At 44.4% G+C, this 72,089-nt stretch overlaps 1 protein-coding gene across 3 annotated transcripts; it reads right to left on the bottom strand.

Annotated features, from left to right (window-relative positions):
• Positions 1 to 39,304: 39,304 nt before the first annotated feature.
• On the bottom strand, positions 39,305 to 67,541 carry PCK1 (phosphoenolpyruvate carboxykinase 1). 3 transcript variants are annotated; one of them, XM_084854234.1, is made up of 10 exons: positions 67,444 to 67,541; positions 66,535 to 66,768; positions 60,680 to 60,861; positions 57,931 to 58,134; positions 56,375 to 56,562; positions 55,605 to 55,767; positions 50,976 to 51,200; positions 50,735 to 50,866; positions 49,514 to 49,609; positions 39,305 to 40,675 (listed from the first exon to the last, which is right to left on the bottom strand). In XM_084854234.1, exons 2-10 carry the CDS (start codon positions 66,756 to 66,758, stop codon positions 40,221 to 40,223), a joined length of 1,869 nt encoding a protein of 622 aa, XP_084710360.1. In that variant the 5' UTR covers positions 66,759 to 66,768; positions 67,444 to 67,541; the 3' UTR covers positions 39,305 to 40,220. The 3 variants fall into 3 exon arrangements, with proteins under 3 accessions (XP_084710360.1, XP_084710363.1, XP_084710362.1); XM_084854237.1 differs by having other exon boundaries at positions 66,681 to 66,768; XM_084854236.1 differs by lacking the exon at positions 66,535 to 66,768.
• Positions 67,542 to 72,089: the final 4,548 nt, after the last annotated feature.

The raw sequence follows: 72,089 nt of genomic DNA, 5'->3' as shown, positions 1-72,089 counted from the left end.
GAGACTGAAAGAGAGGGATACACGTGCACATGCATAAAGTCATTCCCCCCACCCCCAAAAGAAGAAACATAGAACTACACATGAAATGCACTTTTACCTTTAACTGAAATGTTAAAACCTGTGTCTGGGCTACTTCAGACCACTTCAGAGAGCATTTGGGGCTTATATGATTGAACACTTCCCAAATTAACCCCCTGACACACGCATCTAGATGTCAGCCCTTTCCGTGACGTGCTACTTTTCTGCATGCAGGGATGTATTTATTTGTTTGTTTGTTTGTTCGTTCATTCTCGAACAGAAGAACACGACTTCCATGTAAGCCTCCATCTGCATTCTGCAGTGGTAGAGCCTTGGACACAGATTTACCACCTCACCACCTCTGTGAGAACTACATATTGAGCACAAGATATTGTTGGTTGAAAGGGCAAAAGGCAGTGCCTTGATCATTAGTGTGTGTGTGTGTGTGTGTGTGTGTGTGAGAGAGAGAGAGAGAGAGAGAGAGAGAGAGAGAGATTTTTCTCTGTCTGGCTTTTTTATTTTTTGGTTGCTGCTGAATTAAGATGAAGCTGAGCAAAGGCTCATTAAAATCACATGATTAAACAAAGAAGACACTGTTATTATTTAGTTATAACTGAATAATGTTCATCATAATATGAATATAATGTTTTAGCTATTGGCATGTGCTCTTTGAGGAAACTTTAACCTTCCTGTTTGTATGGTCATCTTTACATTGTATATCATGTACTCTTTGTATTAAGTGCCACATCTATTATGTGCCTTTGCATATTTATTTCATTTTTGGAAATTGCTATGACCTAAGGCTAATGCAATAAAAATTATTGACTTATATCAGGTGGAACCTTGTTCGCAGCACTCAAAACCTCCAAAATCTCTCTCTCTCTCTCCCCCTCCCCCCAAAAAATTACCATTGAAGTTCATATGATTTCAGCCACTTTGGCTGGAACAAAAACAAGAAAAAGTAACATCAGAAGCTTGGGATAAACAGGACATTGCTGGGGATGTAGAAAGAAGAGCAAAAAAGTTTTGTCTGACTTGGATTCCTGCATTGAGCAGGGGGTTGGACTCGATGGCCTTGTAGGCCCCTTCCAACCCTACTATTCTATGATTCTATGATTCTAAGTTCACCAGTTCACCCAGGGGACTTTGGCCCGCTGGGTTGTGCATGTGTGTAAGTTTTTTAAACAAAGCTCAAAAGACATACAATCTGTGCCTGTTTTCACTAGCTTGCGGTCTGACTTAAGCTGCAAACAGAGATGCATTTGGAGCTAAGAAAGGAAGTTGCTATTGGTGAGACCTGCGTTGCCCTTTCGTGGGAGATGCTGAAAAAGAGGATGTCAGCTCATTCCTGTCCCAGAGACATCCTGTACACCTGTATGCAGCTTGACTGCTGGGAAATGCAAGCAGAGAAGGTCCTACTGAAAACAGCAGCCTTCCCCAACCCGGTGCCCTCCAGATGTTTTGGACTTCAACTCCCATCAGCCCCAGCCAGTATGGCCAATGGTCAGGAATCTTGGGATTTGTAGTCCAAAACATCTGGAGGGCACCAGGTGGGCGAAGACAGAAATACACAACTGGTCAGCAACTGAGCAGCAAGATTGGCCTCCACCCACTATCTTGCTCCCATGCAAGCCAGGACACAGTGCTGGCATCAAGGGTAGACATGGTTGGGCACCTGCCGAGGGCCCACACTGCAGCAGGGGCCCACTGACAAGAGCCTGCTGGGCATGCTCCTCTTCAGTATTTTTAAAAATTTATTTATTTAAAACATTTGTATCCTGCCCTATATCATCAGGATCTCAGGGCAGCGTACAGATAAAATCAATTTAAATAGTGTAAAACAATAAATAATTTAAATAGCTAAAAACATATCAGATCATTAAGCTAGCTAATACCCATTTAAAATTTAAAACAATAAAACAGTTAAAACAGTGTGCAAACTCAGGGAATCCATTTTGCCCTCAAAGCCTTTGGTAAAAAGCCATGCTTTAATTCAGCATCGAAATGAGACCAATGTCTGTGCCAATCAGGCCTCCAAGGGGAAGGCATTCCACAAACCGGGTGCCACAGCAGAAAAAGCCCCCTCCCACGTCCCACCATAGCATAACCCGCAAACTGCTTATTCACCTGCCTGTCTCTCTGGCCCAGACAAGGTGGTAGTGAGAAGAAGGAGCAGTAAATGCCTCTACTGCTTCTGCTGCCTCTATGAGTTCAGAGGCTTATGGGCTTCGAGGGCGTAACCAATAGGACTGTGCTTTAAAGCTCTTACTGCCCGTAATTAAGACTTAGAAGAGGCATTTCAACCTTTAAGAATGGGAGGGAAACTGCCCCAAAGCCAGGAAACCACCAAACAATTGGTGGTTGGGGGGAAGGGGGTGGGGCAGCGGAAGGGGGTGTGGCCAACTGGGGAAACTCAGAGGGCCAGATTTGGCCCCTCGGCCTGAGGTTCCCCACCCTTATTCTAACATATCAGGAATGTAGCTGCAGTTGTAAAGCATGGCCTTGCAGCCGGGTGGGGGAAGAAATGTTAGTTGTGTGCTTCATAGCTGAAGTAACACATGTGGCCACCTAAAGGGCCCCCCATAAGATAGTTATTTATTTATTTATTTATTTATTTATTACATTTATATCCCGCCTTTTTTCCTCCTTAAGTAACCCAAGGCAGCGTACACAATCCTCCTGCTGTCCATCTTATCCTCAGAACAACAACCCTGTGAGGTGGGTTGGGCTGAGAGTTTGTGACTGGCCCAAAGTCACCCAATGAGCTTCATGGCTGACTGGAGACTAGAACCTGGATCTCCTGACTCCCAGTCCAACACTCTCGCCACTGCACCACACTGGCCTTTTGGTCCAGGGTCCAAAATTACCTAATAAGAACATAAGAGCTATGCTGGATCAGACCAAGGGTCCATCTAGTCCAGCATTCTGTTCACACAGTGGCCAACCAGCTGTTGACCAGGAACCCACAAGCAGGGCTTGAGCACAACAGCACCCTCCCACCCATGTTCCCCAGCAACTGGTGTACATAGGCTCACTGCCTCTGGTACTGGAGGTAGCACATAGACATCAAGACTAGTAGCCACTGATAGCCTTTTCCTCCAGGAATTTGTCTAACCCCCTTTTAAAGCCATCCAAATTGGTACCACAGCTTGCAGTAGTGAATTCCAGAGTTTAACTATGCGCTGTGTGAAGAATCCCTTCCTTTTATTTGTCCTGAATCTCCTACCAATCAGCTTCATAGGATACCCCAGGTTCTAGTAATTTGAGAGAGGGAGGAAAATTTCTCCCTATCCACATTCTCCACACCATGCATAATTTTGTAGACCTCTATCATGTCTTCCCTCACCCTCCTTTATTCCAAGCTAAACAATCCTAGCTGTTGTAACCTTCTCTCATAGGGGAGATACTCCAGCCCCTTGATCATCTTAGTTGCCCTTTTCTACAATATCATTTTTTAGGTGTGGTGACCAGAACTGTGCACAGTATTCCAAGTGTGGTTGCACCATAGGCTTATATAGAGGCAGTATGATCTTGGCAGTTTTACTCTCAGTCCCTTTTCTAATTATGCCTAACATGGAGTTTGCCTTTTTTACAGCAGCTTCAGTGAAGATTTACATTGAGCTGTCCACCACAACCCCAAGATCTCTTTCCTGGTCAAGTGTGCAGTAAAACACAGTGATAATTCCCCCACCCCTGACATCCCACAGTGACTGAGCACATCCCACAACGTCTAAGCAACATATTCAAAGAGTCAGCAAACGCTCTCAAAACTGCTTCTGAAATGCCTTTTCCAAATTTCTTTTTCAAAAGGTCCATGCACATGCATGGATGCTTTTGTTGTTGTTGTTCAGTCGTTCAGTCGTGTCCGACTCTTCGTGACCCCATGGACCGTAGCACACCAGGCCTTCCTGTCCTGCGCTCTCTCCCGGAGTGTGCTCAAGTTCATATTCATTGCATGGATGCTATAAGCACGTGCAAATATAGAAAGTCTAATATGTGCACTTATTTAATTATTTGCCCACAACAATTCCTCACGCAAGCTTAGGGAGTTTTGCTGAATCAGCCACTTTGCTGGCAAATGTATGTCAGAAGGAGAGGCGATCCCACAGCCCTGCTTGAGAAGGAACCCTCTGTTCAAAGTCCTTAAGCATCACGAGGTTGTGCTCCATGACATATTCTTTTATCAGCTGCATATAATGGCATAAACTTGCTGATCAGGTCCCATTGATTCCCATGCTTTTTTCCATCAGGCACAGCAGACAGGCAAGGGAGCTGCCATTTAACGAGAAAGCAGTGGTAAACGATCAGCAGCCCTCTCTTTTCGTGCCTCTCATGAAGGTGAAACAGAGGACTTCATTAATTTGCATGCAATATGAACTCAGCGGCACAAGGGAGCTGCTGCAGTCTCTCAGCCACAGACTGCAGCTACAATTTCTGGGCCATTTTCCTGGCACCTCTCCCATCTGCCTTCATCTGGATGCCGATGCCAAGAGTGTCAGGCGAATGAGTTCACTTTCCAAGCAGGCATTGTTGCAAGAGCCATGGAATAAAGAACCATTTTGTGTTCTTTACTTCAGTCTCGTCTGCACTGTAGCCAGGGCCAGCCTCTGACCTGGTTCACAAGACATGCCGTGGCTCATCATGGATTGCTTAACCCTTGCCAGCCACCATTTTGCATGTATTAACCCAATTGGGGGTTAAACAACCTTCACGTAACCCTCAGCTTGTTGCAGGGTTATGCAAGAGTTGTTTAACCCTAGCATAATCCCGGATGGCTGGTTTTGGACGACATGACAACCTCCCACCCCACCGATCAGGTAAAAAATGGCAGCCAGCACACACCATGGCTCCTCGAAGGGTTAATTAACCCACAATGGGCTGCCATGTGGTGCAAACCATCCCAGTGTATGACTGGTCACTTGCACTTTTACCAAAAGTGCAAATGCATCACATGCAAAAAAGAGGACAAAAGAGGAGAATGATTTGCATAATATTTGCATATGGTAATGTACAGGTGAAGATGTACATTTAGAAAGAAGTACTGTCATTTCAATATAAATGCAATACACCTCATTTCAGTGGACAAGACTGTGGCCTGTATACCTGTTCAGTCTGCTCTTCAGGTAGTTGGGCAACATCAAGACCCCTGATCAACCTTCTTAATATGGTTCCTGATCTTAAACCAGACTTGGGCTGGACAGCCCTTCAAACAGAGGACACCTTCAAATAGAGGACTGACCTCTTACAGTCCTTCAGAAGACGGTACTCTGTAAAATAGGACACATGGCCACCCTAGATAGTGTGAGGACTCTTGAGATCTTCCTTCTCCTGGGATGCATCCACAGGCTGCATTTCCTCCCTTGTCAATGCAAGACAGGAAAACTGGAATGCCTAGAAGAGTAGGGGGTATATCTCCACTGCAAACATATATTGTTTTAAATCAGTTTAGTTTTCCCTTCAAATCCTGGGAATTATAGTTCAGAGAGGATTCTGAGAATTGCTTCAGATCCTTAGCTTTCCCTCCCGGAATGAAAGTTCTCCGGGATGAAGAAATAAATATTAAACCAGTTTAAGTCTGTACTATAGATAAACCATAGGAGATTGAATAGGAGGGCTAAACGTGCAGCAGTAGAAGGAATTACTGGGATTCCTGTACAATGGAAGATTTCAGGTACAGGAATTATTAAAATTAATAGTAAGGGAAAGGACCTCCACCTTCGAATAACTGATGAGTGCAGGATGAATACGTGCAGGGCTGTGTGCAGTTTGAGATTCTAACTGGCACAAGCACAAAGGACGTTCAGTCAGGCATCTTGAGAATCTTAGCTTTCATTTTTTAAAAAAAAGTTTCTAGTTCTTAAGACTGCAAAGGCATGTGTGAAAGGATGTGGAAAAATCTTTTTAAAACAAACAAACACGAAAACCAAACACAGATGAAAGAGCGTTGATTTCCATGAGAGGGTGGGAGGGTTATTAGGACTTCATTGCCCTGCATAGCTCCTTGCCACTCTCCCTGATTAGCAGAAGCAAAACAAATTGTGCAAAATAGGCAAATGCATGCAAACATGCATAATTTGCATCGCTTTGGGGCTGAAATTCTGATTTATTTATTTATTTATTTATTTTGGAGATAGTGTGTGAGTACACAACTTGTTACAGGTGCCATTGAGTGCAATTTTACTCGGTAGAAAGGCGGAGTACAAATCAAATAAATAAATAGCTCAGACAGATAAATGGCCCAAGGATCTCGTTCAGTGTCTCTGAAATATGCAATTTAACTCGGCACCCATTAGAAATCTTCTCTTCCTACGGTGGTTTCCATTTCCTTTGCTCTTGTGAATGAAAGACGCCAGACCTTTCCTTATCAGTGTCTATTACTTTCTCCTATTGTATAATATATCCTGAAAGCTTCCTCAGAGCACATTATGCTCAGACAGGGCCGGCTGTATCATTAGGCAGACTGAGGAGGCTTCTTCAGGCAGCAGGTGCTGAGGGACAGCAGCACCCCCTCTGTCCATTCCTCCTGAGTCCTCTGGTTGTTCCGAACCTCCTGAGCCATTGCCCCAAATGGGGTGAAGCTTGCTTGTCACTGGACCTGATGCCTGCCCCATGTCCTCAATTTGTGTTCCAGTGCAGTGTAGGATATTATCCCATTGCCAGTGTGGAAGTACAATTCACCTGCCAGTCCAGTCGACTTCTGTCCATTCGATCACGTCCTTCACCTCAAGGTGTAAAATGTCTTCGGCACTACCTCTTATTTGGATTGCTTCCAGATTAGAGCTCTTCAGTGTTGCTGAGGCATTGCTTTCCCACAGTTAGTCAGGTGTGTTCAATTTAAAGGCACAGGAGTCCCAGAAAACATTTGGTCTGTCCATAGTGCCTGTCCACACTGCACACAGTGGTACTGCAACTAGCATTTTATTACAAACAAAAAAATCACCACAGATCATGTCTAAAACACACACACACGGCAACAACACAGAAAACACTGGACTGCTACAATTCGATCACAACGTCATCAGGATGCACTGTAACAGGTGGGTGAAGAGAATGGAGCTAGCATTACCTGTGACAAGTAAAAATGACAAGAAGTTGGTTCTCTGTTTTATTTTAGGCCACAGATGGCTGTGTGGGCAGGTAGGGAAGTAAACGTTTTTATGAGCAAGTAGCCTTTCCAAGCATTCTGCAATTTCCACAAGTGTGTGTGTGGGTGGATGGATGGATGGATGGATGGATATTCGGCTTTTGCAGCAGCTGGATGAAACTGGATAAAAATTGCACATGTTTTAAGATTTTTCTCCATGTGATCTAAAATCTTGCTGAAGAAGAAGAAGAAGAAGAAGAAGGGAAAATTGCATTTTTATCACTTGGGGGGGGGGGACCTCACAGATTCTCTGCTTTAACATGACTCTCTGGTTTGAAGTATTTTCTATCCACTCTTTATCCTGAACAAAGAAAAAGCAAAGGTGCCCACTTTAAGCTCTGAGACAGCCTTCCAGTTTGCTCAACTAGTCCTCCTCCCCCTCCCCGCTGCAATAGCCTGCAGGAACAGCAATTAACGTCTGCCGCAATTTCTTCATTATTGTAATGACAGTTCTCAGCAAAATATACTAGAGGCATCGGCAACGACACCCAGATGCTGAGACCATACGATGCCACATGGAAAATCAGAGCGTGGTACAAAAGTGCCACTTTTATATGGTACAGCTGGATCTGCATAATGCCCTGGCAATTTATCAGCCTGTAGCATCTGGTCTTTTGCTGTCAGTCTTTGATTTGCAGATTCAAATGTATTTAATAATAATAATGCAGGCCTGCCAGACAAGGGAAGAGGACGGCAGCCAACGGAGAGCAAGGAACGACTCCTTCTGCAGTGTTCAGTCCCAAAGTAGAAGCAATGCTCAAGAATGTTGGAAGATATGTGGGTGAGAATGCTTTGGAAGGATGTATGTAAATGAGAAGTCAGGGTCATCAAGGCTGCAACCCTATGCACATTTCGGATGAAGTCTATATCGCTAGCCCCAAACCACTAGATCTAACTCTGCATACTCAGGGGTAGAACTGAGTGTGCATTTATTTGTAAAATGTATCTTTCAACCTTCCTGCAAGGATCTCATAGTGTCATTCATAGGACTCCAAGGGAGTCTTTCAGGCAGGTACAGTCCAGGCCTTGATCTGCTTAGAGATGCAGCAGCTCCGTCATCCATCCATTCATTAAATTTCTATACTGCCCAATAGCCAACATTCTCTGGGCGGTTCACTACATGATAAAACATAATGTAAAACCTTTAACATTAAAAACGTAAAACAGTTTAAAAACAAGTTTTAAAAACTGACAATAAAACTATGAGGATCTGATAAAATAACTAAAATGCCCCATCATATGCTGTCAAATGTCTGGGAGTAATCTGGTACTGAAAAGAAGACAACGTTGGCCCCAGACGGTCCTCATTGGGGAGAGTGTTCCATAATCAGGGGGCCACCACTGAGAAGTCCCTCTTCCTTGTTGCCATCCTCTGAAACGCCCTCAGAGGAAGCACTTGGAGGAGGGTTGGCCCAAGCCATATAAGGCTTTATAGGTCAAGACCAGTACCTTGAATTGGGCTCAGAAACATACAGGCAGCGAGGGCATTAGGCCAGAATCAGAGTTTCGGGCCTTCTGGTCCTTGCTATCAAACTAGCAACCACATTTTGTACAAGCTCCAGCTTCTGAACCGTCTTCAAGGGCAGCCCCATATAGAGTGCATTGCAGTAGTCTAACACCTTCACACCATTCATACACAATGACACACAGAGAGGTTGGGCTATTGCTTCATGCTCTTCTTGGAGCTTTTCCAAAAGCATCTTGGTTGGCCATTATATGAAATAGGACCGTCCTCCCCAACATGGTGCTCTCCAGATGTGTCAGACTACAGGTCCTATACCATGTGGCTGAGAAAGATAGGAGTTGTAGTCCAACACATCTGAAGGGCATCAGGATGGGGAAGGCTGGACATGAATCTAAATCAAGCATTGCTGTGAAAATCCAGCTGTGCTCTTCTTACGTTCTCTTAGTGTTCTCAAAGATGGCACCAGAGTAATTTAAATCAGGAGTGGGCAGAAGACACGCTAGACTGCAGTCTACTGATATGTCACTGGCCAGTTTCTGGTGGACAACTTAGCACCTGCAGGTTGCTGAGTGCCTACAAAGAAAAAATGCCAGAATAGATGGTCTTTAGTCTGATCTAATGAGGCACTTCCTAAGTTCGTAAGCAAGAATGCATATTCCTGACATCAAATATAATGTAGTGTAGTGGTTGGAGCATTGGACTAGGACTGGGGGAGACCTTGTTTCAAATCACCACTCAGCCATAAAGCTCACTGGGTGACACTGGGCCAGTCATGATCTCTCAGACTAAACTACCTCACAGGACTGTGGTGGAGATAAAATAGGAGGTGGACAGCCAGGTATGCTGCCCTGTGCTTCCGGGAGGAGGAGCTGAATAAAAATGTAATAAATAAAAATATTCTCAATCACTTAATACATGATATACCCGTTAAACCTTCACTCCCATGAGATCCTGCATATGTGATCTCACTTTGTAAATGTAAAAACACATGGGTGGGTCATGGAAATTCTAGTAAGAGTAGAACGTGCAAGGCTGCAATCTGCCCGCCCCTGGTTTAAATTGCACAATGAAAAATGAAAAAGAGAGCCCACCATTCTCTCAAGTCAAACTGCAAAGGGATAGTTAGTTATCATTCAGGCTATAACCACAAGATGGCAATGTAGGTAATCTCTTTGTTTTCAAGTTAGAAACATATTTGGACCCTTCAGATCTCAAAAGACTTTACAGGCAAACACTCTTAAGCAATGGAGACAATTTCATGCACGGTAATGGGAGACAAGGCATTTAATCAGCCAATGTAAGTTGTAGTTTGCGTGTTGGGTTCTTACAACCAGAAGGAAAAAAAAATACTGATCTATCACAACTGAAATGTTATTAGACATGGTGATGTGCCAAAACACCCATGTTGTGTTGTTAGTCTAATTTAAGTCTAATTCATTTCAATGAGTCTACTCTAAGTAGGACTAACATTAGATACAACCCATTATTTTTGCATAATTCCATCCTGGCACTGTTTCGCAATATTTTTTAAAATAGGTTTTCCCTTCTAAACGTACTCTACCTTTGCTCTCCTTTCCACAACCTTTAGCAACATCGTTCCATTTGGTAGGTGAGCAAAATGAGCTTTGTGTCTGCCTTAATGTAGTGAGGCAAGCCAAATGCCATAATGCATAAACATTCAATGAGGCCTTCTTGAGGACGCAATGAATACAGGGAGATGGGGAAAGAATTGGGGGTGAATTTGCTTGACCCACACAGATTCATCTTTATCCCAGCTGTGTGTAGGGGTGTGTGTGTGTGCGCGCATGTGTGTATGTATACCTAGGGTAGGAACTAGAGCTGTGCACAAATGGTCTCTTTAAATTCTCCACCATATTTGAGGGCAGAGAAACTGAGGGGCAATCTCACTGAATTTCTCCAGGGGATGGAGAAATTCTCCAATAGTTTCTTGGAAGCTGTTTCTCAGAAGCGAAGCTTACTATTAGCAGTGGTTGTAGCACAGCTTCTTTCTTTTTTCCTCAGGATTTTTGTTTTTTGCTGCCACTGCAAGTGGCAACAGCACCAACTGTGTTGACAGCCTGGTCACCATTTTGCATCCTTAACCATGCCCCATGCCTATTGTCATTCGAGGTCACTGTGTGTGTAGGGTGGGGTAGGGTAGGGTGGGGTAGGGTGGGGTGGGGTGGGGAGAAAGGGGGCCACCACAGAAATGGTGGAGAAAATTTGGCAGTGGCCACAAGTACAATGTGTGTGTCTTCTTTCTATTATACATTCCTCCATTGCTTTGCAGCCTCCTAGGCTGCCTGCACTTCCTGATCCAAACAAGACCAATGGGAGGATTTACCTCATGGTATCTTCACCTGGGCATTAACTGAAATGCGGAAGCTGAGGAGGCTGCAGGCTGTGGAGAGGTGAGTGTAGAATGACAGAACGCTCACACACACTCCTCAGCCACCTCGTAACTAAGGTAATCACAAGAACACTGAACCCAACCCATGAGAATTTCTCCAAAATGTTCTTCATCACTGAATTTCTTTTTGAAAGCAATTTCTTTTCTATCAAATGGAATGAGAATAGTAAAAAAAAAAAAAGTGGAAGAAATTTTCAGCACAGCACTAGTAGGAACTAAAGTGAACTGTGAATTGTTGTGAACCATCCAGAGTGCTTTGGCTATTGGGAAGTATAGAAATGAAATGGAATGGAATGGAATGAATGAATGAATGAATGAATGAATGGTTTATTAGGGCTGCATAGGGGGAAGTATTCTAAAAGACACCCAGCAAAGAAGAAGAAATCTGAGTTGAACCATGTTAAAGGTAAAGTGCCTTTGTTTTATATGTGCATGCAGGTGCAAATGTTATTACTCTCATGCCTATTGTGGGAAAAATCTGTACAGCTTTTTATCAGTCAGGTGGACTGGCCAGGAATGATAACCAACAGGGCCTGAATCTCTGTGTCCCTATTCCTAAGTTACAGCTGCCTGGGTTTACGTTAAACCCTGGGTGCTCCGAATGGGGGGTGCACAAAATGTCTGCAAGAGGCACAAGTCCTGGACTCCAGCAGTGATCTATAGCCAGCCACCAATGGCAGATATCAAACATCGGCTGAAGATATTTATTTATTTGTTTGTTTGTTTGTTTATTTCATTTCTATACTGCCCAATAGCCGAAGCTCTCTGGGCGGTTCACAAAAATACGAGGGCAGAGTGATATTGCTCTGCACTTTGGCATCTCTATGGTGAAAGTCCTACATATGATTATTGGAAAGTTCAGTTGCTATGCAATTAAATGACCTAAAATCTATCTTGTAACTTTATGGAGCTTTACTTTAGCACTGCCTTGCCATATATATGTCCATAACTGTTGCTTGCGTTCAGAAGTGACATTTCCTCCTTCCCCCCAGTTTACATTGGTTCATCGTGTCTCCAGGCATTAAATATCTCCTGTAAACATTGCTAATGCGTGCTTCACCATGTAAAGTAGATTGTTATGAAGAAAATGCACCTCAAATGGGCTCGTTTCCTGTGCAGTAAAATCCTACAAGTTAAATATAGCTTAATTGAGGGGAGGGCAGTCATGTTTGTCACATGATATTATATAGGCCAGGACTGCAGTAATCAGAATATTTGCAGTGATTAACTGAAATTTTCCATTGTTTGATGAGTGTTTTGGAGCCAGTTGAAATGAGTTTGTTAAGATCTCAGCTGAAACTGATCTCAGCTCAGATCGGTCTAAACCAGGGGTGGTCAACTGAGGGGGATCTAAGGGGCATTTTCACCCTTGGGCCTCCCCCCACCATGGGCAGCATTGTTAAAATAATATTAAAAAAAAAAAACTGGTTTGCCACTGAAATTCAGCAGCAAACCACTCCATAGCACTTAGTAGCGCTAAGAAGGTTAAATGCAGCTTCTTTGCAAGCTACATTTGACCCTTTTAGCATACCACAGTCACTATGGAGTGCCATTTCGTGTTTTGTTTTTTTAAAGTTTTGAATGGGGGGGGTGAGTGAATGAGGCCGCATGTTGCCCACCCCTGTTCTAAACACTCATCCTCTTTTCACATGCCCCATAAAGATGGAGTCTCCAACAGACCCGTCTCTTGGTGCTCGTGAGGCTTCCTGCCTCTCCTGATTTTTATTTCTTAAGACTTTTTAAATTAATTTGTGTTTTTTTTTAAACTGGAAGGTTGGTATGCAGCAAAGCAAAGTGCCATCTTTATTTGTGTTCAAAGGAGTGTCTTTTGTGTTTTGGAATTCAGACCTCACCACTGCCCTGGAATTAGGTTCTTGAGCAACTTGTTTTTCTTTCAGTCTCACCAGTTTGCCTTATGGGAAATAAGTGTTTTGTGACAGGCCATACCCACCATGGCAGCCATTTTGTGAGAGCACCCATGATACTCTCTCAAAATTCCAAATGTGCCCACAGAACCAAAAAGGTTGAGGACCTCTGCATAAAGAGTTGCATTCAGTGTCGGGTTTTCCCTTTTGGCAGCCACTGAACAGTAACAGCTGGAGCTAAAATTTGTGCCAACTTCTGAGGATTCTATGATCCTAATTGTCTTTTTAAAGACCAAGTTACTGACTAAACAGGTGGAGATAAAAAAAAAAAAAAACTAGAAACCTGATGGTTGTTTACCTAGGCACCTCACTGAGCTAAAATTCCCAGAATTCTTTGCGGGAAAGCATGATAGTTAAACAGGTATTGAACTGATATAAGTTTCTAGCGTAGATATAAGCTGAGATAATGTGTGTGAAATACTTTCAACTACTGGTCTTCAACTGATGGCTCGGACCCACCACTTAGTCACAACGTTAAGTGGTTTGCAACAGCAGTATTACAACCATACAAACAAATGAAGTGAGCTGGGTCCCAAAAGGCCTGTATAATGGTAAAAAAATTATAATTAAGAAGCAGGTCCCCAAATCCACGTTTGGGCTAAAAATGGGTTCTGGGACTTTAAAGGTGGGAAATTACAGCTTTAAAGGAACTTAATAAAATGCCCAGTATTACTAAGATTATGATGCAAGCACTTCAGGTCAGGAATTGTTCGCTTCTGCATTTCTTTTCTCTTTTGACGTTTAAGTTGTTCTGACCTTTTGCCTAAAATCTACACTTAACAGAAAGTGTTTGTGTGTGCCAATCAAATGACGCAGCAGGCCATAACAGTTCTTCTGAATAGGGCAAATCTGCCGAAAATGCAAATAAAGTAAAAGCTTTCTATTTGCTTGTTTAACAAAGTGGTGTGTGTTCCTTGCTGGTAATAAAATATTTACTCTAGTTGATAGCAGAGAACTTAATGCCCTTAGATGAAATTATCTAGGATCAAAGTACGGCTATAGGAGCAGTGCAGTGAACTACAAACAGGAAACTGATAAGTACCTTACGCCACCAAGAGCAAGGTGGATCTGCATTTCTGGGTGGTTATGGTAAAGGTGGGTGTCCTCAGAAGCATTAGTGAGCAAGATGACATGGACTTTGACAGCAAAATAAATAAATGAAACATTTGCTATATGTTCCTAAGCATTTCCATAGAGGCCTTGGTGATAAATCCCCAAGTTTGGAACTTCCTTTATTTTCTTTTATATGTTTAGCCTGCAGAAGATTCATGAGGAAGATGATAGAAGTCTTCAGATAGCCAAATGGCTGTCTTATAGAAGAGGGCAAAGAGTTATGATGCTTCCAGGTGAGACCTTTATCATGCCATCACCCTACCTCATAGAGGGTAGGGCCAGAACAAGACACCCATGTATGCCCATGTATTTGGACACCCATCTATTCATACGTATTTATTGTACCCAGATGTTATACATCTGCACAAACAGGGCTAATGTTACAGAGCCTTGGTAGTGGGGTCACTTTTCCAAGCAGTGTCAATCAGCACTAGCTATTCATGCAGATTAATCCTGGCCGGTGGGGGTGGGGGTGAGGGCTCCACTGTCAGTGGGGTGGTGAATCCGCTCCGGGTTTCTGTCGGAACCAGTCAGAACTCTAAAGGAGCTGTCTCCTGTAGAGTTCTGACAGGTTCAGACTGAAACCCGGAGTGGATTCACCACCCCACTGACATCAGAGCCACCTGCCTCCACTGATCCCAGCCCAACTGAAGGTGCTGGATTCAAATTTGCTGCTATAAAGCGTGGGCCCTTGGGCCTTGGAACCCTCTCCTTCTCCAGTGTGTTCCACTGCAGTTAGCTATAGCAGATTTTTCCAGCCACCACATTATCAGTTTTGTTTGTGTTTTTTGCGAAGTCCTCCTAGCTATAAATACTTCCTTTTTGTTTTATTGGGCCAAATGTGGCACATGCAAGCTATCTATCCAGGACGTTTGCATTCTGATAAAGGCAGCAGTTATTCTAAGAATCATGTACAACACCGCATTGCTTATTAAACTTTAGCCTAATGGGAACACTAGATCATTGGTTGCAAAGTTTAGATTCGAATTTGATTGCAAAGTTTAATCAAGGTTTGTGATCTACAGCAGGAGGCAGCTGGCCAGCTCTGCACAAATTCTTTTCTGTATACCAAAACCTGGGGACATATAACACACCAAAGGAAGAACGAAAGGATTGCCAATAAGTATTTGAAGTGAATGCTGAGCTAATCAAATTGATGAATTAATTTCCTTTAGCAAATTACTTAGGTCTAAATAGCATATCACATTATCTAGGTTTTCGGGGCACAAGTTGATGCATGGATGAGGTGAAATGGATTGCATGTCTCAGAGGCTGAACTCAGTTCAAAGAAACTTGTTAAGTTCCATTTATTTATTATCCCAGAAACAACAAGAAGAAAAAACACCCTCTGGATTCCAATGCACTTTTCCTTTCCATTTCTTGCCATCTGCAGAGCAAATATAAAAACCCCCAATCATTTCCAGATATAAAAATGGGTCTCATCCATTTCCAGTGTGGCCCTAAATAACTACAAGTTCTGCAATAAAAATGGGACTCATCCATTTCTAGTGTGGCCCTAACTTCAAATCCTGCAAGCCAGGTTAAAAGTTGGGTGCTTTACACATGACTGTTCACCACTAATTGACTTTACGTAGCATCAAGGAATGAATTGTTTGAAGCCTTACATTCATGTTTCCTTCACACAGACAGTGAATGTGTGAAGGGGGAATAAAATCTGGCCATCTGAGTCAGCTTCTGACCTCCACACATCAGGACGAAGGTGAGAGTGGTGCTCTTTTTAGAAAAAGAGAAAAAAAAGAACAGCTATAGGCACATGTATGCTTCATACACCCCTTCATGGATCACTGCCTTGTTGTGGCGAAGGGGCTTGCAGAACTCAGTGAAGCCATAAGCTATGCCGTGCAGGGCCACCCAAAACGGACAGGTCATGGCGGAGAGCTCTGACAAAATGTGGTCCACTGGAGAAGGAAATGGCAACCCACTCCAGTATTCTTGCCAAGAAAACCCCATGGAACATATCACAAGGCTAAAAGAGATGACGCCGGAAGATGAGCCCCTCAGGTCGGAAGGTATCCAATATAATACTGGAGAAAAGCAGAGGGTATTTCCAAGTAGTGCCAGAAAGAGTGAAGCAGCTGGGCCAAAGCCGAAAGGACACTCAGCTGTGGATGTGTCTGGTGGTGAAAAGAAAGTCCGATGCTGTAAAGAACAATATTGTTTAGGAACCTGGAATGTAAGATCAATGAATCAAGGTAAGCTGGAGGTGGTCAAACATGAGATGGCAAGATTGAACATCGACATCTTGGGAATCAGCGAACTAAAATGGACAGGCATGGGCGAATTTAATTCAGGTGACCATCATATCTACTACTGTGGGCAAGAATCCCTTAGAAGACATGGAGTAGCACTCATAGTCAACAAAAGGGTGGGAAAAGCAGTACTGGGGTACAATCTCAAAAACAATAGAATGATCTCAGTACGAATCCAAGGCAAACCATTCAACATCACAGTAATTCAAGTCTATGCCCAAACAACTGAGGCCGAAGAAGCTGAGGTTGATCGCTTCTATGAAGACCTACAGCACCTTTTAGAACTAACACCAAAAAAAGATGTCCTCTTCATCATAGGGGATTGGAATGCTAAAGTAGGGAGTCAAGAAATCACCGGGATAACAGGCAAGCATGGCCTTGGTGTACAAAATGAAGCAGGACAAAGGCTAATAGAGTTTTGCCAAGAGAATACGCTGATCATAGCAAACACCCTTTTCCAACAGCACAAGAGGCGACTCTACACATGGACATCACCAGATGGTCAATATCGAAACTAGATTGATTATGTCCTTTGCAGCCAAAGATGGAGAAGCTCTATACAGTCAGTAAAAACAAGACCTGGAGCTGACTGTGGCTCAGATCATGAGCTTCTTATTGCAAAATTACGGCTTAAATTGAAGAATGTCAGGAAAACCACTAAACCATTCAGGTATGACCTAAAGCATATCCCTTCTGAATATACAGTGGAGGTGATGAATAGATTTAAGGGATTAGACCTGATAGACAGAGGGCCTGAGGAACTATGGACAGAGGTCCGTAACATTGTTCAGGAGGCAGCAACTCAATCCATCCCAAAGAAAAAGAAATGCAAGAAAGCAAAGTGGCTGTCTGATGAGGTTTTACAAGTACCTGAGGAAAGAAGGGAAGCAAAAAGCAAGGGAGAAAGGGGAAGATATACCCAATTGAATGCAGATTTCCAGAGAATAGCAAGAAGAGAAAAGAAGGCCTTCTTAAATGAACAATGCAAAGAAATCGAAGAAAACAATAGAATGGGAAAGACTAGAGATGTCTTCAAGAAAATCAGAGATCTCAAGGGAACGTTTTGTGCAAAGACGGGCATGATAAAGGACAAAGAAGGCAGGGACCTAGCAGAAGCAGATGAGATTAAGAAGAGATGGACAAAATACACAGAAGAACTATACAGGAAAGATCTGAATGTCCCTGATAGCCATGATAGTGCGGTCACTGAACTTGAGCCGGACATCCTAGAGAGTGAAGTCAAGTGGGCCTCAGGAAGCATTACTAACAACAAAGCTAGCGGAGATGACAGTATTCCAGCTGAGCTATTTAAAATCCTAAAAGATGATGCTGTTAAAGTGCTGCACTCAATATGCCAACAAATGTGGAACACTCAACAGTGGCCACAAGACTGGAAAAGGTCAGTTTGCATTCCAATTCCAAGGAAGGGCAATGCCAGAGAGTGTTCAAACTACCGTACAATTGCGCTCATTTCACATGCCAGCAAGGTGATGCTCAAAATCCTACAAGCTAGGCTTCAGCAGTATGTGAACCGAGAACTACCGGAAGTACAAGCTGGGTTTTGAAGAGGCAGAGGAACTAGAGATCAAAACGCCAACATTCGCTGCATCATGGAGGAAGCAAGAGAATTCCAGACCAACGTCTATTTCTGCTTCATTGACTACGCTAAAGCCTTTGATTGTGTGGATCACAACAAACTGTGGCAAATTCTTCAAGAGATGGGAGTAAAAGACCACCTTACCTTTCTCCTGAGGAACCTGTACGAGGGTCAAGAAGCAACAGTAAGAACGAGGCATGGAACAACCGAGTGGTTCAAAATTGGGAAAGGAGTACGACAAGGCTGCATATTGTCACCCTGCTTATTTAACTTATATGCAGAGTACATCATGAGAAACGGCGAGTTGGATGAATCACAGGTCGGAATTAAGATTGCTGGGAGAATTATCAACAACCTCCGATATGCAGACGATACCACCCTAATGGCAGAAAGCGAAGAGGATCTAAAGAGCCTCTTGTTGAGGGTGAAAGTGGAGAGTGCAAAAGCTGGTTTGAAACTCAACATTAAAAAAAACTAAGATAATGGCATCTGGCCCCATCACTTCCTGGCATATAGAAGGGGAAGAAATGGAAGCAGTGACAGATTTTACTTTCTTGGGCTCCAAGATCACCGCAGATGGTGACTGTAGCCATGAAATTAAAAGACGCTTGCTCCTTGGGAGGAAAACTATGGCAAACCTAAACAGCACAGTAAGAAGCAGAGACATCACCCTGCTGACGAAGATTCATATAATCAAAGCTATGGTTTTCCCAGTAGCAACGTATGGCTGTGAGAGATGGACTATAAGGAAAGGTGAGCGCTGAAGAATTGATGCTTTCGAACTGTGGTGCTGAAGACGACTCTTACGAGTCCCCTGGACTGCAAGGAGGTCAAATCAGTCAATCCTAAAGGAAATCAACCCCGACTGCTCATTGGAAGGACAGATACTGAAGCTGAAGCTCAAATATTTTGGCCACCTAATGCGAACAGAAAACTCACTGGAAAAGACCCTGATGCTGGGAAAGATTGAGGGCAAAAGGAGAAGGGGATGGCAGAGGATGAGATGGCTGGATAGCATCACCGGTGTAGTGTGGTGTAGTGGCTAGAGTGCTGGACTGGGAGTCGGGAGATCCGGGTTCTAGTCCCCTCTCGGCCATGGAAGCTCACTGGGTGACTTTGGGCCAGTCACAGACTCTCAGCCCAACCTACCTCACAGGGTTGTTGTTGTGAGGATAAAATGGAGGAAGGAGGAGGATCATGTACGCTGCCTTGAGTTCCGTGGAGGAAAAAAGGCAGGATATAAATGCAATAAATAAATAAATAAATCACCGATGCAATGAATATGGACTTGAGCACACTCCGGGAGAGAGCGCAGGACAGGAAGGCCTGGCGTGCTATGGTCCATGGGGTCACGAATAGTCGGACACGACTTAACGCCTGAACAAAATGCATCATACAACGAGGAACCTGGAGGGAGAGGACAGGGCCACCGATGCATGGAGATTGGAGGTAGGACGAGCAGATGCAATTCTGCTTCTCCCCCATTACATTTGCCCTATGAGAGGCGGAAATGTGAGTACAGGGCTGTGTGTGTCTGAATGAGCCATCACTGAATAATCCTCATACCTCAGGGTTCCCCAACCTTTTGGGGTCAGTAGGCACATTTGGAATTTTGAGTATAATGGACACTCTCACAAAATGGTTGCCAGGGGTGGACTTGTCCATTCACAAAATAGCTGCCATAGTGGGTGTGACCAGTCACAAAACACCCATTTCCCAGAAGACAAACTGACGAGACGAAGAGCTTTTCTACCTGAGGCTGTTAAGCAGCTGTTTATCTTCTATATCTACTTTCGATTTCACCACAGAATTGAGATCTGAGCACTAAACAAGGAGCGTTTCCTTTCCAGCTTTTCCACTACATAACCTGTTGGTGGCTCTGTAGTAGAGTGGAATATTACAATTACACAAAAGGAAATCATGCTTTCTTTTGCTTTCACAGTTAAATGCCACATTTTCCCTGCTCTAAAAAGATTTGCCGAAAATGCTGGTTAGATACAGAAGTGCAACTGGAGGGTAATGATGTCATCTAAAGAACCCATAAACAGCTGTGAGTAGTGAATGATGAGTGCATGATAAATGGCTTGTGTAGAAAAGCCATTTAAAAGAAAAGTGACTTGCCCTAGAACCTGAATACAAGGCAGAAGTAGGGTCCAAAACATAAAACCACTCTTTTGAACCCACAATTTTCTGCTCCAGCACCCATTTATCAGATGGCAAACTGATGAGCCTTTCCCACCACCCCCATTTTTCTTTTCTTAGAATGTGTCTGGGCCCATGTGTGACCCAGAGACATGCTTAGAAATAAAGATATTGCTGGAAGCTGGTACTTTGCTTTGAGCACGTCAGCCTCCCACTGTAAAAATGTAGTTTAAAAAAATCTTTAAAATAAAATAGAAATCAGCAGGGGCAGGGAGCCTAGCGGGCACCAAGTGTGGTGCCTGCAAGCACACTGGTGCCCATGGGCACCATGTTGGAGATCCCAAACCTAAGTGATCAGGATGAGCTATCTCTGACAACTCCAATATGCATGTGTTACTCAAAGCCTTCATGCATTAAGGGAACATTTGAGGGGGTCCTGGGGCCGTGCTGCATTACCCTGCTCCATAACAAGGACATGTGTGCCAGCCATGCCTCCCACACGTTCAGTGGCTGTGTGAAAGGGCCATATGTGAATACTGATTTTTATTTGGCCTAGGATTCACCCTCACATGGAGGTATCCAATGCATGTACATCTATGTGGGTAGGGCCCCTTCACATGGCCATCAGTGGGCGGGGCTGCACAGCATGACCCCCTCATGCGTTCCTTTAACGTGAAGCTCCTTGAACACCCCTTTCAAGCTAACAGTCAGTTAAGCGCCAAATGAGGAGAGAGAAAGTGAATTATATGGAGGAGATGGCAGTGGAGGCTGGTGGTTCCGATATCAGTGGGGTGGTGAATCCACCACAGGTTTCAGTCAGAACCAGTCAGAACTCCAAAGGAGCTATCCAAGGTATGGAAGCACCTTGAATAGCTCCTTTAGAGTTCTGACTGAAACCTGGAGCGGATTGATCTCCCCACTGACATCAGAGCCACCAGCCTCCACTGGAAAAACTTTACAAAAGCTGGGAATCCACAAAACAATTGGTGGCTGGGGGAAGGGGGTGGGGGCAAGGGAAGTGGGTGTGGCCATCTGGGGAATCATTAGTGGGCCGTATTCGGCCCCTAAGCCTGAGTTTCTGCACCCCTGATATACCCTGTTCAGGCACATAGCCCAACCAGGGCTAAGGTGTTTGTTTCATCACTTAATATGCAAGCAGTTGCTGTTGGTGGGCATGCATGGACCCAGTATTTGGGGGGCTAGAGATTCAAGAACTGGTGTGTGTGTGTGTGTGTTTTGGGGCTAGAGATTTTTTGTGCTAGAGATTCAAGAACTATTTTTGGGCTAGATATATGTTTGGGCTAGAAATTCTTTTTTGGGCTAGATATTCAAGAACTGGTGTGCGTGGATGGGTCGGTGGGTGTCTGTTTTGGGGCTAGAGATTTTTTGGGCTAGAGATTCAAGAACTGGTGTGTGTGTGTGTGTGTGTGTTTTGGGGCTAGAGATTTTTTGTGCTAGAGATTCAAGAACTATTTTTGGGCTAGATATATGTTTGGGCTAGAAATCCTTTTTTGGGCTAGATATTCAAGAACTGGTGTGCGTGGATGGGTCGGTGGGTGTCTGTTTTGGGGCTAGAGATTTTTTGGGCTAGAGATTCAAGAACTGGTGTGTATGTGTGTGTGTGTTTTGGGGCTAGAGATTTTTTGTGCTAGAGATTCAAGAACTATTTTTGGGCTAGATATATGTTTGGGCTAGAAATCCTTTTTTGGGCTAGATATTCAAGAACTGGTGTGCGTGGATGGGTCGGTGGGTGTCTGTTTTGGGGCTAGAGATTTTTTGGGCTAGAGATTCAAGAACTGGTGTGTGTGTGTGTGTGTGTGTGTGTTTTGGGGCTAGAGATTTTTTGTGCTAGAGATTCAAGAACTATTTTTGGGCTAGATATATGTTTGGGCTAGAAATCCTTTTTTGGGCTAGATATTCAAGAACTGGTGTGCGTGGATGGGTCGGTGGGTGTCTGTTTTGGGGCTAGAGATTTTTTGGGCTAGAGATTCAAGAACTGGTGTGTGTGTGTGTGTGTGTGTTTTGGGGCTAGAGATTTTTTGTGCTAGAGATTCAAGAACTATTTTTGGGCTAGATATATGTTTGGGCTAGAAATCCTTTTTTGGGCTAGATATTCAAGAACTGGTGTGCGTGGATGGGTCGGTGGGTGTCTGTTTTGGGGCTAGAGATTTTTTGGGCTAGAGATTCAAGAACTGGTGTGTGTGTGTGTGTGTGTGTGTGTTTTGGGGCTAGAGATTTTTTGTGCTAGAGATTCAAGAACTATTTTTGGGCTAGATATATGTTTGGGCTAGAAATTCTTTTTTGGGCTAGATATTCAAGAACTGGTGTGCGTGGATGGGTCGGTGGGTGTCTGTTTTGGGGCTAGAGATTTTTTGGGCTAGAGATTCAAGAACTGGTGTGTGTGTGTGTGTGTGTGTGTTTTGGGGCTAGAGATTTTTTGTGCTAGAGATTCAAGAACTATTTTTGGGCTAGATATATGTTTGGGCTAGAAATCCTTTTTTGGGCTAGATATTCAAGAACTGGTGTGCGTGGATGGGTCGGTGGGTGTCTGTTTTGGGGCTAGAGATTTTTTGGGCTAGAGATTCAAGAACTGGTGTGTGTGTGTGTGTGTGTTTTGGGGCTAGAGATTTTTTGTGCTAGAGATTCAAGAACTATTTTTGGGCTAGATATATGTTTGGGCTAGAAATTCTTTTTTGGGCTAGATATTCAAGAACTGGTGTGCGTGGATGGGTCGGTGGGTGTCTGTTTTGGGGCTAGAGATTTTTTGGGCTAGAGATTCAAGAACTGGTGTGTGTGTGTGTGTGTGTGTGTTTTGGGGCTAGAGATTTTTTGTGCTAGAGATTCAAGAACTATTTTTGGGCTAGATATATGTTTGGGCTAGAAATTCTTTTTTGGGCTAGATATTCAAGAACTGGTGTGCGTGGATGGGTCGGTGGGTGTCTGTTTTGGGGCTAGAGATTTTTTGGGCTAGAGATTCAAGAACTGGTGTGTGTGTGTGTGTGTGTGTGTTTTGGGGCTAGAGATTTTTTGTGCTAGAGATTCAAGAACTATTTTTGGGCTAGATATATGTTTGGGCTAGAAATCCTTTTTTGGGCTAGATATTCAAGAACTGGTGTGCGTGGATGGGTCGGTGGGTGTCTGTTTTGGGGCTAGAGATTTTTTGGGCTAGAGATTCAAGAACTGGTGTGTATGTGTGTGTGTGTTTTGGGGCTAGAGATTTTTTGTGCTAGAGATTCAAGAACTATTTTTGGGCTAGATATATGTTTGGGCTAGAAATTCTTTTTTGGGCTAGATATTCAAGAACTGGTGTGCGTGGATGGGTCGGTGGGTGTCTGTTTTGGGGCTAGAGATTTTTTGGGCTAGAGATTCAAGAACTGGTGTGTGTGTGTGTGTGTGTGTTTTGGGGCTAGAGATTTTTTGTGCTAGAGATTCAAGAACTATTTTTGGGCTAGATATATGTTTGGGCTAGAAATCCTTTTTTGGGCTAGATATTCAAGAACTGGTGTGCGTGGATGGGTCGGTGGGTGTCTGTTTTGGGGCTAGAGATTTTTTGGGCTAGAGATTCAAGAACTGGTGTGTGTGTGTGTGTGTGTGTGTGTGTGTTTTGGGGCTAGAGATTTTTTGTGCTAGAGATTCAAGAACTATTTTTGGGCTAGATATATGTTTGGGCTAGAAATCCTTTTTTGGGCTAGATATTCAAGAACTGGTGTGCGTGGATGGGTCGGTGGGTGTCTGTTTTGGGGCTAGAGATTTTTTGGGCTAGAGATTCAAGAACTGGTGTGTGTGTGTGTGTGTGTGTGTGTTTTGGGGCTAGAGATTTTTTGTGCTAGAGATTCAAGAACTATTTTTGGGCTAGATATATGTTTGGGCTAGAAATTCTTTTTTGGGCTAGATATTCAAGAACTGGTGTGCGTGGATGGGTCGGTGGGTGTCTGTTTTGGGGCTAGAGATTTTTTGGGCTAGAGATTCAAGAACTGGTGTGTGTGTGTGTGTGTGTGTGTGTTTTGGGGCTAGAGATTTTTTGTGCTAGAGATTCAAGAACTATTTTTGGGCTAGATATATGTTTGGGCTAGAAATCCTTTTTTGGGCTAGATATTCAAGAACTGGTGTGCGTGGATGGGTCGGTGGGTGTCTGTTTTGGGGCTAGAGATTTTTTGGGCTAGAGATTCAAGAACTGGTGTGTGTGTGTGTGTGTGTTTTGGGGCTAGAGATTTTTTGTGCTAGAGATTCAAGAACTATTTTTGGGCTAGATATATGTTTGGGCTAGAAATCCTTTTTTGGGCTAGATATTCAAGAACTGGTGTGCGTGGATGGGTCGGTGGGTGTCTGTTTTGGGGCTAGAGATTTTTTGGGCTAGAGATTCAAGAACTGGTGTGTGTGTGTGTGTGTGTTTTGGGGCTAGAGATTTTTTGTGCTAGAGATTCAAGAACTATTTTTGGGCTAGATATATGTTTGGGCTAGAAATTCTTTTTTGGGCTAGATATTCAAGAACTGGTGTGCGTGGATGGGTCGGTGGGTGTCTGTTTTGGGGCTAGAGATTTTTTGGGCTAGAGATTCAAGAACTGGTGTGTGTGTGTGTGTGTGTGTGTTGAAAAAAAGTCTTATTGCACTGTATTTGTTTATAAAATATTTATACCCTTTCCATGTATTAAGATCCTGAAGATGGCTTAACGACAATATAAAACCATATGATTAAAACCGTAATGAAATGGCTAGGTTATAAAAACAACAGCAGTAAAAGCACACCAAAGACAGGCAGGGGGCACACTGGAATAACTGATTATCCGCTGTCCCCAAATGCCCTCTGAAACAGCAGAGTCTGACCCTCTGATTTTAACCTATTTTATCACGGTAGCTTTGTTGCTACGTTATATATTTCAGCGTACAATGCTTATGACCCTTAATGCTGTGAGAAAGATTGCGCTAGGAGGAGGGAAAGGTGGTTAAGGGAGAGAGTGGGGATGAAAGGAGACCTCAAGAATTGTTAGTGACCATATGGAGCTGCTTCATACCGGGTCGGGCCATTGACCCATCAGACCCAGTATTAACCACTCCAACTGGCAGCAACAACAGCTCCCCAAGATCATGGGACCAAACTAGACTTGAACATATATGCATCTTTGCATGTAATGCACAGTTTGTTTCCAAGACACAAATAACAGCAGCTGTGTGTATGTTGGTAATTAATGGGATCCTAAGGAAAATCCCTCCTCTGAAGCTAATGTTGGCATCAGACAGAAATCTCCTTCCCAAAGCAAATACTGGCTTGAGAAGAGGGTTTTCTGCAGCAGTCTTCTAAAAAATTAGATCAGGATCCAGCAACACAGGAACATTGTTAAGCAGCCCTTTATACAATATAAAAGAACATAAACAAGGAACTCATAGTGTTTGGGGAAAAAAATAACTCTTTAAAAATTTTTCAAAAGGAAACCTCCCTACTAACCTGTTGTAAGGGTTCAGGGTCGTACAGAGAGGAGAAAACAAGCTTCTTCCTTACTGCATTTTGATAACTGCCAAAAATGGTGGCCACTCCCTAACTCACTCCTTTACTGAACATGTGCAGAATATTCCCTCAGATTTCTTAAATTCTGGGTTACACATACTAATGTTGTAGATGCACATTTAGAAATAATTGCTATCATTTAAATAGAAAAAGGAATAATAAATAGAAATACAATACAACTCACTGCGTGCCTGTTCAATCTGCTGTTCTGGTTGACAGGACAACTTCAAGACTCCTCCTTGACCTTCTTAATATGCTTCCTGATCTTTAGGGCTTTTCTACATGAGGCTTTTAATCCGCCACTTTATCAAGACCTCTACTTCCGGATTGTTTGTGGGATTAAGATTGGCTCCTTTAGACGTGTTTTTTCCTGGGATTTTTCTTTCTCTGCCTTCTATGTTACATTACACAAGCACTAGGTGGTGCTGTGGTATAGCGGAATTGCACAAATACACCAGGGTTTTCATGCTGCCATTCACAGAAATACCAGACTTCCCTTGTTAGGGAAAAAAAAAAACCACCTTGCAATAATAGTTGCAAAGAACGGGAGATGCCCTGGAGGAGGATGACACCCACAAAAACACCCACAAACTACCATGAGTGAGGAATCACAAGCACACAATAAATGCCTCATGTAGAAAGGCTTTTACACCGGACTTGGACTAGACAGCCCAACATAGAGAGGACACCTTAAAATAGAGGGTTGTCTTCTGTAAAGTAGGACACCTGGCCAACCTATGATTAGGGCTCCAGAGCATGTTACTTTGGATGCAGGGTTTCAGAAACATGTGTGATTCGTACGTCTAAATCTGTATGCTGTTGGACGTACAAACATTTTGGTTATTGAAAGAGTTGATATTATTTTGATCATGCCAAGCGAGCAGATAGAATCATAGAATAGTAGGGTTGGAAGGGGCCTACAAGGCCATCGAGTCCAACCCCCTGCTCAATGCAGGAATCCAAGTCAGAGCATCCCTGACAGTTGGCTGTCCAGCCTCGTCTTGAACGCCTCCAATGGACTTTATTTATTTGTTTTCATTTTAGAGATTTCTGGCCCATTTTTCAGAGTAAAACAATAAATACATCACAAAGCAAGTCACATCAGAATTTAAAATACACAGTAAATAATCAGGCCATAAATACAATAAAGAAAAATTCAATACACTAGTGATTAAAACAACTGATAAAAGAGCAGCAACAGATAAGATCTCATTCAAAGCATAGTCCACTACAGATTTCACTGAATGCGGACTGGAATAAATGCATCTTTAAGATTCTCCTAAAAGCCAGCGACAAGGAGAGGAGCATTCCAAAGGCATGGGGCTACCACATAAAATAATGTGCCTCTGGTATTACTCATCAATGTTGCCACTTTTACTGGAAGATCAGAAGGCAGAGCCTCATATCCAGTACTAAAAATTCAAGTACACTCGTATGGGTTGAACTTTCAGACAGCCTGTTCCCAAACTGGCACCTTAAACCAGCACCTTAAATAGGGCCCGGAAATGAAAAGGCAAGCTATATAGCAGGCACACAGAAATAGTTCAATAGGATATTAATGTCTACAAGTGTTCCCAGCTCTAGCTTCGCTGTAAGCTTTTGAATAACTAAGGGCACAATCCTATGCATGTTTAGTCAGAAATAAAGAGTTGTAGGACTTATTTCTGTCTAAACATACATAGGATTGCACCCTTCATAGTAAAAATGTTTGCTTAATGAACATTGGTGTCTGATAGCTACTAGGTGTGGGACACCACCATTGCTGATGGTTGAAAGGAAATTTGGCAGCTGGAATGTAGCCAGTGAAGGAGAAAGGAGACTTCAGTTTTCCAGGTAGCTGGTAAGAAGCAGCCATGGGGGCTGCTGTTGTTTCAGGGAAGAGGTGATGCTAACATTAAAGCTGGGGTGGACAACTTTGGGCCTCCAGGGGCCGATTTCAAAGCCCCGGACCCCCCCAGGGACTGCACTCCCAGCATGACGCATCACCGCATTCAGGCGGCAACAACATCAAAATTAGGGGAAGAGGTGGGGTCAGGGGAAGGGGTGGAGCTATCTGAGGGACCCCAGGCAGACTGCATTGGGACCCCAGGCCAGCTGGATTTGGCCTTTGGGCCTGAGGTTTTGCACTCATGGGCTAAGTGGTAGAAAAATTACACCAGATCTCGTGGTCTGCAGTGTAGGCTCAGTTTCAAAATGAACATAAGAACAAAAGAAGAGCTGTGCTGGATCAGGCCAAGGGTCCATCTAGCCCAGCATCCTGTTCACACAGTGGCCAACCAGCTGCCCATGGGAAACCCACAAGCAGGACATGAGTGCAACAGCACCCTCCCTCCCATGTTGTCCAGCATACTGCCTCTGATACTGAAGGCAGCATAGCCATCAGGACTAGTAGCCATTGACAGCCTTCTCCTCCAGGAATGTGTCTAACCCCCTTTTAAAGCCATCCAAATGGGTGGCCATCACTACATGCAGTGGTAGTGAACTGCATAGTTTAACTATGTGCTGTGTGAAGAAATCCTTCCTTTTATCTACTCCGCATCTCCCAGCAGTCAGTTTCATGGGATGACCCTGGGCTCTAGTGTCATGAGAGAGGGAGAAAATGGTGACTGCAGACTGAATGAGTCACTGATAGGTATTGCAGGTGTCAAATTACACCTAGCATTCTGGAGTGAGAAGTAATGGCTGAACCCCATTTCTGAAAACCTAAAGGCCAGCTGTAACTCCGTACCATCTCTCTTCCTGGCCAAAACACAAAGGTCCCTGAGCAGGCAGAGAGCAGAATTCAAGAGAAACATGGCACTCTTTATATTAGCAAGGTCAGAGATTAATTTTAGGTGGTGCAGTAGGTTAAAAAAAAAAAAGCCAATTAAAGCCAAATTATGTAGTATTACCTAGCGGTTGGAGGGTATGGGACCCTCAGAATGTAAAGTCCCTCTTCAGGTGGTAGAAAATCATCTTCCTCTGGTGAGTTAATCATAGGAATTAACATAGAAAGGAGATATTGGTTACTGTTGCTCTAGAAGTAACTTGAGGCTTGTGATTAAGTTCTCATTAACGTGAGACTTCCTTTGTAGACTTTTATTATTTTTGAGAAGCGTTCTGCTTAGTCTTTCTACAGCCAGTACATTTCATTTCTAGGGTATCCTATGTAAAGATCTCAGAAACCAGATTAACAGTGGAATCTTATAGTTATCATATGCACACTTACCTGGGAGTAAGTCCCACAGAAGTCAATGGGACTTAAGTTTGAGTAGCTTGTGTAGGATTGCACTGTAATTCTAGTAGTTGTATCTTCTTCTTTTTAGATGCTGTTTGAGAGACACCGGCACAGTTTATAGATATCTTTTACCAGACTAATTTGTTAGTGAAAACGTGAGAATAAAGCAAAATGTTGAATTCCAGAGAGCTGCTCTTCAGGCAAAAATTATGATCGCACTTTTTTTTTTTGATGGTGCAATGTGACAGGTGGAACAGCTTGCTTAGCACATAAGAGGGTCTGCCTTATATTTTACTCTGGTTTTTGTTTTTTTTAAGTCCTCCGGAGAAGAGCAGCTGTGTGCAGCATAGTCTGATCTTACATCAGCACCAGCAATTTGGTCCAGCAAAATGTACCTTTTGAATTCTGCAATATCATTGATGACAGTCCTACTTTTTAAAAAATTGATGACAGTGTTATCGATTTGAATTTTCATCAAAGGAAATGATGCATTGAAATGTTTAGCAAGTTATTTCAGTGCAGGGGTGGGGTGGAGGTATGTGTGTGGTGGTGGTGGTGGGAGAGATGAGGAAAGTTTAGAAGCCTGCAATACATTCAAGAGTAACAGAGAAATCCTATGGAGTTTAGTGTGTGGGGAGGGAGAGAATCCATGGCGCCAGTCAAGGCAGAAAGTGCGCGGGGGGGGGGGCTTTGTACCTTTCCTTTTTTCTCATTAGTTTTCCCTTTTTTAATATTGTTTCCCACCCACTGATTCCAATGGGATAGGAAATGACGACACCAGCTCCAGAGCTGGCATAGCCTCTTCCCCTCCATTGTGGGGGGCATGTCCAGAAACAAGAGGGCATTGCATCTGGTGGATCCATCCATAAGAACATAAGAAGAGCCATGCTAGATCAGACCAAGCATCCATCTAGTCCAGCATTCTGTTCACACAGTGGCCAACCAGCTGTCGACGGGAAACCCATCCCTGAAACACATACCCAGAATGCCTGCTGCTTCCCCTTACCATCTGTAGAGCAGCACCTGTGGGCAGCCATACAGCAGAACTTTCCACTATTGGTCAAGGGAGTACCTCCGCAGCAGACCATCCCCCGCCCCCGTAGGTGGACCTCCCACTCCACCCACAGAGGGGGAGGTCTGCAGTATCCTATGGTCTTTGAAACACCTGCCTAGGAATCATAGGATTGTACACTAAACTGCTAAAGAAAGAAGGGAAGAGGCGCTTATGGAATCCACGTCTTTCAGAGTTCACCCTCGATTTTGAGGCTCTGCTTTACCAGATATATTTACTGGAGCAGAACAGAAAAATTAGCTTTTTAATCACTGTTGTGATTAGTCAGGGTCCATGCAAACAAAAATCAGTTACCGATATTTCAGGAACCAGAATTCCTGTTGGAATAGAAACAGAGTAGAACCTAAGGTATATCAGAATGTTGGAACAATAACAAAGCAAAACTGATGGAATCCACTCATCTTGAATTTTAACTCTACGACCTTTGTAAAAAGTACTTCACAAATCCTAATCATTAAAAAAAAGTATATTTGATTTGACTCCAAATTAATAAATGAAACTGATGAGGATAATTGAGTTGAATCCAAACATAATTATGATTAGAGTAGACACACTGAAATCACTGAGATTTATGGATAACCTGTCCCATTGATTTCAATGGGTTGCTCAAAGCATGATTAAGTCTGGATCTAACCCATTGTTTATAGCATAGATGTATAAATGATACTTGGGATATGTAGTAGCCCCTAATGTTAGTTTCTATAATTCATGCTCTTTTCAGCTCAAACCTTTCCGAAGGTAAGCTTTAAAAAACAACAACACACCACTACCACCCATACTGACCAGATAGCTTGTCACAACATATGGTCTAGGCAAATTAATTATTCCTATTACTGAATGTCTCCTTATTTTAACTGGTGCATCAAAATAAAGTAGAAATTATGGCACCAATGAGGGATTTCCCCCCAAAGTTAATACCAATTTCAGAAGAAGGATTTCATTTTCTTAGGATCATAGCAGGGAAAGAAAGGGTGACATTCCCTTTCCGTGTCTGTTGCTATTCTAATAATGATCAGCCCTGCCACAGCGGATGCTATTTGCACTTTAAATGTAAAGTTGCATTGAATGCCATCCCTAGATTGCCCCCAAACAATTGGAAATTTGCGATCTTTATTGGTGCTCCATAATATTTATTTAACATTTATTTGATTGTTCCATAATCAAATGTCTGTGGGCCAACCCAGACGTGCACATATTTATTAAAGTTGTACTTAAGGACATAAGAACATAAGAAGAGCCATGCTGGATCAGACCAAGGGGCCATCTAGTCCAGCAGTCTGTTCACACGGTAGCCAGCCAGCTGCCCACCGGAAACACACAAGCAGGACATGAGTGTAACAGCACCCTCCTGCCCATGTTCCCCAGCAAGTGGTGTACATAGGCAGATTGCTTTTGATACTGGAGGTAGTGTGGAGCCAGCCATCATGACTAGTAGCCATTGATAGCCTTCTCCTCCAGGAATGTGTCCAACCCCCTTTTAAAGCCATCCAAATTGGTGGCCATCACTACATGCTGTGGTAGTGAATGTAATGTAACTACATGCTGTGTGAATAAGTCCTTCCTTTTATCTCTCCTGAATCTCCCACCAATCAGCTTCCTGGGATGAACTCGAGTTCTAGTATTATGAGAGATGGAGAAAAATGTCTCCCTATCCACTTTCTCCACACCATGCATACTTTTGTATACCTTTAGCATGTCGCCCCTTACTCACCTTTTTTCCAAGCTGAACAATCCCAGCTGTTGTAACCTTCCCTTATAGGGGAGATGCTCCAGCCCCTTGATCATTTTAGCTGCCCTGTTCTGCAAATAGTGCTTGGTCATTCCCATTAAGCATGGGTAGGTACCTACTTTTTGTATCAAAAGGAGTGTGTGAGAAGGAGGGTGAAAGTCACTCCTTCGCTGCTTTACCTCACCATACCTTGCTGCCCTAAGATCCCTCACCATCACCACCACCTACCTCTGATACCAGAAGTGAGCCAAGTGGGATGGAAATGGCTTAAAGCAGCAGAGGGCAGCAAGATGAGGCAGGTTGTACTCCCTCCCCCTCATACACTTCTTTCAATAAAAAAACCCCACCCCACCCGGCTTTATAGGCAAATGCACAACCACATGTTTAATAAACTTATTATTGAGCTTTTCCACACAAGGCTGTTAATCACTATATTTTGGTTTCATTGCAGAATTGAGGTCCGAGTGATACACACAAAAGGCTTTTCCTTTCCTGCTTTTTCACTACATAATTAGGTGGAGCTGTGCTGTAGCAGAATAGTGCAAATACACAAGTAGAAACAGCACTTTTAGAAATAATACCCCATTTTCCCCACTCTGAAAATGACCGGGAAAGTGCTCCGAAAAGCAGAACCGAAACTGGAGGATCATGACATCATCTAAAGAACCCGTAAACAACCACGAGTAAGGAGAGAGCTTTGGCTATTGGGCAGTATAGAAATAAATAAATAAATAACGAATCACAAGCACACAATAAATGCTTCCGCTATTGGGCAGTATAGAAATGTAATAAGTAAGTAAGTAAGTCTTGTGTGGAAAAGCTCATCAACTCAGCAGGGTCATCCATTCCCAAGCCATTTTGCTGCTTGAAGCAAAGGCAAGATATTCCATGTACAAAAGCTGAGAGAAATAGCAATTAAATCTTCCTTCAAAGCTGGCAACTGGATGTCTGCCACTATACCCAAGGGCAGCAGGCTAGTTTTGGGGGTGCAGGACAGAGCACACACAGCTTTGTCCTCCAAGAGAGGGAAATGCCTTATGGGGCGCAGCTCAGGAGGAAAGGTTGGGGCTGCTGCTGCTGCCGCCCCCCAGTATCTGCTGCCTGAGGCAGTTGGCTCGCCCTGTCTAATGGCAGGGCCAGCCCTGCAAGTCAGGTTGACCAGGCTCCCGTTTTTGTAAGTAAAAAGGTTGTGACTTTGGTCTGCCTGTCTAGTGCCTAGACCCATCCAATTAGTGCATAAGACCCTTCCCCATGTATATGTTTATACAAACAACACCATCCCCAATCTATGTAGTTATACTTTGCACAGAATGTCGCAACCTTGATTTGATCCTCTGGGCATTATTTTGTTATAAATATTTAACAGTAGCATTTATGTACCTGTTTATGCATGCAACCATGCTTGCAAATTTTTGTTGACAGAGCAGTGGCAGTAATTTCGATGTTTTATTTACCTTAATAAGGGGGGGGGTCCATTCCCTCTTAATTAGAGCCCTGCTGTTCGCACTCTAACAGCATGCAAGAAGAGATGTGAAAGGCAAGAGGGGAGGGAGAGAAAAGAGGCCCAGGATTGGGATATTTGCGAAGAGTTAATTTGCCATTCACATTGTGTAAAAGACAGCACATGGCAGCTTGTTTCCAAATTCTTTCATCAAAGATGAACACACACACAGGAACAGCTTTAATTTTTCAAGACTTGTTTCATGAAATATGATCCTTGTTGAAATAAAGACACTGTTTGGTTTTGTAGCAGGGGTATACGAAATCAATTTGCCATTTGCAAATTAGGGGAGATTAGCCAAGAGGACCCCTTCATGGATCACTGCCTTGTTGTGGCGAAGGGGCTTGCGTAACTCGGTGAAGCCATAAGCTATGCCGTGCAGGGCCACCCAAGACGGAAAGGTCATGGCGGAGAGTTCTGACAAAATGTGGTCCACTGGAGAAGGAAATGGCAACCCACTACAGTATTCTTGCCAAGCAAACCCCATGGAACGTATCACAAGGCTAAAAGATACGACACCAGAAGATGAGCCCCTCAGGTCGGAAGGTGTCCAATATACTACTGGGGAAGAGCAGAAGGTATTTCCAAGTAGCACCAGAAAGAGTCTAGCAGCTGGGCCAAAGCCGAAAGGACACTCAGCTGTGGATGTGTCTGGTGGTGAAAAGAAAATCTGATGCTGTAAAGAACAATATTGTTTAGGACCTGGAATGTCAGATCAATGAATCAAGGTAAGCTGGAGGTGATCAAACATGAGATGGCAAGATTGAACATCGGCATCTTGGAAATCAACGAACTAAAATGGACAAGCATGGACGAATTTAATTCAGGTGACCATTATATCTACTACTGTGGGCAGGAATCCCTTAGAAGACATGGAGTAGCACTCATAGTCAACAAAAGGGTAGGAAAAACAGTACTGGGGTACAATCTCAAAAATGACAGAATGATCTCAGTATGAATCCAAGGCAAACCATTCAACATTACATTAGTTCAAGTCTATGCCCCAACCACTGAGGCCGAAGAAGCTGAGGTTGATTGGTTCTATGAAGACCTACAACACCTTCTAGAACTAACACCAAAAAAAGATGTCCTCTTCATCATAGGGGATTGGAATGCTAAAGTCGGAAGTCAAGAAATCACCAGGATAACAGGCAAGCATGGCCTTGGTGCGCAAAATGAAGCAGGACAAAGGCTAATAGAGTTTTGCCAAGAGAACACGCTGATCATAGCAAACACTCCTTTCCAACAGCACAAGAGGCGACTCTACACATGGACATCACCAGATGGTCAATATCGAAATCAGATTGATTATGTCCTTTGCAGCCAAAGATGGAGAAGCTCTATACAGTCAGTAAAAGCAAGACCTGGAGCTGACTGTGGCTCAGATCATGAGCTTCTTGTTGCAAAATTTTGGCTTAAATTGAAGAACGTCGGGAAAACCACTAAACCATTCAGGTATGACCTAAAGCATATCCCTTATGAATATACAGTGGAGGTGAAGAATAGATTTAAGGGATTAGACCTGATAGACAGAGTGCCTGAGGAACTATGGACGGAGGTCCATAATATTGTTCAGGAGGCAGCAACTCAATCCATCCCAAAGAAAAAGAAATGCAAGAAAGCAAAGTGGCTGTCTGATGAGGCTTTACAAGTAGCTGAAGAAAGAAGGGAAGCGAAAAGCAAGGGAGAAAGGGGAAGATATACCCAACTGAATGCAGAGTTCCAGAGAATAGCAAGGAGAGACAAGAAGGCCTTCTTAAATGAACAATGCAAAGAGATCGAGGAAAACAATAGAATGGGAAACACTAAAGATCTTTTCAAGAAAATCAGAGATCTCAAGGGAACGTTTTGTGCGAAGACGGGCATGATAAAGAACAAAGAAGGTAGGGACCTAACAGAAGCAGATGAGATTAAGAAGAGGTGGAAAGAATACACAGAAGAACTATACAGGAAAGATCTGAATGTCCCTGATAACCATGATATTGCGGTCACTGAACTTGAGCCGGACATCCTAGAGAGTGAAATCAAGTGGGCCTTAGGAAGCATTACTAACAACAAAGCTAGCAGAGATGACAGTATTCCAGCTGAGCTATTTAAAATCCTAAAAGGTGATGCTGTTGAAGTGCTGCACTCAATATGCCAACAAATGTGGAACACTCAACAGTGGCCACAAGACTGGAAAAGGTCAGTTTACATTCCAATTCCAAGGAAGGGCAATGCCAAAGAGTGTTCAAACTACCATACAATTGTGCTCATTTCCCATGCCAGCAAGGTTATGCTCAAAATCCTACAAGCTAGGCTTCAGTAGTATGTGAACCGAGAACTACCGGAAGTATAATCTGGGTTTCGAAGAGGCAGAGGAACTAGAGATCAAATCACCAACATTCGCTGGATCATGAAGAAAGCAAGAGAATTCCAGAAAAACGTCTATTTCTGCTTCATTGACTATGCTAAAGCCTTTGATTGTGTGGATCACAACAAACTGTGGCAAATTCTTCAAGAGATGGGAGTAAAAGACCACCTTACCTGTCTCCTGAGAAACTTGTACGAGGGTCAAGAAGCAACAGTAAGAACCAGACATGGAACAGCCGATTGGTTCAAAACTGGGAAAGGAGTATGACAAGGTTGTATATTTTTCCCTGCTTATTTAATTTATATGCAGAGTACTTCATGAGAAACGCCGGGTTGGATGAATCAGAGGTCGGAATTAAGATTGCCGGGAGAATTATCAACCACCTCAGATATGCAGACGATACCACCCTAATGGCAGAAAGCGAAGAGGATCTCAAGAGCCTCTTGTTGAGGGTGAAAGTGGAGAGTGCAAAAGCTGGTTTGAAACTCAACATTAAAAAAACTAAGATTATGGCATCTGGCCCCATCACTTCCTGGCATATAGAAGGGGACGAAACAGAAGCAGTGACAGATTTTATTTTCTTGGGCTCCAAGATCACTGCAGACGGTGACTGTAGCCATGAAATTAAAAGACGCTTGCTCCTTGGGAGGAAAGCTATGGCAAACCTAGACAGCATAGTAAGAAGCAGAGACATCACCTTGCCGACAAAGGTTCATATAATCAAAGCTATGGTTTTCCCAGTAGCAACATATGGCTGTGAGAGCTGGACTATAAGGAAGGCTGAGCACCGAAGAATCGATGCTTTCGAACTGTGGTGCTGGAGGAGACTCTTACGAGTCCCCTGGACTGCAAGGAGGTCAAATCAGTCAATCCTAAAGGAAATCAACCCTGACTGCTCATTGGAAGGACAGATACTGAAGCTGAAGCTCAAATATTTTGGCCACCTAATGCGAAGAGAAAACTCCCTGGAAAAGACCCTGATGCTGGGAAAGATTGAAGGCAAAAGGAGAAGGGGACGGCAGAGGATGGATGGCTAGATAGCATCACCGATGCAATGAATATGAACTTAAGCATGCTCCGGGAGAGAGCGCAGGACAGGAAGGCCTGGCGCGCTATGGTCCATGGGGTCACAAAGAGTCGGACCCGACTTAATGACTGAACAACAACAAGCCAAGAGGAAAGCAAGAAAGCAGGATCAGGCAGGGTTGGAGGAAGAAGAGGATACAAACAGGATAAATAGGTCAGTAGGAAGGCAGGTAGACAAGTGCATGCACTGCAAGTATAACGTACCAGGTTCAGTCCCCAGCATCTCCATGAAAAGGAGGCTTGGACTTCGAGATCTTGGAGAGCCAGTCAAAGACTGCGATAGATGGACGTATAGTTTGACTAAACATGATTGCGGTGGACATGTGTGCAGAAATCAGATCTACTGCCAAATCTCTATAGTATGTGTGTGTGAGCGCGTGCACGCATGGGGGGAGTTCCGGCAACCCCCCCCCCAAGTTTTGAAAGAATGCATGAGGGGGGTTGCGGGGCTGATGACAAATCCTGCGGGCCCACCTCCCCACCTGACGGAACGTCAGCATCTAATGCCCTCCTCCAGGAGCCTCCTCCGAGGGAGGCACAGAGAAGGCGGAAAAGAGGGAGAGGGCCTTCTCGGTATTAAGATAAAGAACCATAAGATAAAGAACCATACGAAACTGGGAGGCCTTAAAGCACCCACGGTGAGCCCGGTGTATCCTGCGAACTCAGCCACTGTGTGCCAAAAAGCAATGATGCCACTATCATACCACTTCTTCCACTTGCTTAAATACAATGGTCTGTATCAATTCCTTCCATAAGAAGGGAGAACTCGGTCCTGAAGTTGCCCATCAACAATTTGCACCCAGACAACAGACTGAACAGGTTCACACAGTTACCTGGACACCGTCTTTCCCACTATGGTGAGATGTATTGTATTTCTATTTAAATCATAGTTATTATTTCTTAATTTGCATTTATACCTATACATTAGTATATGCAAATGTTATGCAAATTTGTGCCCTCTTTTGTCCTCTTTTTTGGTGATTCATTTCTTCTTTTTTGCCAGCCTAGTCTAAAATTACCTAGCTCAACCACCGCATCTACCATTCTTATACTAATTCACATAATTATTGAGCATGTGATCAAAACATAGGAAGCTGCCTTATATCAGGTCAAACTGTTTGTCCATCTTGCCCAGGATGCGCTACTCCAAAGGTGGGGAACCTTTTTCAGCCTGAGGGCTGCATTTCCTTGTGGGGACCTTTTGGGGACCACATGCCATTAACTTCCTCATGGGCTTAATGGGGCCAGAAGAACTGCTTAGGCTTAGACAAAAGGTCTGGCCCTGCCACCATTTTGTTAGGGAAACTAGAAGTGATGAGTTTCCATGGGAACTTCCATGGGTCAGACAATCCCTTCTTGATATGAGGCCATTCTGGAATGTTCTGAATAGAAAAAACTGATCAGAGAAGGGGGCAGTGCAGGCTCCAGGATTTGGAGGGTCCTTGGGCAAGAAACCCTCAATGGGTCCCCTCCTTCCGTGAATTTACTTTCTCACGGCAAATGTCAACAGCTGCTATTGCTCCTGCTCCTTATTTTCATCATTGCTACCACTTGCTTGCTGAGAGCTAGTGAGCAAGTAGGCAGTGGCATTTACTGCGCCTCCTTCTCCTTACCACCATTGTCTGGGCCACAGTGAGAGGGAAGCGAGCAAGCAGGTTCCAATGGTGAAAAGGAGGAGCAACTCCAGGGGAGTCTTTTCAGCGGCCCCCTGCTGGGGTGTGGTCCCTCGGCAGGTGCCCAGTCATGCCTACCCTTGACACCAGCCAGCAAGAGGGCAGGCCTTTCCCCCACCCCGCTAAGGATGTTGTAGTCTAGGTGTCTCTGTCTGAAAAAGAACAATAAACTGGGAAGAGACACAGGGACAGAAAGCTAAGTATGGGTTCTGTAAGCTAGGGGTGGGCAGACTTGAGGCTTGTGGGGGTCTACTTTGATTTTTACTAGAACTTAGAGATCCACCAATGCAGAGCCTGGTGCAAAAGACATACACTTAGTATTAAAGAATTCTGAGCCCCGGAATTTGTTTTGAGTACCAAAACGTAATGGAGATCACAGTCCTTCCACACCTGTTTATCTCAAGCTTTCTACATTTCAGCAGTATAATTTAGGCAATGGGGGGAGTCATTTTGTTGCTGCTATTGTTAACCAAGTGGGAGTCAGAAATCTTTGATGACCTACTGCAAATCACCCAGACATCTACCAGTAGATCCGGACCTTGGCTGCTGACTGCCTCTCTCTAGAGACCTGAATTGGGAGTGGTGGAATTTAGCTGTCTGTTGGATTATTTAAGCTGTGCCTCCATCTATGCCCAACCTGTATTTTTACAAATCCACTCAAATATTACATAACTTCATATGTTTCCAGGGACCTCCTTCCAATGGTAAGTGCTGTGCCCCTGGAATTTCCCAGTGATTAGAGAAGTCGGGGGAGCATAACATACGCATAGCTTCTTAAGAAGTATGGCTGCAATCCTATGCATACTTACAAGGGAGTAAATCACATTGAACACAGTGGGACTTGTTGTTGTTCAGTCGTTAAGTCGTGTCCGACTCTTCGTGACCCCATGGACCATAGCATGCCAGGCCTTCCTGTCCTCCGCTCTCTCCCAGAGTGTGCTCAAGTTCATACAGTGGGACTTACCTCTGAATAAATATGCACAGGATTGCACTCTGTTGAACCCAGAGGGACTTATGTCTGAGTAAGCATGCATAGGATCAACCTGCCCAGTTGTGAGCAGTATTAATATTGGATGCAAAGAATCTTCTATATAAAAGCTTATTTTATTATTTTGGAGTCTAACATGAACCTCCCAAACATCACCAAATGACAAGATATACAAAATATAAGGAGCACAGAAAATACCACTTTCCATACAAGTAAGTTGCATCTATGGCAAAATGGAGTAGCAGTCTTTCTTTAAAAAAAATTAAGTTCTAAAATATATATAGAGACAGTTAATTACTTCCTTTGCTCAGCTGTTGCTGCAGCAATACAAAAGTCTGCAAACCTTGGCTCTGTAGTGTTAGATTCCACGTGCAAAAAGACACCATTGTCATGACGTATGGAGACAAGGATCATTAGAAACTCTTAAAGGTCATTTTAAGAGGAGCAAATGCATGTGACAATGCCCCAACAGCCAAATGATGCTGATTTTACTAAAATGCTGCTTTGGGAGATGGTAAATTAGAATGGAGAAGCGGCAGGGTGAGTGGATATCCTTTCCCTCCTGCCGTGCCATACGCCTATTTGCCATAATAGAATTCCGTCAGGAAGGAAGGAAGGAAGGAAGGAAGGAAGGAAGGAAGGAAGGATAAAACAATGTACACATAGAGAATCATCAGTAATATTGCATGAGAAGCACAGCTATCCTGTGATAGCTCTCTTGTCATGTGAGTGCAGTACCTATCGGTGGAGGCAGGCTTATCAAACAATACTCCAGCTTCAGTAACCTATCAAGTGATGCCTGGTAAGCTTGAGAACTACTTTTCGTACTACAGTAGTACTACTGTAGTAGTAGTAGTAGTAGTAGTAGTTTTAGAAGTACAGTTAGCCTTTAGGAGTAATAGCTCTGTCCAGAACACTCTGCCCGCCATTGCATTCTTGTGTTTCCAGACATGGTGTGTAGAAAAGAGTGTGTTTGTTTCGTGCTTTTTATTTTTCAACATACAGAGTCATCAGTTATAGCTGTTTTATTCTCTGCTCCAGCGCCAGAAGCTCTCTTTCAATCTCATAGGGTAGGTCAGCATTCACTTGCTCTTCAAAATACCTCTTGATCTCTTCCACCTCCTTTTCCCAGAAATCTTTGGAAACATCACACAGTTCCTGCATATTGACCCCTTCCAAGCCTTTCAAGTTCAAGCCCATGTTACTGGGGACATAACCAATGGCTGTTAGCTGTGCACAGTCTTCTCCCCGGATTCGGTTGAACATCCATTCCAGCACGCGGGAGTTCTCACCGAAGCCAGGCCAGAGGAATCTTCCTTGCGTGTCTCTCCTGAACCAGTTGACGTGGAAAATCTTTGGCAGCTTTGCAGCAGGCCGATGAGCCATGCTGAGCCAATGGGAGAGATATTGGCCAAAGTTGTAGCCAAAGAAAGGTCTCATGGCAAAAGGGTCATGCATGATGATCTTGCCTGCAGAAAGAATATGATGAAAATAGTGTAAGAGACTCACTCACATTGTCACTCATCCATCAGCCAGAGAACCAAGGGCCACTGGGAGGCTGTATCTCCTGCCTTCCAGGAACAACATCATCACAAGGGGGAAGCAACCTGGTCCTGTACATCAGCCAGAGAGGGAAGAGCTGCAGGGAGCTCATGCCACCCCTCTCTGCTAGAAAGAACGTGCAGCTCCAACTGATGGTTACCTGGGACTGCAGAGTCTGGCCTCATCCATCAGCCAGAGGACCAAGGGCCACTGTGACCCTACACCTCCTGCCTCCCAGAAAGACCACCATCACGAGGGGGGAACCAACCTAGCCCAATAACTGGTCAGCGATGTATTTGCTTTCTTTCCCCTCCTCCCTCCCAATCCCTTTTCCTTTTGTGACATGTCTTTTAGATTATAAGCCCGAGGGCAGGGACGGTCTTAATATTAGCCTTTGTAAGCCACTCTGCGAGTCTTTTTCGGCTGAAGAGTGGGGTAAAAATGCTCTAAATAAATAAAAGTATAAATTATTGAGAGCACCATCATTTCCACAATCAAAGGAACTACAGTGTTTACCTTTACGTGACAGTACACCTTGTGTTAGGATGTACTCACAGGGTAGATTCATGGGATGGTTTCTACCTGTCAGCCATTGTATTATTCTAGAACAGTGATTTTCAAACTGTGTTAACAGGTGTTTCTCAGAAGCTTATCAAGAATCGCTTGGTAAAGTCATTAATAACACACAAGCTTCCCAGAAGGACATCTTGTGCACCTTTACTAGATGTGACATTTGTCACATGGTTTCATCCTGCATCACTGTTTTTTCTTTAACCAGTAGCTCTCTCTCTCTCTCTCTCTCTCTCTCTCTCACACACACACACACACACACACACACACACACTCCAAGCTGGATCAGGAACATGGCATGGGGGGGTGTCTAATACTTTGCCCCCACCACAGTCCCAATTGGAATTGGCTCCACCCTGCCTGCTATTCACAATGTGAGGAAAGCTGTGGGAAAGGGACTCAGGGGTTCCTGGGACTGTTGCTAACCCAGCACGGTGCCCTCAGGCATTGCATTGTGCCCCTATGAACAAAGAGCCTCACAACAGCACATTTACTTATTTCCTGTTAAAATCAATAAGAAACAGTGGAGGCTGATGGCTCCGATGTCAGTGAGGCAGTGAATCCGCTCCAGATTTCAATCAGAATCAGTCACAACTCTAAAGGAGCTATCAAAGATGCTTCACCTTGGATAGCTCCTTTAGAGTTCTGATTAAAATCCGGAGCAGATTCTCTCTCTCTCTCTCTCTCTCTCACACACACACACACACACACTGACATTGGAGCCATCAGTAAAAGTGCACAATCACATAATTATGCTCTACTGATTTCATTGGGGATTGAACATTTTTAGCTTTATCCAGATTGTGCCAATAGTGCACGTGTGTGTGTAAGCTCTGAGAGGCTGTGCCTAAACCACAAGCGATTCTGGACTCATTTCATTTCACTTTTATCCCACACTGCCTTAGTACTTGTTCATACATGTTTTCATAGCTCAGGATCACACAAGCTTTTAAAATAAAATTTGAGCATGTGTGCCCAGATATTCCTTAGTGGCGGTGGTAGTGGTGGTGACGAAACTTGAGGCAGATTCTTGGATCAACTCATCAGGTTTAAAAGGAATTAGCAAAAAGAAAACAAGGTGTCTAAAGCGAATGGGCCTGAGTTTAGCATAAAAGTTTTGAGGGAAAAAAGACTGGAGACAGGCAATACATTTTAAAGAGGACTGAAGAGGACTATGATTGAGATATATATATACTTCCTGGCGTACACATTCATTTCTTTTGACCTACTCTTTCTGGTCAAACAGGTTTTGCAGTCTTTTGAAGCTCTACCAAAGCCTGCAAAAAAAAACCCCACTCTTGAACAGAGGCATAAAGAACTAAACTAAACGTAGGGATGGACGAAAGTCACTTATCTGGTCCCGCAGCTTGCTTCGCGGTGGGGGGGAGGCGCTCCATTCCTCCCCGCCGAAATTCTGGCCGGGGGGGGAGGCGCCCCGTCCCTCCGGCCGAAATTCTGGCTGGGGGGGAGGCGTCCCATCCCTCTGGCTGCGAATCCTACTGGCCGGCTGGGACGCAAACGGCGGCGGCCGTAGCCGCCGCCGTTTGCGTCCCTGCAGTCAGCCGCGTGATAGGCTACGTAAATCCTTACATAGCCTATCACGGCTGACTTTGGGGGGGGGAAGCGTGTACGCAAATGGCGGCACCCATGGGCGTTGCCCTTATTTTCGCCGTAGCGTTGCCCTTATTTTCGCTGTAGTCTACGTAAATGTTTACGTAGACTACATGTGCCCAAATAAGGAATGCAAATGGCGGTGCCCATGGGCACCGCCATTTGCGTACACGCTTTCCCCCCCCCCAAAGTCAGCCGTGATAGGCTACGTAAAGATTTACGTAGACTATCACGGTGTTTTTTGAAAATTTAGCTGTGATAGGCTACGTAAATCTTTACGTAGCCTATCATGTTTGTTGTTGTTGTTGTTTTTACTGGGAAATGGCGGCGGCGGCAGCCGGTCGGAAGACCGGCCGCCGCTGCCGCCAAACCGCCACCGGGAGCCGCCAGCGCCAGGGACATTCGCCAAAGGTAAGTCCCATTCCGAGGGGGTGGCGGGGGGGTGGCGGACCGTTTCTCCTCCAATTTGGGGGGGCCGAATGCGTTGGCATTTGGCCTCCCGGAGATTCGTGGAGAAATTCTCCGCCATCCCTAACTAAACGTTACGCAATCACGTAGCATGTAGCTGAAGGTTAGCTGTTTATTTACTCTAGTGTAAGCATGCACTTCATGGATCACTGCCTTGTTGTGGCGAAGGGGCTTGCGTAACTCAGTGAAGCCATAAGCTATGCCGTGCAGGGCCACCCAAGACGGACAGGTCATGGCGGAGAGTTCTGACAAAATGTGGTCCACTGGAGAAGGAAATGGCAACCCACTCCAGTATTCTTGCCAAGAAAACCCCATGGAACGTATCACAAGGCTAAAAGATATGATGCCGGAAGATGAGCCCCTCAGGTCGGAAGGTGTCCAATATACTACTGGGGAAGAGCAGAGGGAATTTCCAAGTAACGCCAGAAAGAGTGAAGTGGCTGGGCCAAAGCCGAAAGGACACTGAGCTGAGGATGTGTCTGGTGGTGAAAAGAAAGTCCGATGCTGTAAAGAACAATATTGTTTAGGAACCTGGAATGTCAGATCAATGAATCAAGGTAAGCTGGCGGTGGTCAAACATGAGATGGCAAGATTGAACGTCGACATCTTGGGAATCAGCAAACTAAAATGGACAAGCATGGGCGAATTTAATTCAGGTGACCATTATATCTACTACTGTGGGCAAGAATCCCTTAGAAGATATGGAATAGCACTCATAGTCAACAAAAGGGTGGGAAAAGCAGTACTGGGGTACAATCTCAAAAACGATAGAATGATCTCGGTACGAATCCAAGGCAAACCATTCAACATCACAGTAATTCAAGTCTATGCCCCAACCACTGAGGCCGAAGAAGCTGAGGTTGATCGGTTCTATGAAGACCTACAGCACCTTCTAGAACTAACACCAAAAAAAGATGTCCTCTTCATCATAGGGGATTGGAATGCTAAAGCAGGAAGTCAAGAAATCACCAGGATAACAGGCAAGCATGGCCTTGGTGTACAAAATGAAGCAGGACAAAGGCTAATAGAGTTTTGCAAAGAGAACATGCTGATCATAGCAAACACCCTTTTCCAACAGCACAAGAGGCGACTCTACACATGGACATCACCAGATGGTCAATATCGAAACCAGATTGATTATGTACTTTGCAGCCGAAGATGGAGAAGCTCTATGCAGTCAGTAAAAACAAGACTTGGAGCTGACTGTGGCTCAGATTATGAGCTTCTTATTGCAACATTTCAGCTTAAGTTGAAGAACGTCGGGGAAACCACTAAACCATTCAGGTATGACCTAAAGCATATCCCTTATGAATATACAGTGGAGGTGAGGAATAGATTTAAGGGATTAGACCTGATAGAGTGCCTGAAAAAAGAAATGCAAGAAAGCAAAGTGGCTGTCTGAGGAGGCTTTACAAGTAGGTGAGGAAAGAAGGGAAGCAAAAAGCAAGGGAGAAAGGGGAAGATATACCCAACTGAATGCAGATTTCCAGAGAATAGCAAGGAGAGACAAGAAGGTCTTCTTAAATGAAAAATGCAAAGTGATCGAGGAAAACAATAGAATGGGAAAGACTAGAGATCTCTTCAAGAAAATCGGAGATCTCAAGGGAACGTTTTGTGCGAAGACAGGCATGATAAAGAACAAAGAAGGCAGGGACCTAACAGAAGCAGATGAGATTAAGAAGAGGTGGAAAGAATACACAGAAGAACTATACAGGAAAGATCTGAATGTCCCTGATAGCCATGAGAGTGCGGTCACTGAACTTGAGCCGGACATCCTAGAGAGTGAAGTCAAGTGGGCCTTAGGAAGCATTACTAACAACAAAGCTAGCGGAGATGACAGTATTCCAGCTGAGCTATTTAAGATCCTAAAAGATGATGCTGTTAAAGTGCTGCACTCAATATGCCAACAAATGTGGAACACTCAACAGTGGCCACAAGACTGGAAAAGGTCAGTTTACATTCCAATTCCAAGGAAGGGCAATGCCAAAGAGTGTTCAAACTACCGTACAATTGCGCTCATTTCACATGCCAGAAATGATACTCAGACTAGCTACAAGCTAGGCTTCAGCAGTATGTGAACCAAGAACTACCAGAAGTACAAGCTGGGTTTCGAAGAGGCAGAGGAACTAGAGATCAAATTGCCAACATTCGCTGGATCATGGAGGAAGCAAGAGAATTCCAGAAAAATGTCTATTTCCGCTTCATTGACTATGCTAAAGCCTTTGATTGTGTGGATCACAACAAACTGTGGCAAATTCTTCAAGAGATGGGAGTACCAGACCACCTTACCTGTCTCCTGAGAAACCTGTACGAGCGTCAAGAAGCAACAGTAAGAACCGGACATGGAACAACCGATTGGTTCAAAACTGGGAAAGGAGTACGACAAGGCTGTATATTGTCACCCTGCTTATTTAATTTATATGCAGAGTACTTCATGAGAAACACCGGGTTGGATGAATCACAGGTCAGAATTAAGTTTGCTGGGAGAATTATCAACAACCTCAGATACGCAGACAATACCACCCTAATGGCAGAAAGCGAAGAGGATCTCAAGAGCCTCTTGTTGAGGGTGAAAGTGGAGAGTGCAAAAGCTGGTTTGAAACTCAACATTAAAAAAACTAAGTTCATGGCATCTGGCCCCATCACTTCCTGGCATATAGAAGGGGAAGAAATGGAAGCAGTGACAGATTTTATTTTCTTGGGCTCCAAGATCACCGCAGATGGTGACTGTAGCCATGAAATTAAAAGACGCTTGCTCCTTGGGAGGAAAGCTATGGCAAACCTAGATAGCATAGTAAGAAGCAGAGACATCACCTTGCCGACAAAGTTCCGTCTAATCAAAGCTATGGTTTTCTCAGTAGCAACGTATGGCTATGAGAGCTGGACTATAAGGAAGGCTGAGCACCGAAGAATTGATGCATTCGAACTGTGGTGCTGGAGAAGACTCTTACTAGTCCCCTGGACTGCAAGGATGTCAAATCAGTCCATCCTAAAGGAAATCAACCCTGACTGCTCATTGGAAGGACAGATACTGAAGCTGAAGCTCAAATATTTTGGCCACCTAATGCGATGAGAAAACTCCCTGGAAAAGACCCTGATGCTGGGAAAGATTGAAGGCAAAAGGGGAAGGGGACAGCAGAGGATGAGATGGCTAGGTAGCATCAGTGATGCAATGAATATGAACTTGAGCACACTTCGGGAGAGAGCGCAGGACAGGAAGGCCTGGCGTGCTATGGTCCATGGGGTCACGAAGAGTCGGACACGACTGAATGACTGAACAACAACAAAGCATGCACAGCCCTGATTTGAATTGGGACCACTACACACCTGGGGCCTGCCTTCATGGGTGATTTGCTGTGAATAGGGACTGTTTGGAGGTCTTTTGTGGCACATGACGTCATGGTCAGTCTGCAGCCACCCCAGAGTTTACCTGTGGGGAAGCTGCATTTTTGCAGAGTACTTTTGCACAGTTGTTTTTCTTTAATTCAGGTCCCCTGTAGTTCAGCTGCTGTGTGCCCATCTCTCTGCTTAAATTCAGTATGATCCAGCATTCCTAGGGGTGTGTCTTTCCCCTAGCTGTGTCCTCAGTAACCTAGGTAATTAGAGTAACTAGCCTGCCTTTCCAACTCATCAAAGCACTGGAGCGCTCTTCCTTGCCTTCAGAATCACACTGGACTTCCTTTTCGCCAGTGGGAGTAACTAGCCTCCATTTCCCAGCCTGTCCCCCTTGAGAGCCTTCTCTGATGCTTCTGTAATGTTGCTTCTCTGATGCTTGGGTTACTTCTCTGCACAGAGGAAAAGGGCTGGCTGGAGTTGCTTCCCTCTGCTAGTGCTGCTGCTGCTGCCTCTGCTGGCCACTGCCTCCTCTCCCTCTTCACATTCTTTAGTTTTCATTGTATCGCCATATCAATAAAGCGAAATACCGGGGCTGCAGGCTCCTGCTCCTGGCAGCCTCCTCTCGCTAGATAGCTAGTACTTGAAACAGCTTGTCTCCGATTTTCTCAATGGGAAAAAGATGCTACAGATTCTCATTGGGGGGAAAGCAGGCAACAGGGGCTGCACACTGAGAATGCACGAAGCAGCTAGATCACTGTATTTACTCCCTGGAAGTGCGCAACTAGGGTTTTATGGCTGGGCAACACAGGCTGCAGACTGTCAATGAGTGAAGTGGCTAGATCCCTGTATTTACTCCCTGGAGAAGGAGAAAGTGGGTGAGACCTCTAACTCCCTGTCTGTTGGCTGGAATGGGGTGAAATTGCACTGGTGGGGTGCTCTCATGGGGAGCCTTCAGATGCTGTTGGGTATAATAACGTGGTAGCTGGAGGGAGCCTGGACAAGGGCGGGAAACAAGCCTATCTCATTGGCTGAGCAGCACCTGCCAGGTTGATGATGTTCAGTTCTGCTGCCCCCACCCAACCCCCAAGTATGCTGCTTTTAAGAGCTGTGTGACCCATGAAAAGTGGATATTAACGGTACAATACACTCAACTTTTCTCACTTCATGTGTCCCTGATGTAGGGATGTATGAAAGTCCCCTTACCTGGCTCCGCCGGGTTCTGCTGGGGCGGGGAGGCGCTCTGTCCCTCCCCCTGGAATCCTCGCCGGGGGGGGAGGCGCTCTGCGCCTTCCCCCCGGAATCCTTGCTGGCCAGCTCCGCTCCGTGGGGATTCCACAGAGCCGCCGGCCGGCTCCGCCAGAAACTGAACATCCGGCCACTGGCTAGCAGGGACGCAAATGGTGGCGGCAGTAGCTGCTGCCGTTTGTGTCCCTGTAGTCAGCCGTGATAGGCTACGTAAAGACTTACGTAGCCTATCACGTCTGGCTTTAAAAAAAAGACAAAAAACCGCACGTACGCAAATGGCGGCGGCTATGGCCGCCGCCATTTGCGTTCCTTATTTTTGGCCGTCTTAGTCTACATAAATATTTACGTAGACTAAGACGGCGAAAATAAGGGGGAACGCAAATAGCGTCCACTATGCTATTTGCGTTCCCCTTATTTTCGCCGTCTTAGTCTACGTAAATATTTACATAGACTAAGACGGCCAAAAATAAGGAACGCAAATGGCGGCGGCCGTAGCCACCGCCATTTGCGTACGCGTTTTTTTTTTAAACCAGACATGATAGGCTACGTAAGTCTTTACGTAGCCTATCACGTCTTGTAAAAAAAAAACACACACAAAGCGACAAGACTGCAAATGGCAGCGGCGGCAGCCGGTCAGAAGACCAGCTGCTGCCGCTGCCGCCGCCACAGCCGCCGCCACAGCCGCCACCGCCCAGAAGATCCGCCCCAGGTAAGTCTCATCCCGGGGGGGATCTGCAGGGGGGTGGCAGGCCGTTCCGCCACAGATTTCGGGGGGCCGAATGCACTGGCATTCGGCCTCACCGAGATCCGTGGCGGAATTCTCTGCCATCCCTGCCCTGATGAACCAAAGCCAATTACCTATGGAACCAATTACCTAGGGAGGTGGTGAGCTCTCCCACACTGGAGGCATTCAAGATTAAGCTGGACAGCCATCTGTCAGGGATGCTCTGACTTGGATTCCTGCATTGAGCAGGGGGTTGGACTCGACGGTCTTATAGGCCCCTTCCAACCCTACTATTCTATGATTCTATGATAAGCCGATTCCATGAAAATCCAGATAATACTCCAATGTGCTTCTCATTCCATTGTCATGAAGATCCCCCCTAGGAGGGGAGGATTAAACCTTTCCCCCCCCACCGCCCTTTTTTCCCCCTGAAACCCCTCCCTGCTTTGAAAGGGCTTCAAAAATTAAAGAAAAAGCCTCCAATGACGAACACCCCAACAACCCCCATTTGCACAGAGGCCTGCCAGCAAGTCCCATTACAATATCTTCTGCTCCCTCCACAGTCCTCTTTTGCATATGGGGTGACAACTGGAGGAGGATCAGTTGCTACTAGGTCTTCCCCACCAACTGAGTTAGTGGATGGCAAATCAGCCTCTTCATTAGCCATATTTACTCACAACTGTTACAGCACTGTAAATATATTTACACAGAGAAAGAAAGAAAACAAGTTTCAGCAACAGTCAGCAATTTCCCCGTGAAAATAATGAGATGGGCTGTTTTAACGCAGAGGCATTATTTTGTTTTGACTTACCTTTATGTTCAGCGGCGGCTGTTGCTTCTGATCTCATCGCTGCACCTATGAATACTCCATGCTGCCAGTTAAGGGCCTCATAGACCAGAGGCACACCTGGAGAGGACAGCCACGATATTTAAAGGTCAATGCCGTGCTGCACATAATTGAGTTCGCTGCTTTAAAGCACTGCAGCAGCAGGCATATAACCAGCATTTGTGAATCTAGGATTACAGCATATCCTTCCTTCTTGCAGCTTATCTAAGCTACTCAGGCCATCAACAGTTCAATAAAGAGGCTACCCTATCTTAAGGTACATGGAGACAGCGAAGGAGATTTATGTTAGTAATAACCTCTGCCTCTTCAGAACTACAGCTGAGTAGGAACCAGGGTGGAACAGCTGAGTAGGAACCAGGGTGGAAGGTGAATCCAGTGACTGCAGATGGCCAGTATATGCCACTTTCCTTGCTCACGGGTAGCCAAAGAGGAAGTGGGCCAGTTCACATGATCAAACACCCCACTGTGGCTTATTTAACTCTAAAAATATACAAGAAACCTTTTTGGTCCGATACTTTCTCTTTCCAGAATTACATCAAATATACATTTGTTTTGAAGCAGAGCAAATGAGAGCAAAATTCTGGTTTGGATGGCTGTTCAGAGAGAAGTTACGACCTCCAAACTTGGCTAACAGTGCAGTCCTATACGTATCTACACAGAAGTATGCCCCACTGAGTTCAATGAGGCTTACTCCCAGATAAGTGGGTATATGATTGTAGTGTGAGGAACCTTTTTGCCCTTTGCATCTTTCTTTACCTCCCATATTTTTTGTTGTTTATTCATTCAGTCGCTTCCGACTCTTTGTGACTTCATGGACCAGCCCACGCCAGAGCTTCCTGTCGGCCGTCGCCACCCCCAGCTCCCCCAAGGTCGAGTCCGTCACCTCCAGAATATCATCCATCCACCTTGCCCTTGGTCGGCCCCTCTTCCTTTTGCCTTCCACTTTCCCTAGCATCAGCATCTTCTCCAGGGTGTCCTGTCTTCTCATTATGTGGCCAAAGTACTTCAGTTTTGCCATTAATATCATTCCCTCAAGTGAGCAGTCAACTTAATTTACATAAGAGAAATTGAACTATTTTTCACTACTTTTTTTTTAAAGTCAGGGAAGCCATGTCGGCATGATCCCATTTCCCTCTATCTCAGCTTTAAATCTCTAGCCATGAACAGTGGCTTGGAAACTCTTACCTTCAGGTCTCCGTCCTCCAAATATTATACCTTCAATCGGCACTCCTTCTGGAGTCTCCCAGGCAGGATCAAGAATAGGACACTGACTGGCAGGAGTGCAGAATCGGGAATTGGGGTGAGCACAAGGTTCCCCTGTACAAAAACAATATTAGATACACACTTCACAATTGCATCATTCACCAAAAATGTCATTAAGATGCAATTAGGAAGGATAATGAGCCTTCACTGCCATTATTCATACCATTCTTGCTAGTCCATTCCTTGTTTTTCCATGACGTGAGCGTCACTCCTGGTGCAAGTTGTTCATCAATACCTTCCCAATATATGCCTCCATCGCTAGTTTCTCCTACATTGGTGAAGATAGTGTTCTTCTCTATCGTCTTCATAGCATTGGGGTTTGTTTTCACTGACGTCCCAGGAGCAACTCCGAAAAAGCCGTTCTCTGGATTGATTGCTCTTAAATGACCTAGGAGATTTTAGAAGTGACATGAGCTTCAGATGTCAGGTTGGATCCAGGTTTAAGCTGGTGCTGATGGACATGGACTTCCATGCTACCTCCTTCCCACAGCAGCCCCTCCAGCCCCCTGAAAATGCTACAGACAGAGTCAGGAAACCCATGTGAAGAAGCTGTGGGGCTTCTTCACATGGAGCTTTTATCCTGTTATTGAGATTGGTTACTCACAGAGGGTTGCGGGTGCTTTAGATGACATTGTCAAACTCCAGGGCATCTCCCGCACTAAATGGCTGTTACTACATTTTCAAAAAGATCGGAGATAATGAGCTATTGAATAACAGCGCTTGAGTTCCCCCGTGAAAAGAGGAAAACCCACAATGAGAGGAGCTAGACCACAGCGCCATCTAGCAGCTTTACAATGAAACATATGCTATGTCGATGGGACAGGGACAGGGGGAGTGCGACCCTGTTGATTCTTCTGGACCTCTCAGCGGCTTTCGATACCATCGACCATGGTATCCTTCTGGATAGGTTGTCTGGGTTGGGAGTTGGAGGCACTGCACTACAGTGGTTCCACTCCTACTTGGATGGCCGATTCCAGAAGGTGGTGCTGGGGGATTATTGCGCTGTGCCATGGCAATTGTGCCATGGGGTTCCACAGGGCTCTATTTTATCCCCTATGCTGTTTAACATCTACATGAAACTGCTGGGGGAGGTTATCCATAGGTGTGGGCTGAGGTGTCATCAATATGCGGATGACACCCAGCTCTACCTCTCTTTCTCATCAAAACCAGGTGAGGCAGTGGCTGTTCTGAATCAGGGCCTGGACATGGTAATGGACTGTATGAGGGCCAATAAACTGAAACTCAATCCAGACAAGACGGAGGTACTGTTAGTGGGTGGTTCGTCTGCCCGGCTAGGTGATATTCAACCTGTTCCGGAGGGGGTTGCACTCCCCCTAAAGGATCATGTTCGTAGTTTGGGGGCGCTCTTGGATCCAGAACTATCACTTGAGGCACAGGTGAACTCAGTGGCACGGAGCACTTTTTATCAGCTTAGGCTGGTATATCAACTACGCCCTTATCTGGACAGAGATAGCCTAGCTACAGTTATCCATGCTCTGATAACTTCTCGTCTGGATTACTGCAATGCGTTATACGTGGGGCTGCCTTTGAAAATGGTCCGGAAACTTCAGCTGGTCCAAAATAGGGCAGCAAGATTGTTAACAGGGACTGGCCTGCGAGCTCATATTACGCCACTAGCTGCACTGGCTGCCAGTCCATTTCTGGGCCCGGTTCAAAGTGATGGTATTAACATTTAAAGCCCTTAACGGCTTGCAGCCAGGTTATCTGAAGGATTGCCTCCTCCCATATGTGCCTGTCTGGATCTTAAGATCATCGTCAGCGGCCCTTCTCCGTGAGCCCCTGCCAAAGGAAGTGAGGCGGGTGGCTACTAGGAGGAGGGCTTTTTCTGTTGTGGCACCCCGGCTCTGGAATGAGCTCCCTAGTGAGGTTCGCCTGGCACCTACATTGTACTCCTTTCAGCACCAGGTGAAGACCTTTTTATTTTCCCAGGCATTTTAGCTTTCTAAACTTTTAGCTTTGCTGTTTTAAATCTGTATTTTAAACTCCTGCACTGCTGCTAGGTTTTATTGTGGTTGTATTGTTATATTGTGGTTTTAATGTTCTATATATTTTAAATTGTTTTATTGTGCGCTGTTTGCTTTTAATTTTTGTGAACCACCCAGAGATCTTCGGCTATTGGGCGGTATAGAAATAAATAAATAAATAAATAAATATGGATGACTCAGATAAGTGGGAAAAGCAGGGGGGGGGAGGAAGCGTGTGAAAGGGAGTCCGTCGTGACTGCATTTAAAATGGAAGCAGAAAGCCCTGTTTTAAATGCGGGATTTTACAAATGCTGGTGTAGAGATGCTCATGGTGTGGGGAGGAGGGAGGGGAAATCCCCCAAAATCAGGCGAGGGGACCTTCCATGAGCAGATCCCTTCCTCTTGCAGCAGACAGATCCTGGATCCAACCCATCATGTGTGTCCTGGATGGGGCTCACAAGGGGTACTCTTAATTGCAGTTACTTTCCTCCTCTGCCCTTTCATACACAGAGTAATTGACCAGTTAAAATGCAATCTTTTCCCATCCCTCATGTAACTATCCCTGTATTCTACTCCTTCACCCATAAATACTGTTTTTGCACTCTGTAACTCTGAGGTGCAGATGGTTCCCATTCAGATGTGCCAAAATCACACATGCATCGTAAAGTGCTTTAATTAACACTCAGGAGTCTTTCTCTGCTTCAGTTAATGCACATTAGATGTGGAGCATCTCTACACCAGCCTAAAATCCCACATTTAAAATGGGGCTTTCGGCTTTGGTTTAAATACAGGATCATGACGGACTCCCTTTACACGTGCTTCCTTACCCCCACTTTCCCCCTTCCTTTCCCCCCTTATCTGAGTCTTCCATATGTTTCATTATACAGTGGCAGGATGGCGCTGTGGTCTAGCTTCTCTCATTGCGGGTTTCCCTCTTTTCACAAGAGAATTCAAGGGGAACTCAAGCACTGTAATTTGATAACGCATTATCTCTGATCTTTTAAAAAATGGAATAAAGGTCATTTAGTGTGGGAGACGCCCTGGAGGTTGACGACATTATCTAAAGGACCCACAAACTTCCGTGAATAACCAATCTCAATAGCAGGATAAAAGCTCCATGTGAAGAAGCCTGTGATCACAGGATGTGCTGTTCCCTCTTTAAAAGTCAGCACACACCGACAACAGTGAGCACAGGAGAAGTTATTCTCCCACCTGCAAGCCTTGATTGTGACTAAACTTGGATGCAGTCTCATATTTTCAAGGCTGCCCGCTGTCATTTCCTTCACTCTCCTCCTCTCTCCAGAGAAATTCACAAAATTGGGGGAAAGGCTTATCTGATGCCTTGTCACTTCCTTTTTCTAAAATTAAAGTATTACTGCGGTGGCGCACGTATATGCCTATTTGGAGGTCAAAAAACAACTGCCTTTCCCCATCTTGGAGCATCAGTAGAAAAGGTAGCAGGGAAAATTGAGATGGCAGGTGAAGGTGGTGGGTGAAGATGGTGGGTTATGTTTTCACAGCCAGGTGAAACTGACAAAGTCTCCCCCGCCCCCAATCATGTCAGTTTCACTGGCGACCGGGGAAAGAACTCCGTATCTTTGAAACTGAGAAGGCTCCCCACTCATACACACTTCTGCATGAGAGGTTTTTAAATGTGAGAACAAGCCATTCCCAAATGTTTTCAATTATGTGGGGAAAGTGATGGGTGGAAGACTAAAAATGCATTTCTCATAGAATCATAGGGTTGGAAGGGGCCTACAAGACCATCGAGTCCAACCCTTGCTCAATGCAAGAAGCCTGATTCCCAGGCAGTCTCCCATCCAACTACTAACCAGGGCTGACCCTGCTTAGCTTACGAGATCAGATGAGATCAGGCACATCCAGCCCTAGATAGCATCTATTCATATCAAAAGCAGGTGCCCAAAAATGCAGGAAGGTTAAAATCCAATTGTAAATCCACCTTTCTGCATGGCCATCAGTCAGTTTGAAAAGCTGATATGATCACATTTAAAACTCTCTCTCCACCAAATTGGGAGAGAGAGACTCAAAGCTAAAGTTATTTAAATAGCATGTATGAAATCTGTCTTAGAAACAAACATGAATAAGAACTGTTGCTACCAGATCTTGGGTACAAGAGAAGCTCTGTTCTTCTACCATCTAGCACTGGAAGGTCCTGAAGTCCCTCAGAGTCTATTTACACAAACGCTTTCAATTTATTCAGGACCCAGGGAAGCCATCTTCAGTTGACTTGTGGTGTAGTGGCTAGAGTGTTGGACTAGGAGTCGGGAGATCCGGGTTCTAGTCCCCACTCAGCCATGGAAGCTCACTGGGTGACTTTGGGCCAGTCACAGACTCTCAGCCCAACCTACCTCACAGGGTTGTTGTTGTGAGGCTAAAATGGAGAGGAGGAGGATTATGTACACTGCCTTGAGTTCTTTAAAGAGGAAAAAAGGCGGGATATAAATGTAATAAATAAATAAATAAATAGTTTAACATGCCTCCAAATTATAGTCAATGCTTGTTTGTTCAATTCACTTTTGGAAGTTTTGCAAGGTTGTGCTTGCTAACTTATGATATCTAAACCTGTTTAACAATTACAAGAACAGTTCACCATGGTGAAGTCAGACTGACTTCAACAGCAACGAATAGAGGGACCTGCCTGGTACCAGGAGGAACCAGAAAACTGTCTCCATTGCCCAAATGTTAGTATTGGTTGAACTGCTGACTTAATCCCACAACCATTAAAGTTAGACAGCTCTGGAACACCATCTCTGACTAAATTCCCAGTTGAATGCTAAATATGTTACCTTGATCATCAAATTTCATCCATGCAATATCATCCCCAACACACTCAATTTTCCACCCTGGAAGAGTTGGATTCATCATGGCCAAGTTGGTTTTTCCACATGCACTAGGGAAAGCTGCAGCAAAGTATTTCTTTTCACCTTCTGGATTTGTTATACCCAAGATCTGTTAAAACACACACACATACATTTTCTCTGTCTGTCTGTCTGTCTGTCTGTCTGTCTCTCTCTCTCGTAGAATCATAGAATCATAGAATAGTAGGGTTGGAAGGGGCCTACAAGGCCATCGAGTCCACCCCCCTGCTCAATGCAGGAATCCAAGTCAGGATTGGATGAGCTGCATGAGTTGCAAACATGCAAATATGACAGAGGAAGAAGCAGAGTGACTGGCTGAACTGTTGCCCCCACATTATCATGATTTTGCAAATATGCATTTGGAACCCTGGGGTGGAAGCATGTGTGTGTGTGGGGGGGGGGGGGAGCCGAAGTCACAAAGTGGCAGGTGGGAAAGGATTAAGCACCCTCTCCCCTCTGCCATTTTCCCATCTCACTATGTTCACTGCAAAAGCTACTTCTTATTTGGGGCGAAAGCTCTGCTGGATTTTTGCTATAAATTTTGTGTGTGTATAATATCTTGTTGGGTCCTAAGCTAAAGAGCAATAAACTATTTTACAGGTCTGCATTTTAAACCACTGTAAAAATGCAATGTGAGCATCCTCTAGGCATTAAACTGACTAAGACTTCAATAATGCATTTATTAAAACTTTTCCTACCAGCATGTGCTCAGCAAGCCAGCCCTCTTCTTTGGCAATTCTGCTGGCAATTCTGAGAGCAAAGCACTTCTTTCCCAGGAGAGAGTTTCCTCCATAACCACTTCCAAAAGAAATTATCTCTCTGTGATCAGGGATGTGAGCAATCAGAGTCAAATCTGGGTTGCATGGCCAGTTATTTACCAGAGGCTCTACAAAATACAAAGCATAACTCATTACTTCTTGTGATTGGTTACCTGGGGAAAAGTGCAGTTTTAGGTATATATATTTTTAACTTGCATCCTTTCTAAACCTGACCATATGCACATTTCTTTTTCTATTTTTGCAGTACATATAATCTATCACTAGGTGTCACTGTAGTGCTGTTTGCACAGCTAGCATCAGTATAGCAGCACTTGGTGACCAGTATCCTTTGAAGGGGCCGTGGTGGCTTAGTGGTTAAGACGCTGAACTGCAGACCGGAGGTCGGCAGGACAGCAGTTCGAGACCCGAGTGCCACATGACGGAGTGAGCTCCCGTCTTCAGTCCCAGCTCCTGCCAACTTAGCAGTTCGAAAGCAAGAAATTGCAAGTAGATAAATAGGTACCGCCTCGGCGGGAAAGGTAACAGCGTTCCGTGCACCTCGGTGTTCAGTCATGCCGGCCACATGACCACGGAAGCGTCTTCGGACCGCGCTGGCTCTTCGGCTTAGAAACGGGGATGAGCACCGCACCCTAGAGTCGGACATGACTGGTTGGGGACACCTTTACCTTTAGCTTTATCCTTTGAAAACAGGATACCTTCTCTGTGATAGAAAGGTAGGGGGAGAAGCTCTCCATTTCTTTGGGACCAGACCAGTGTAGTGGAGCCAGGGCTTGCAGGGACTCAGCGTTGGCACTTCTGGATTAGCTGGGACACTGATGTCATCTCTCCCACACCCCCGAAAAATTACCCATTTCTTCTGAGCTGAGCTGCTACTCTGACAGTTGCTGAGGGGAAATGAATTTTCCTAGCAACAATATATTCCCTGTGGTACTGTGAAGTATTTTGGGATGGCTTGGTCTTCAATGGGCAATTAAGACTCATTAGCTTTACAAAATACCTGCTCCTGGTGGGGATAAAAACTGGTAGGACTAGTTTGTTGATATGGATCCACAGAGCTACCTGAATTTTTGGCCTCTCCTTGGGGCTATGGCTATGGCGACCGTTATGATGAGCACCTGCACATCAAAATGTATCACTATACCACTGGACCAGACTGGATATAATTTGCACAAGCAAGCCGGGACAAATCATATGAAAGGACCTAAAACTAACCATGACTGTTCCAAAGCATGCTTGGCAGCATCTTTAACGAGCAGTTTCTGGTCTGTTGCCTTTCATGACAAAACAACACAAAGCTAGCATTTCTTATTCAAATGGATACCTGGTAATTCTGTAAAATAAAGCCTGCAAAATATTGTGTTAAGTAAATTAAGGCCACAATCCTATGCACATTTAGACCTTTTTTCTATCTAACCATACATAGGATTGCACCCTAAATAATAAAGGCTATACACTTTGGCTTGAGACTTGCTTACTTTTTAATGGCAAAGGGCACCCAAGTGAATGGAGGCATTTTACAAATTCTCCATCACCAAGCGTTTCTAGGACAGATGTTCCCATCCGAGTCATAATTCTCATACTGACCACCACATAAGGAGAATCTGTCAGCTCAATCCCAACCTTGGATAAGGGAGAGCCAATTGGCCCCATGCTAAATGGGATGACATACATGGTGCGCCCTGCAAAAGAGAAACAGAGTAGGGGTTTGAAAACAACAATAACATTGCAAATGCACGTTGACACTCTACACATCTCCAAACAAAAACAATCCCACCCCTCTCCTTCTTGTATTTTAGCAGTTGTTTTTTTTTTTAAAGAAACCAAATACTAATCATTTTAAACTTGATTGGCACCTGCCAGAAAGCAACATATTTAGTAGAATTAAGCTATTGTTCTGGTGCTATTCTATTGTTGATTTTTAAACTGCTCTTTTATGCAGTCTCTTGTGTTTTTGATGTTTTCCAGTGATTTTGTTTTATGACATATTGTGATTTTACATTTATATGATGGAAGCTGTCCTGTGAGGGCTTGGCCATAAAAGGTGGCTTTTAAATAATGTAAATAAAGTAAGAGGTACACCTTTTCCTGTACCATATTGTTGGGGGCTGTAGACAGGAGACCACACTTCTGAATGTTTCCTCATATAAGAAACTCTCGGCACATAGACCAATAGCAGGTGAGTTGGCTACGATGAAGCTTTGTGTCTAACATAGTTTTCCACAAAGAACAACAGCAGTTAAAGGTACAATCCTATGCATGTTGAGAAAGAAAAAAGTCCTACAACTCCCAGCATTCCCCAGCCAGATGTGCTGGCTGGGGAATGCTGGGAGTTGTGGGACTTTTTTTTTTTTTGTCTAAACATGCATAGGATTGTGCCCTAAATAACATTTCAACTAAAACTGGAAAAGACCTAAAACAGATTCCACAACCTGCTACCATCCAGATGTTTTGGACTACAACTCCCATCAGCCCAAGCCAACATGGCCCATGGTTGGGAATGACAGCAATTGTCGTAGAAAACATCTGGAGGGCACCAGGTAGAGGAGGCTAATGTAAAATGTCTGGTTGATTAAAAAGGTCTTATTCACTAGGATCACGAAGGCTTGGAAGTAAAAGTTGCAAGTGGGCTCTGAGGTTGGTGGCAGGGGGAGATATATTTGTGTTGGGCTGAAGAGGGATATTCCTGGCATGGCAGAACATTTATTGAGGATTTCTTAAAAGTTTAGTGTGTACTTTAAGATGTAAGTGGAATAATGAAGGTGCGTATGGATATATGAAGCTGTCTTATAGTGACTCACACCATTGGCCCATCCAGCCCAGTATTACTTGATCTGACTGGCAGTGACTCTCCAGGGTCTACAGCAGAGGAATTTCGGATCACCTGCTAGCCAGGGTTTAATGAGAAAGATGCCAGGGTTTGAACTTGGAAACTTCTGCATGCAAAGAAGGATGCAAAGATTGGGGATGTTGGGAGTTGGAGTCCATCTAGAGGCCCACAGGTTCTCCAGCCCTGCCTTAGGGGATGATCATTCCCTCTGCTTCCAAAGTTCAGAGGTGAGTATGAATCTTTATGTAGCCGAAACAGCACCACAAACACACAACAGAGAAGTATCAGCAGGCTTCAGGGAGCCACAAAAACAATTGAGAAGAAAAACCCTATCGGGGAGGGGGAATCCCCAAAACAGCCCAATGAGAACTGAACACACTCAGTGGTCATGAGATACTGACTGGCTGTTGGGAGGGAAGGGAATGGAGTGGCTGCTACTCTGAACACTGCAAGATTTTGTTGCAGATCCCAGCGGGATTTTTACAGTCTTGTTAGCCACCCTGAGTCTACAGAATATATAAATTTGGATAAATAGGTAAGTTATACAGCAAGGATTCCCAAATTGTGGTTCATAAACCACATTTGGCTCCAGTTCAGTTCAAATATGGTTCCTTGGTACAGAACTACAGTGAGAAGACATTGTGCCCTAATTGCATGCCTGCCACCTCCATGCCACCTGTGCTTTGGGAGCCCAGATTAAATTGAGAATCTGGGATACTAATTTTAAAAATAAAGAAATAAAGTACATTTTTTAAGAAATCACAGCTACAGACTGGGGCCAGGGCTGGAGGCAGAGACCTGGCTCGCATGATCACCCCGGCTTAAACACGGTGCTGGGCGCCATTTGCTTATTTACCCACCCAAGCACAGGTTGTCATGTCGTCCAAACCTGGGCATCATGGCTTGCTTGAGGGGGAAACAACCCTCAAATAATCCATGGCCTGTTGTTGGGTTATTTGCAGGTTGTTTCCCTCTCAGACAATCATGCTTCCCGGATTCAGACAACATGACAAGCTGAGCCCAGGCAGGTAATTAGGCAAATGGTGCCCGATACATGCCGAGGCTTAAGCAAGCCACCATGGCTTGTTTAAGCTGCAGTGATCATGCAAACCTGCAGTCAGTAGTTTTGTTTTTTACCCCCACCCCACCCCTGAGAGATTACGGTGGTATGATTGAGGCATCATGTGATGTGTACCCTCATCTGTAATGTACCCTTATTACAGGTTTTGTTGTGCTTCATAAACCTGCACGACCTGTTTGTCCAGAGACGGACTGGGGAGAAAAGAAATGAATATGTATACCTCCTGAATCAATGTGCTACTATAATACCATAAATAGAAAGCAGCTGCATTTTCCTTTTCCTTTTTTTATTCTAATACTGTTTCTCATCTGTTTACCTTCCATGCACCCAGGGAATCTGACACTGAAGGCTTTCTCAAAGTCTTCTTCTGACATCCAGCGTCCCAGTTGGCTTACTCCACTTTGGGGAATTGGGATGGTTTCTCGCTGCTCCTGAGTGACAATAACAGTTTTGCTTTCGATTCTTGCCACATCTCTTGGATCTGTGCAAGCCAACCAGCTGTGGAGACCAGAAGAAGGACATTTACACTTCAGTCATGTAGGTAATAAAAATGACAGAAATCCGGTACGATTTGTCCTTACCTCAAGACTGTCTAGCACAATACGGTGTTTGATCGTGAAAGGAATATCAGTTACAATGCAATCAAACCATTTGCTCCTGGTTTGAAGTCTTGCTGAGGTAAATAGTTTTATGCCTGAATAAGGAGTTTGAGGAGTAGAGCCCAACTCCTGCTAGACTCTTAGCATTTTTTAAACAACAACAACAACATATTTTTGTCAAATACAGGTGATCTAATGGATTGCCTAAGTACTGCTGTGTACTCCTCACTAAGTGGTGGGAAGGTTCAGAGATACCAGGTTTTGGTTTCCTTTAGAGTAGGGAGTACTGGAGACTTGTGACATTTTGATAATGTGCTATATATACATATATACAAGAAGAGCTTAAGAGGAGGCAAACAGCAGGCACTTCTTCAAGGTGGCAGATCTCCACATCAAATCCTTAGAGAAGGAAAGAGGTAGGAAGACTGAATCTACACATAGCAGTTATATTGTTATCATAACGCTTGGTACACATGACACCAGTGGGCACCAAGAGTTATGATAACAGTATGCTAATGGTATAGCTGCTATGTGTAGATTCAGCTGAAGACAGAGATCTGCGCATCCCAAGGTCCCTTCAGCTCTCTCTTTCTCTTTCTGCCTCAGTCTGTGTCTTACAAAACTTCCCCACAGCTGTTTTTCCACACGCGCACACCTGCCCCCTCCCTTTAGATGGGGGAGGTGGGACACATCACTTTCCTCACACTCTCCCATGCCAAACCCTCAAGACCGATCTCCAACTGTTTCTTAAACCTTAACTCCCATTTAGGAAACATCTACCAGTCGTCCTGGGCCACTAACCAGCCATTTGCCTAATGAAAAGAATTGGTTAGGCCAGACGGATGTGTTACATAGGCACACAGGAAACTGCCTTATAGTGAGTCAGTACTGCCAACACCAACTGGCAGCAGCTCTCTGGGGTTTCAGGCAGGATTCCTTCCTATCTCTACCTGCAGATGCTGGGGATCAAACCTCAGACCTTCTGCAAACAAAGCAGGTGTGCCTTACCATTGAGCTATGACCCCCTTTTTGAAATCTGGAGCCTTTTAACCCTTGACAAAAGGTAAACATGCTCTCTATATCCATTCAACAGTGTTACTCGCGTAGAGTGGTGGCTTTCAAACTTTCTCTGAATTCTTTCCACATCAACCAGTTTTCTTAGGAGATCCTGTGTGTTTCCTACAGAAGCCCAATACATTCTAGAGTATTCTGGTGATGGGGAGGGATACAGAGTGCTCTAGGGTGCATACGCAGTTCATGAGAAGCACAGGCCAATAGTGGGCCTCACCATCTCTCTTTCTCTCTCTCTCTCTCACACACACACACACACACACACACACATCACACGGTGCCACAACATGAGTGATGTGTTGACGGGGGAAGAAACAAAGAGCAGCACTAGCCCTATGTCTCTTAGCCTCTAGTTCTAGACCCACAGATATTGAAGAAAGATGCATGAGAATCTTTGGCTCACAGACCGCATTCTGATGTCTTCCCAGGCAGAAAAAAATGCTGCATTGGTATCTTCATTGCTAAATGTCTCTATAGTTTCACAACAACTTAGCCCACTGGGCCACAATCCTATGCACACTTATATTAGAGACTGACAGCACAATTCTATGCATGTTTGCTTGGAAGTAAGTACAGCTGGGCTTACTTCCAAGTAAGTGTGCATAGGATTGAAGTCTCAGTCACTCTGAACATAGCAGGACTTACTTCCAAGTAGGGATGTATGGATTGTGTAAAATCCATTCCATCTGTGTTTCGTGGATTGTTAGGCGCCTTTTGTTCCATCATCTACCCATCAACAGAATCGAGTGGTTTTTTGTTTCCAAATTTGCATTTGTAAACATGTGCAAATTTCCCCCAAATACGCAAATTTCCCCCAAATGCGCAGATTTCCCCCAAATGCACATTTTCCCACACTTTCGCCTAGGGGGAAATGCACATTTTTGGCTGGTTTTTTTTATTTTGCATATTTTTCTATGATGAAATTTGCACAAAATTTGAGAAGTCAGAAAAACGGTCCTCAAGTCTACAAAATCCACCTGACGGGGAAAGTCAGTCTGCTGCAGAATCCACAGGTCAGATTCATTAAAAAAATGAACTCATTTGGTTCCGTTGCGGATTTCTCCAACATCCCTACTTCCAAGTGACATGCTTAGGAACATGCTGCATGCATCCCTTGCTAAATTTTAAAGAATCAAAGTTCCAGAGTCACAGAATGCACACAGATATAACACTGAGGGCCATGCTACACATGATACTCAACGTGTCACTTGAAGTTGTTGGGTTATTTTACTGTTAATCATAGGAACGGGATCAGAATTGGGGCTGCACCAGGAGGAAAGATTTAAGCCTTTCCTCCCCCCCCCCCAATTGCAATACCAATGAAAATTACAGTCCCACCCCCAGGAGGGAGCAAAGAGAAGCTGGGGGGGGGGCAGATGATAATTTTCATTAAGATCATGATGGGGAGGCAAGGGTTAACCCCTCCCTCCCCTACACACACAGCATGGTACAGTCCTAATCCTGATCTCCACCCACCCCATGCCTGCTATTAACAGTAACAAACAAAACACAACTTTTAAGTGACGCATGTTGTTTGGCCCTAGAGTGGCCAGGTGTCCTACTTTCCAGAGGACAGTCCTCTGTTTGAAGAGCTGTCAAAGGACAGTGCTGTATTTTAAGGCATCCTCTATTTGAAAGCCTGCCCAACCCAAGTCCTGTTTAAAGATAAAGAACCATAAGATGGGAGAACAGCAGGGGCCTTGAAGTTGTCATGCCATCGACCATGGTATCCTTCCGGATAGGTTGTCTGGGTTGGGAGTTGGAGGCACTGCACTACAGTGGTTCTGCTCCTACTTGGATGGCCGATTCCAGAAGGTGGTGCTGGGGGATTATTGCTCTGTGCCATGGCAATTCTGCCATGGGGTTCCACAGGGCTCTATTTTATCCCCCATGCTGTTTAACATCTACATGAAACCGCTGGGGGAGGTTATCCGGAGGTGTGGGCTGAGGTGCCATCAATATGCGGATGACACCCAGCTCTACCTCTCTTTTTCATCAAACCCAGGTGAGGCAGTGGCTGTTCTGAACCAGTGCCTGGGTACGGTAATGGACTGGATGAGGGCTAATAAACTGAAACTCAATCCAGGCAAGACGGAGGTACTGTTAGTGGGTGGTTCATCTGCCCGGCTAGGTGATATTCAACCTGTTCTGGAGGGGGTTGCACTCCCCCTAAAGGATCAGGTTCGTAGTTTGGGGGTGCTCTTGGATCCAGAACTGTCACTTGAGGCACAGGTGAACTCAGTGGCACGGAGCACTTTTTATCAGCTTAGGCTGGTATACCAACTACGCCCTTATCTGGACAGAGATAGCCTAGCTACAGTTATCCATGCTCTGATAACTTCTCGTCTGGATTACTGCAATGCGTTATACGTGGGGCTGCCTTTGAAAACGGTCTGGAAACTTCAGCTGGTCCAAAATAGGGCAGCAAGATTGTTAACAGGGACTGGCCTGCAAGCTCATATTACGCCAGTACTTTTCCAGCTGCACTGGCTGCCAGTCCATTTCCAGGCCCGATTCAAAGTGCTGGTGTTAACATTCAAAGCCCTTAACGGCCTGGGGCCAGGTTACCTGAAGGATCGCCTCCTCCCATATGTGCCTGCCCGGACCTTAAGATCATCATCAGCGGCCCTTCTCCGTGAGCTCCTGCCAAAGGAAGTGAGGTGGGTGGCTACTAGGAGGAGGGCTTTTTCTGTTGTGGCACCCCGGCTCTGGAATGAGCTCCCTAGTGAGGTTCGCCTGGCGCCTACATTGTACTCCTTTCGGCGCCAGGTGAAGACCTTTTTATTTTCCCAGGCTTTTTAGCTTTCTAAATTTTTATCTTTGCTGTTTTAAATCTGTATTTTAAATTCCTGTACTGCTGCTAGGTTTTATTGTGGTTGTATTGTTATATTGTGGTTTTAATGTTCTATATATTTTAAATTGTTTTATTGTGTGTTGTTTGGTTTTAATTTTTGTAAACCGCCCAGAGAGCTTCGGCTATTGGGCGGTATAGAAATAAATAAATAAATAAATAAATATTTATTACATTTCTATACTGTCCAATAGCTGAAGCTCTCTGGGCAGCTCACAACAATTAAAACCACAAAATACAGCATAAAATACAATATATAATTTAAAAGTTTAAAACTACAGTATAAAGGTAAACCCAAAACAAAACCTAGCAGCAATGCAGAGATTTAAAATACAATAACAGATTTAAAACAACTAAGGACCGCTGACAATGATCTTGGAGTCCAAACAGGTACATATATAGGATGAGACAATCCTTCAGGAAACCAAGCCATTTGGGGCTTTGAATGTTAATACCAGCACTTAGCTCTTGAACAGCAGATTGAGCAGTTGCACCAGCCATCTAATCAGTCTTCCCCACTATAGTGAGATGTATTATATTTCTGTTTAAACTATAGTAATTATTTATAAATTTGCATATATAAAAATTAGCTTATGCAAATGTTATACAAATCTGTGTCCTCTTTTTTGGTAATACATTTTCTCTTTTTTAGCAATGTGAAAGCAGCCACCCTCTCTGGCCCTGAAACAGGATTCACAGAGGATTTTTTGTCCTGTAGAGTGAACCCCACTTTCTTCTGCCTTCACAGTGTAAATGAAAGACAGATAGACAAATATTCAAAGTGCTGCATGTACATTTATTCATTTAAATGTTCCTTCACTTTTTTGTATTTAATGGTTTTTCTATTATATTTTATATTGTATTTTAAGGTTTTAATCTTTTTGCAAAACATCCAGAGAGCCCTGGCTTTGGGGCAGTATAGAAATGTAATAAATAATAAAATAAATAATTTAAATTCATCACCTTAAAAATAAAGATGGGAGGTGAGTTCATGATAATGCTGGCCAAATCAGTGCTGTACCACTGTTGTTTTTTTCCCTAAGCTTGGTTCTGGAGAGGAACTGGCTGTTTGTCCACAATGCAATAAATGTGCTTCCAGAACCCACAGCTCAAATAGTGTTACATCTGTTCACACAGCCAGATTTGTTTTACTCCGTCATTTTTGCTCCATCTTTCCCATGCAAAGAAGACACAAGGAGCATAGATCTCAAAAATTAAGAAACTGAATGACTGAGGATTATGATGAAGATAGTGTGACAGAGGAATAGGTTTGTCACCTCTTGTTATGGACAAAGTCTTTGCTTTGTATTTAAAAAGACACGTAACAGACATTTTTAGGTGAACAGGCATTTTTAGTTGAAGAGATGCAATAATGGGAAAATCTTTACTTGATGATATTCTGCCTGCTATGCAGCCATTAAAGACACACAGCCTCCATAAAAAGAGTGGATGCTTTATGTAGGAATGACATGCAAAAGAGAAAGAGAACCACGTTTTTTCTTTCCCATAATAAAACTGCAAGCGGGGACATTAAACTGACGACATTAACACACCCCAGGTGAGACAAAATGAAACAGCAGTTCTTTGGTGGATCGTGTACTGGACTTCACCCATTCACACTACATTAGCACTCACATTCGTGTCACATACCAGTTCTCGTATTTTCCAAGCTTCTTAATCATGCCTTGTTCTACCATGAGCTCCAAAATTTTCTTGTTCTCATTCTCCGAGCCATCACAAATGTGGATGGCCTCTGGCCGACACAGCTTTGCATTGGTTTCAATGAAGCCCCTCACCTCTGGTGCTAAACACTTCAGGTCTCCTTGGACAACCTTTGGGGTGGCACTTGTCTGTGTCTGCAGCTGGGGTGGCATTGCTTATTGTCTGCAGGTGATGAGGAGGAAGATTTGTCATTTTCTGATGAGGAGGAAGATTTGTTACTATTACATTTATATCCCACCATTTTTCCTCCTGCAAAGAACCCGAGGCAGCTTACATGGTCTGCTTCCTCTCCATTTTATCTTCGTAATGACCCCGTAAGGTAAGTTAGGCTGAAAACCAGTGACTGGCCCAAAGTCACCCGGTAAGCTTCATGGCCGAGTGGGGACTAGAACCCAGATCTCCTGAGTCCCAGTCCAACACTTTAACCACTGCACTGGCTGTCAGTGTGGATGTGAATATATGACCAGTAATATGAAATACAAGCTGGGGGGCGGGGGGAAGATAGTGCATTACGTATGAAGTCTGAGTGGAAAAGCTTCCTTAAAAATACTTTCAGCGATAGGGATGCAGGAGGCTGCTTTATATCGAATTGGGTCAGACCATCTAACTCAGTATTGTTTGCAGTGATTCGCAGCGGCTCTGTCTGGAGATGTTAAGAACTGACTCTGGGACCATTTACACATAAAGCCAGCGCTCTAAGACTGAGCTACAGCTCTTCCTCATGTGATAAGAAAAGCATATATGATCAGACTGAGGAACAGTAAGTCATCACATAGAATTGATCATCACAGAGCGTTTTTATCAAGATAAAGAAACGCATGCAGGTTATCTACTTACTTTTCTAGGGCAGTCTGTGTATTTAGCTTTGGAGAGGATTTAGCTGGTCCTTTCAGGCAGTGAGGTGTTGCTTAGGACAAACTCTTCCCAAGAGCTCTGGTTTTCCAGAAAGCATCTTCCTTCCTTAAATACTCTTCCTTGTTTATAGTCCATCCCACCAGCCAGGGCAAAAGAGGGTTGTGTCTTATGTCACCCCACCAAAACGTGTCTCCTGGCTACATGCCAAGGATGGATGATGTCCCCAGAAACAACTAACAACAGCAGACCCAAAGAGTTTATCATTTAACCCGCTCGATTAATGAGTGCTTGAAATAGAGGCTCGTCAACCCTTGCCACCCTGGGCGTTTTCAAGCCATGTTTACGAAACCTCTTGGCTGGGCCAACCTTTGGCCTAATTCTGTCCCTGATGCAAAAGGAGGTGGGGGAAAACCCTGTTGTCACTTTTCAATACAGGCTGAGCACACCCACCGGATGGTTGCAACAGCTGAGACTCTGAGGCCAGTTAAGCATGCAACAGATAGAACGGCAGGTTTTGTCGTCAGAGCAACGGTTTGTTGGCTGTGAACCAGAGGCTCAGCCCTGGTGTGTTTCCTTGCCTTTGGAAATGTCCCTTGGCATGGGGTAAAAGAGCAGGATTGAAAAGCCCTTCAAGGGAGAGGAATGGAACAACATTTGCATTCAGTTCACACATGCCAGTTCCCATATTCAGTACAAATGGAAAAGTTGGAATTTGGCTTGGACTATGAGGTTTGGAAGTTTATTGTTAGGATGTTTCTGTTCTCCATATTCTTGCTTCGCTTTCACCTTCTCTCTCTCTCTCTCGGGAGGGGGAATCAAAGCATTAAAACTGGCCTCTAGCCTTAGGTGGATTCCTGATCTCAGATATCGATGCAAGTCCATCCCTCTCTTTTAGGGTGGCCACTTACACATTGCCAAAAAGGAGGAAACCCATCACGAAAACAGAGGATGCCACTTTGCATAACATTTGTGTATGCTAATTTCTATGTATAGGTGCAAATTTAGAAATAATAGCTATAATTTAAAGAGAGATACAATCCATCCCTCCACAGTGGGAAAGACTATGATGATGTGACCTGTGCGCCTGCTCAGTCTGCTGTCCAGGTGCTAACTGTGGATGGGCAACTTCAAGGCCCCTGCTGCTCACCCTTCTGATAGTTCTTTATCTTTAAACTTGTCTTGGACTGGCCAGCCCTTCAAACAGAGGACCATCCTGTGATACTCGTCAAATAGAGGACTGTCCTCTGATAGCTCTTCAAATAGAGGACTGTCCTCTGTAAAGTAGCACACCTGACCACTCTACCTCCAATAGTAGGGTCAAGTACCCACTTTTTTCTCATTACTCAGCCACTTTCTAACTACTGCGAGATTGTGTCCCTATAAAAATACAGCACTTTCCCCATGTTCTACTCCTGACCTTCATACATTCAGCTCAGCGTGTGCATAGATCCTAAATATAGTAGCGCTGTGCCAGATCCTGCTCCTGTTTGGGGGAACTTTTTCTCTCCCTGCAAAAGAAACATTGTTTTTTCTGCCTCTTTCGCGGGGAGGGGGGAGAATTTCAGAGAATTTTCTCCTTGGGGAGGGGGACAGGATTTCCACATACCTTTCTTAAGTGAAGGCAATTTTTGAGGGGTCTTCTTTCTATTTTTTACATTTAAAACAAAACAAAACACCCCATGCACTTGCAGTTGCCCAGGTCCCTTCTCCAGCCAGGAGGTCTTCCTGAATGCCTATTGGAGAGGGAGAGGTCACATGGTCTCCTGGGAGTTCAGAAAAAACTGCCAGGCTAGAGAAGAGCCCTGGGCTCTTGCAAGTGCAGAGGGTGTTTAAAAAACACACACGTAGAAGATCCCTCAAAAATTGCCTACACTTAAAAAGGTATGTGGAAGCCCTGCCCCGCCCGAGAAATTCTCACCTTTCCCAGCCTCTTTCACCTGAAATTTTCACACACACACACCCCACACACACAAAATGCTGAAAATAGAAGAATCAAGATTTTCGCACTAAACAGCACTAAAATATACTGTTTCCTGTCGCCCAGACAGAGCCCTGCAGTTGTATGTAAAAATTGCCTGTGTTTTCTGAAGTGACTGATGTACTAGGACATTTATAACAGCTACATCTTTAGCACCTTTGGCATTATATGTTTTAATACTGTTGCTACCCATCTTGATATTTTTATGAAGGGTGGGATATAAACAGAATGAAATAAATACATAAAGACTTAAAGACTTTACTTTCACTGATTGTCTGTTTGTAGTGACCATGGAGTTCATCATAGTGAGAGCCATGAATGGCACACAATGTTGGGTTTGGATAGCAAATCCATTCAGGGCCCATTCTCACAGCTTCCCTGCCCCAGCACACCAGCCATAATTTCTGAGTCACTCACTGGGATCAGACAACATGAGAACCCACACTCAAGGGCTGAGTATGGGCTGAGTGTGGGCTGTCATTGAATGGTGAGTTACTGTGTTGTCTGGACCCAGCCACGTTAACAAACCACGGTTTGTTAACCATGAACAACCCATGAAGAGAACCCATGGTTCCTTGTTCAGTTGTGAACTGTGGGTTGTTCGTGGTTAACAAGCCATGGGTTGTTATCACAGCTGGGTTTAGACAACACAATAACCCATGTTTCAACAACAACCCACGGTTCAACAACAACCCATACTCAACTAATACGCAACCCCTGAGTATGGGTTATTGTGTTGTGTGAACCCAGCCACTCTGTATCAAGTTCCAGCCCAAAGAGTCCACCATGTGTTGAGGAGGTTGTGTGAATGCTGTCAGAACTCAGTGCCAATCAAGTATGGAAACACAGCTGCAGTGTAAGAACACAAGAAGCTGTCTTATACTGAGCCAGACCATTAGTCCATCTAGCCCAGAATTGTCTATACTGATTGGAAGCGGATCTCTGGGGGTTTAGGCAGGAGTCTTTTCCAGCTCTACTTGGAGATACCAGGGAGTGGGACTGAACCTGGGACCTTTTGCATGCAAAGCACGTGCCCTACCATTGCTATGACCAAATACTCTTTTAATTACATATTGGAATTTACATCGAAATACTACAAGGTTGGCTAAATATATTTTATATCTAATATTGTTGAAAATAAAAGGCATAAAAAGAATCCCAGCCTCATTTATGCTCCCGGGCAGTTAAAAACTTGGACGGTTTTCAGCCAAAGGTTAATGACCTACATATCTCAAAAGTATGTTTTTGTATTTTGACTTCCTCCTACAACCTTTTATTATATTTTTAAAAGTTAAGAGGAAAATAGTGAAGCAATCTGGCATGTCCTTGATGACACCAAGGCCAAACATACTTGATAAAATGCAAGCCATGTAAAGCAAGAAGGGTAGAAGAAACTGCCGGTTACTCTAAGAGGTTATTTGCATTGAAAAGAGGTCAAAACAAAGACAATTTAAATGCAGTGCCAGGTTTCCCACACTTTGGACTTACATACATAATAAGCACAACAGCAGAATGCAAAATAAAATCTATGTTTGCACTACTGGGATGGGAGTCACAGAATTTTGAAGAGCTTTCCCCCTTCCTTTAGATCAGGAGTACAGAACCCTTTTCGCTCCAAGGGCCACTAATACTGAGTCACGGGATGGGACTGCACACAAGCACATGCACCCCACCCCACCCATAGATCTGTATGAGGACCTCTGATGGATGGAGTGGAGAGGGAAATTTGGTGGCAGTGGGAAGACATCCTTAGGGACCACAGGTTATGCACCCCTGCTTTAGATTTACAGAGTGGGCTAGCTTTCTTCCAGGGAAAACAATGAAACATCCCCCCCACACACACACACGCACACACCAGAAAAAGATACTTCCTACAAAACTCTTTATTTGGGGGGGAAAGCATAAAGCAAAAAGGAAGCAGATTCTCCTGTTGTTCCCCAAAACTGGATACATTTATGAAGCACATCTGGCCTTGGACATTTTGCCTCAGCTAGGCACAGGATATTGGATAAGAACCCTGCTGGATCAGACCAAGGGTCCATCTACTCTTGGATGCTGTTTCCACCAAATAGTTCCAGGAAACTCATAGGCAGGGTAGGAATATAAAGGTTAATGTAGACGTTCCATGACTAATAGCGTTTGATAGCCCTATCCTCCATAAATTTGCCTTTTACAATAATCTCAGGGGCAAAACAGACATCTCTTTAAATCTGTGTTTAGCAGCTTCATCTTTTGTTCAGTTTTACTCTAGAACAGGTGCAGTGCACCTGATCTACATCTTAAATGTAGATTAAAAGAGAGCTTCAGCTACTGGGAGGTATAGATATGAAATAAATAAATAAAATAAATGACCCCCATTCTTAGGTTCCAGTCTGGAGGTGATGCTGTATGGTTGCTTGGTTTGTGGCCTGTCTGATGAGGCCCTGCAAAAGCACCCGTTTACAGAAAGGCAGCTCACATTCCAAGAGACACTACAGCAGGGGTGGGCAACTTGTATCCCCTCCCCCCAAGTATTTTGGCGTACAACTCCCACCTTTGGCTATGCTGGCTGCTGATGGGGCTTTAGGCTAAAACATCTGGGGGTCCAAAAGTTGCCCACCCCTGCACTAGAAGAAGTTCTGGCTACTGAAGCAGCAGACTTTGGCAAACA

The sequence above is a fragment of the Heloderma suspectum genome, chromosome 4, assembly GCF_057233095.1.
Source record: "Heloderma suspectum isolate Gila_16-S chromosome 4, 16-S_ref, whole genome shotgun sequence".
NCBI lineage: Eukaryota > Metazoa > Chordata > Lepidosauria > Squamata > Helodermatidae > Heloderma > Heloderma suspectum.
The sequence above is the reverse complement of the archived record's forward strand: the minus strand, read 5'-3'. Positions and strand labels throughout refer to the sequence as shown.

Excerpts from the sequence above, each read along its gene's own strand:
- PCK1 (XM_084854234.1), bottom strand. The coding sequence starts at position 66,758 with ATGCCACCCCAGCTGCAGACACAGACAAGTGCCACCCCAAAGGTTGTC. Across the intron at positions 56,563-57,930 it reads GTGCCCTTTGCCATTAAAAA|AGCCTCTGGTAAATAACTGG; the intron begins GTAAGCAAGTCT and ends TGTATTTTGTAG. Across the intron at positions 49,610-50,734 it reads TGGAGGACGGAGACCTGAAG|GTGTGCCTCTGGTCTATGAG; the intron begins GTAAGAGTTTCC and ends TGTCCTCTCCAG.